Below are 71,452 nucleotides of genomic sequence, written 5' to 3'. Positions count from 1 at the left end.
CACCTTCGAAAGGGAACTTGCTGCCGGTCTTGTTGATGTTGTCGGAGCGGCACTAATCCCAGCCAGGTAAGCAAAGCCAACCATATGGAGACCCTAGATTCGCAGCATAGCTCAGGGACAAATGCACGGCGGGGTCAAGAATTGTACGACCACACATACGTCCGTGACGCCATGATTCTGTTCGACGGTTCGGCTGCGTCCCCGCCGCCGCGCCGCCAGGTGCTCCGTACCGCCGCGGCCCCTCTCCAAGGCGTGCTTTGCTCGTCGGGCAGCGCGTGCGCGCTCAGCGGCTCAGCAGGTAGAGGGGGCCAGGTGCGGACCACTGTCCAGAACTCCTGCGGGGACCAGCATAAAGCTGGGACTGCTTTTGTCGTCTTCAGTACTGCGCTTACACGTGTTCCTAAGGAGGCGTTTACACGTATCGAGCCTAGAGGAGCATGATAAGTTGTCCAGTTTAGCTCTTTGGTACCTTTAGGCTTCGTTTGGATGTTTATTTAGTAAGCAGTTATTTAGTTGTCTTTATATATTATTGGATCCGGTTTAAAACATAAAAGGGCTTCTGAGCTTGGTTGGGTGGTAACAAAGAAATTGGCCGTTTCTCTATAGTTAGGCTCGTAGGATGTAGGTATGCGTTCAATTAATAATAGTATTAATATATGATTAGTAAGTATTAACTTATTAGTATATTTTAAATTAGATTAAGTCTTAATATAATAAAGTAAGCATTATAGAGTGTATTTATATAAAATAAACATCATATTAATATTTGTTTTTTTATTTCAATCTAATGCAATACATATTCATATAAATAATTAAACATAATCTATTCCCAACTAAACTAAGCATATACAATCCATCAAACGAAGAGACACTGCATGCACAGAGCCTAACTTACTAATACGAGCTAGGATAAGACCTTACGGAAAACTAAACAGTCCTTAGTGTTTAGTCATGTTGTTATACTAAGATGAGACCCATTAGAGTGGAGGTAGTTTGGTAGAATATACTCCAACGTATAGCACGGTTAGCACCTAACGTGGGACCCACAATATTAAATAAAAAATTATGCTTCCTCTCTCTTCCACCCGTCCTCCATTTCCCCTCGAGTTAATTTCACAAACCCCCAATTTTTTTTAATAGTCATAACTACCACTTTTTACCGCTATTTCACAAAACTACCACTATCTTGGGGTTTCTTCTCACAAAACTAACATTTTTGCGATTACATCTATCTGCCGTTCAAAATTTACTGTTCACCAATAGTACTATTTATAGGTATGGTGGTCTTCTGTTTCTCCAAAAATCAGTGGTCTTCTGTCTTTCAAAAAATCCTATAAATTTTTGTGCGTGTTACGTAATCCATGTGTAACCCATTTTAATTAGATTCACATAAAAATCCTATGTAGAATTTAAAATTCTCCAAAAAATGCTAACTTTATAACTTCTAACAAAATTTATGGCCTTAAATAAAATCCCAAACATCTGGAAAAATTCACTAATATTCTTATTATATTATTTACTATTTTCTAAAATTATTTTCAGCCTTAGGTTATATGTTGAAAAAGTAAGTTCCTTTGTAATGCTCTATTTATATACAGCGTGATGAAATAGATGGAAATAGAGCATTACAATGAACTCATTTTTTCATCATGTAAACTAGGGCTGAAATTAATTTTATAAATTAGTACACAACATAATAAAAATATTAGTGAATTTTTTCAGAACTTTGAGATTTTATTTAAGGCCCTAACAATTGTTAGAGGTTATAAAGGTAGCATTTTTTGATAATTTTAATTTAAATTCTACACAGGATTTTTATATGAATCTAATTAAAATGGGTTGCACATGGATTATGGAATATGTACAAAAATTTATAGGATTTTTTGAAAGACAAAAGACCACTGATTTTTGGATAAACAGAAGATCACCGTGCTCATAAACAGTACTATTCGTGAACATTAAATTTTGAATGGCAGACTGACAGAAACGGTAGTTTTGTGGGAAGAAACTCCAATATAGTGATAGTTTTATGAAATAGTCGTAAAAAATGGTAGTTTTATGATTATTAGAAAAAAAATGATGGGTTTATGAAATTAACTCTGCATCTTTTCGTTTTTCTTTCAACGGCCAGCCACTCAAAAGCAAAAGTTCACACCCTCCACACACTTGAGTAAGCTGCGAATAGTCAAAGCAGAGAGTGTTTATAAAAGGGCAAGGTGCAGCCATGTGCTGCGCGCACATCTTATAGCTGATCCACCGCCACAATACCGATTAATTTGCCCAATACGATCTTACACAACTACATCCACTTATACAACACCGGTATGGCATCTATTTGGCATTTCAAGTGTATATATATATATATCCCCTTTGCAGTTTCATATGCACTGACCAAGCGACAATTAATATAAAAAGGAGATCGTCCTTCCCTCCACGGGCGGGCACCTGTATGTGTACCTCCTTGTCTCTCCCATATCATTCCAGCCAGCTTCCAAGTTCTGCAGGAATACTGCAGCAATAGTAGTGGTAGAGCTTATTATTCATCATTATTATTGTCATCGCCATTACCGGAATCTCTACGGATCACGGTAGCTCCAGAGGCTCTCCCCGGCCTCCGACGGGTCCGGCGAGTGGTCGGACGAGTTGGGGCTGAGCCTGGGGGGGCTCATCATCATCCCGGCAGCCATGTTGCGAAGGAACTGCGGCGTCTCGAAGAGCGCCTCCTCGTCCATGAAGTATGGGCTCGCCGCGCTGCTGCCTTCCTGCTGCGCCGCCGCGCTGCTCCCGCCGAGCTGCTGCCGCGCTGTTCCAGCGGCCGCGGGAGCAATGCCGCGTCCGGCAGCGCCACGAGGCAGCTGCTGCAGTGCCGCGGCGGCCTCCGCGGCGGCGGCGCGGATGTCGTCCGCGGAGGTGGACGCGGGCGCGGGGCGCGAGGCGGCTAGGTCGGGGAAGTTGAGCGCCGCGTCGGGCCCGCGCAGCGCGCGGGCGGCCACGTCGTACGCCACGGCGGCCATCTCGGCCGTCGGGAACGTGCCGAGCCAGATGCGGCGCGCCTTCCTCGGCTCCCGGATTTCCGAAACCCACTTGCTGCTCCGGCTCCGGATGCCCCGGTAGAAGGGGTGCTTCCCCGACGACCGCGGCGAGGGCGGCTCGCCGTGCTCAGACATTCAGTGCTAGGGCAGCAGCTCCGATATGATCTACTACACCCAATGAGTATGCACGTAGCAATCTCTATCTGCACGTGTGCAAGGATATAGCAGTAGCTGTGGCTGTGCTCGTGCATGCAGGTTCCCTGGAAACTCACGAGGAGGAACGAGGCTATTTAAGGAGGCGGAAGCGTGAGGGGCTCGCTTGAGATGAGCTGGTGCCCCGGAAGCGAACAACAAGTTCAGGAAAAATAACAACGTGGCCACAGCCCCTCCGCACGGCGGCCTGTTACTTTCAGGCGTGTGGGAAGAATCACGTCGTCGCTCTCGACCTTTCTAAAATGGGCTAGATAGTGTGCGGCTTTAGTAACTTTTTTCCTGGTTTTATTCAGAGCTGAGGGGATCCGTGTCCGCTTTCATTTTTTTTCTTTTTTTGTGGATTGCGCAATTTACTTCCACCCCATTAATTTTCTTTTTTGTGTCCGTGAAACCACTGCTATAAGATGCAACTTAAGTTACAAAACAAACAGATTAGCAACTTGCTTTAACAGAAAATAGCTTTATTATTGCTTGACCCCCATTTTTCGGAGAAATAAAATAGTAGAATACGGCTACTGAAATGCGTGAACAATTTTGCCACCCAACTTGCCGACTTGGAGGCAATGTGGCCAAACGTACCAATGATTGAGGTTTACACACACAATAACATTCACATTGCTAGCTAAAATATGGACTCAGCTAAAATGCCAAGCCGCAGACTAGCCGAGGGGATCTCACTGGGACGGGATAGCAGGTTGGCAGAAGTTTCGGTGTTTATCTAAAATGTCTCGTTTAAAAAATGTTTCATGTAAGTTTCAGAGAGGTTTAATCCCTATTTTGAGTGGTTTCATCTAAGCTTAAGTGACCTTTTTCTCAAGTTTAAGAGATCATGTAACATAAACTTTCTTTACTATCGCTTTACTGTAGATTTGCAGAATATGGATTAGACAAGATGAGAGGTCTTAATATGAATCGATAGTGATAATAGTTTTTTACTACTTATTCTTTCTGGATGGATCATCACTGTCAGTTCTTTAACACGAGCTGACAATTATACATTATCACTGCTAGGTTTTAAGGAACCAATAGTGATAAAGGGTTTTGGATTGGTGCTTCTGTACTAGTGTTTTATATTAAATATGTCAAGTTCCAAGATGTAATAAGCAAGCTTCAGAGAGATTTAATCATGGTTTTTGAGCGGTTTCACCAAAGTTTAAGAGATCTCATTCTGTAGCTTTTCTCAATTGAAAGTGAAGTAATGTAAATCCGGGCGCTGGTCCAAACAACCTTGATACATGGGTGAAGATGCATGCATCGTGCTTTTTCTCTGAAATCCAGACGCTATTTCCTGTAAGATTTTGGCTTGCGGTATCATTTTATTTTCTCCCACTCTTGTTGCAATTCGAAAGTCTTGTCACACGTGCGTACCCTTTATAGCTATCTTTTTATGATTTTGTTCGGACAAGTTGCATCCAATTAAAGTACCCCAAAAAATAGTTCTAGGACACACTGCAAAAATGTGCTATTTGCTGGAGCACATTTTAAAATTGCTAATTACTGATGGACACTATAATGTATGGTTATTTATCAGAACAATACTGCGCCCATTATAATATATTATTTTTTTCGAAATTTAGAAGAGCTATGTAAAGTCTTATTTTCCCTTGACTAATTAATTAACCAATCTGAAATTTTGCATGCCTTTGGGCTCGGAACCTTTCTGGATGACCATGAGTTAAGTTTGGGTGTCTGGAGTCTGGATCAGTTTCAAGCCTAAAAAGTCGCCCTGTCTCAACCTACTTTTCTGGATAATCAAAGAAACAACCCCGTTTATAATGTATGGACCTGTCTACGTACGTTCAGAATTATGCTGGACTCTTTCGCAAAAAAATAAAAAATAAAACAAAGAATTATGCTGGAATGTATGCCACAAATAGAGATGGTTTGTGCAAGCTCTTGTTTGCTTGATTTTTGGCTATTGCTAAGGAGAATAATCAGCAGACAATAAAGTTTTATGTTGTTCAGCAGCTCTCAACGTATAATATGTCTTTCATATGCACGTGGACATACGAGAGGGAAAGGGTGTGGTTGGGGCAATTACGCTCGTTTAGATTTATAGAGGATCTATTAGGCCCAATTATTGGATTAAATAAAAAATGTGCTAATTTTCCTGCTAATATTAAGGAAACACAAATGTCTAACCTTTTAGGTATCATGAAGCAGAATATGTTTTTTTGAAAAGACAGAATACATGACTTGACCTCTTGACCTTGTGCTAGACCATGAAAATTTGTAGCTTCTGTTTGTATCATTGTATGGCGGCTTGGAGCCCTCAAACTTGACGCGCGAGTGCTTCTACGTTGGTGTGACAGAGCGAATGGCGCCATTACGCCGATGAAGCAAAAAGAAGCTATCAGGGCAGCGCCAAAAAACAGGGCAAGAGAGGAGGGCCCGTCCATGCGTACGACCTCCTCGTCTAGGGTAGCGATGGTAATTTTTTTCCTGTGAAAACGTGGATCCGCCCCGAAAAGGGTAGGGATGGGACGAGCTTTCCCCTCATGGGGCTCACGGGGCAGGACCTTGAGTCCCGATCGGGGTGGGGTTAGGGATGGAGTATTACTCGTGGGGCTCCATGGGATCTCGAGTTCAGGTCGACACTCGGCAGATTGGCAATCGCAGGGGGTGTCGCTTGTCGCTCGCCGCACGCCACTCATCGCTACGCCGGGGAGTTGCTCGCCGCGCACCAGGGGAGCCACCGGAGTTTGGGGATTTGACGGGGTCAGGGACGGGGCATCTTTTGCTTCGATGTGTTTTTCAGGGGCAAGGTGGGACTCCAAGTTCAAGAGTCGGGATGGGGACGAGTGTCACCTCGGCTCTGTCCTGTCCCGTTGCCATCCCTACACTACTACATAACTGGTCATCAATATCGACTCAAAAACGTCATCAGTGTCGATTTTTGAATCAGTACTGATTACTCGGTACTGATAGTCATGGACTATCAATGTTGGTTTGTGAACTGGCACTAATAATGAGTATAATTGTCGGCTCATAACAAAGAACCAGCACTGATGCTCAAACTATCAGTGTCGGGCCATAAGAACGAACCAGCATTGGTAATTTGAGTATCAGTGCCGGCTAGTGTGACAAGCCGATATTGATACTTCTGTAGACACAAATAAATTATGAATTCAATAATACAATATTCAAAATTCGATTTCAAATTTGTATTCAAATATATGTAAGCATTCATCATGGGAAGATATCTACACATGGATCACAAATAGTTCATCCATATCCACACATAATTCTAACTTCATTAACATCCACACATAAATATTATCATAGTTCACATCATATGTTAAACACATTGTAAATACACACATCCATGATTCTACAATGCACGTCAAATCATATAGTCTTGATATCAACTCCATATATTTTATCCATATAGCATAGTGCATAAACAAGCGTACTATCTCGAGCAAGAAAGGACAGATCCATCACAATTCTATAAACAACGAAACCTCCTCCATCGAACTCCGTATAAACCTGATACCTACCTTCAAGAACTCTCTTGACTTTCGGACCAATCATTGTGAAACCCAGCCGCTCCATGACATAACGTAAGAGTGAACTCAAGCTAACAGCTAAATGCATCATGTTGTTTCAATAAAAATCTTACAGGCAAAGAGCATGAATATGAAGAGAAAATTTGATAATATATAAAATAATACTATAGACTAACATTTGTGGCACCAACCGTGTAAAGTGCATGTAACCGCAACAGACTGATAGTCATCAAAGCTACATCCTCTACATTCTGCTCAAGCGCTTTCAATTTAAAATAGTTGTAGTCATGCAAAATATACCAAACTTAATCCTCAATCTCTTGCAAAATCACTGTCATCGTGGATTATTCGTTACCGACATTTGAAAACTATTTGATATCTTTCTTGTATTATTATCATCTATAGTGGTAGTCACAACAGGTTGTGTACAACCCTCTATATGAGCAATCATTCTATTTAACTAAACTAGAGGAGTAATCACTATATCAACACATGCATAATCTTTAACAATTACATATTTTTCAATTATTAGTTGTTAAGCCAAAATAGATACGAGGTATACCATTTTGATCATCTCTGAGTACGTCGGGGAGGGTAGGGCATTGAGTTCATAGAAGAAATATGACGGGAAGACGCGAGGGGGGGGGGGCATGTGGCGGGATGTAGACGCTACTTCAGATGTATCCACGATACAAGCTAGATCCACGCGATATCTATAAAGAGTGAAACATATGTAAACCAACCAATTTTATTTCTCTAGAGGCACGGGCCATGGGAATCCTAACTCGGTGGCGGGCTACATAGCATAGCCATGGAGTGGCGGCGCGGCTACGGCTGCACGTGCGTCAACCAAGCGGAGAGCGGTGGTGCATAGGAAGGAGAAAGGAGCGACAACGCTCACCGACGTCGAGGATGGAGAGAAGCGGTGTCAGCGATAAGGACAAGGATGACAAGGCTCTAGGGATGGCGACGACAACAGGGACGGTAACGGGGATGAGGATGGCGGCGTTAGGGAGACAGCAGGGCTCTGAGGACGACGACATCAGAGAGACAGAGGAATCAGTAGGCGCGCAAGGGATTGAGAGGATGCAGCTAAGTCCTCATATATATAGGGGTCAAGTATCAGTGCCGGTTCATAGTTACCAACCGGCGCTGAAGAATCAGTGCTGGTTTATTCCAAGAACCTGATTATCAATGCCGGTTTAACCCTTCTCAATAAATGATCGAGCGCGGAAAGATATGAACTATTAGTGATACTTCATCAGTGCTGGTTCTATTCTAGTTGGCACTGATGATCCGGTTCATATGATTATTTCTGTTGTAGTGATAATCTAGGGCCGTGCAGACAAAACACACCCACATCGTCTCATTCTGACGCGGTTCAACTTGGACCTTTATCTGATCCAAACCCTAATCTCACAGGACGCGGGCGCACCATTGGGACATTCATGTAGGCCCCGGCCCCCGCATGCCCTGGGACCAGCCCGAGCTGGACGCGAGCGAGTTGGGGTCCATCTCATCTGCGTCGTCATCGTCGCGGTACGACGACACGCTCCACTTCTGGTATGGGCGCCGATGCGCTCCACTCGCGAGATAGCAAGCATATTTTGCTAGTGGCGTCGTGCTGCGATCTCGTTTTAAGTATGTATCCATTGGGTACATTTTCCTTGTAATTATATATGTTGAAAGGGCTTTTTATTTATGTGTCGATCTGAAGATCCGATGGATTTTGCTGGCTGACGAGCATGGCAAGTAGGGTCCATGAATGAGCCGACTGCCGTGAAACTGGCTGCTCGATCATCTGGATCACGGCGTCAGCGAGTGCTCCAGATTGCTCTTTGGTCCCTGCGTTGATTCATGAAGGACCCAAAGGATATGATATTCGTTCTGAACTCCCAGAGTGTGGGATTGTAAGCAGGGCGGAGCATTATTGTGACTAGAGAGTTCACTGTGACTAGAGAGTTCACGGTGCTCTTGGTCTAACAAGTTTTCTATAGTATATTTTTTGATTTTATAGTATATTTTGAGTTTAATCGCTCATATTTTATTGATTCGGACTTTTGCGGCTTAGTTGAAACTCATTTAGCTTCATTGACCCTCTTTAAATTTCAATTCAAGCTCCGCTATGGATTATAAGGAACATGATATATAAATATAAATAGTGGAGAAATTTCAAATTTGCTAGAATATTGGTATACTGTTTGGCAGGTTTAATATATCACGGTTTCATTGAGACAAATTCGTGTGGTGGCGTCAGAGATCGTGGACGGTGAATAAAATGTCCTGTCCTCCAAAGTAAGGTGAATCCAATAATAAAAGTGGTCCAATCCTTTAAATTGTGTCATTATATGGACATGCATATCGGGTTCGATCGTATTCAGAGTGTGATTGGTTATTTGTATGAGATCTTATCTGTATGGATGGTATATAAAGGTTGATAGGAAACATGCTGAGCAGAAATATATTTATTAAAAAGAAGAGTATTTGATTGATTGTATTTGTATGGATAAATTGAGTTGAGTTTCTGTTTAGTTAGCCGAATATGAGTTTGTATAAATAGATATAAGAATTGATATTACGATGAATTGTTCGTATGAAGATGATTTTATAATATTAATAAGTGAGTCCGTTTATATAAGTGGATGTAAGAATTTTTATTTATCAGACTGGCTATAAAGTGAAGCCTGCACCAAACTAAAGATATATATTTACATTTGCTAAACTAGACTTAAACAGTAGATATAAATAATCAAATATACATCTTCTTAATATTATATGCATTCGCAGGCAGATCACCCTATGCGAGCAACCAATTAGCCCGTTAAAGCTCATCATTTTTAGGTGCTGCAGCTACCATGGCCGAAGATGGCCTGGGAACTTTATTTCGTTCTGTTCTTGTCATCTTGTGCTTGACTTAGACAGAATATATAAAGTCCCCAAAGACAGGTCTAAAAACAACAGACTCCTACTGATGGTCAAAAGTATGTGTCTATATCCACAATCCTCTTTGACTTTCCTAAAAAAAAAACCCTATTTGACTCGTAGCAAAAAGAGGCAAAAAACTAAAAGAAAACGAATAAACTCGTAGCAACCATTGGATTAATATTCCTATATGTCAGTAAGGTGCTCGAATGGTGGCTTTGAAGTGGTCATTACCAAGTTGGCTGGCGGGACTAGTGAGTCGCGCAAGCCGCGGGTCAAATCCAATGGATGCGTCGAGCGCGACGTCCGCGTGCACAGCAGGTGGCCTGCGGAATCTAAGCAGGGTATAATCCAATCGGATACGAACTTATATCACTAATGTTATATTTTATTTTATATTTTTTATTAAATTTGAAATTAGATATAAATAATATCGGATATACATACAAATACGAATAGTCTTGTTATAAATACAAATCAAATATATGACGAGTTCGATATAAACAATATCGGTCACGAATATTTATTCAGATATTGAGTAAGAGCAACAACCTTATATATCACATATGTTATGATTATTTGACTATTCTACGTATTTAAAACTTAACTATATTGGAGATTCAACAAGCAAATTAACAATATACTTTTATGAAATGAGTTATGTTAGAGTGAAATCGGAAAAATTATAAGTATCCAATATACTAGCAAAAGCCAACTATAAACTTGTAGATCTCATCGAGAACTATAGTTTTAATATAAAATCATCTTCATTCAACTCCGTACCAAAAAATTACATGCTCAAACAATAAGCTCAGATAGTTATATGATTATTTTTAAATATATCCGATTTTATTCTCGGATATCAGATATCTGATAGATATTTAATTTCTACATCTGAATTCGATATCCGATATAAATATCCGAGATCTAATTTGATATCTAAGATTTTATTCGGATATCGAATATTCGAAATCCGATTAACATTATTCAGATATCAAATATTCGAAGTCCGATTAACATACGAAACGGTTCGAGCATCGAACGGACGAAAAAAATCCGGTCAGTTTTTACCCTGCTCGGCAGGTGGCGCGCCCGCAGATGCTCCGCGACGGAAACCGGCGAGAGGGACGGCTCAATCCGCCGCGTTCTTCGCCTTCTGGTACCTCGCTAGGCCGATAGGGGACGGTGATAGCGCCATCTCGTGCTGTCCTGCTCATGCGTCCACACCACACGGTTACACCTGGATCCGAATCGTTGCCTAGTGAGCTGAGACGGTAACCGCTGTGAAAGACGAAGCAAAAAATGGAGTGGTTTGTGATTGACAGACAGATAGGCGTAGCGTGTAATTGCACGGTGAGGAAAGCGGGGGAAAACAGTCAGGATTACTGATGATGGATGATTGGATGGCATGTCGTGGTAGCTGGTACGGCCTCGCAGAAATCGTTGCCTTAATCTGCGTGTCCTGGCAATCAAGGAGATATTTCGTTGATAAGCAAGTCCTACAAAGACAGAAATAAGCACGTGCTTAGGATAGTCAATCGGGTAAGATGGTTACCATATTGCTTACTTATATCCGTACGTATTGGTTATCCGTATCTATTGGTTACTTATTCATTCATAGATTACGCTTGTGAGCAAAGGGTCAATATAAAATCCGTCACTCGTAGGTATGTCTATTTACCCATAGGGTGGTGGGCGGGCAGGTAACGACGCGCGATGGTGGCACGGGGTGGTGGGCAGAGCTACTGAGGGTGAGGTCGAGAAGAGGGAGAGCTGGGCTACTGTATAGTGAGTATTTATATGATGTGAATGTTGAATGCTAGGGTTCAGAGAAATGGGTCCACTTATTATAGACCTATATGAGTAAATGAGTGTCATTGGTATGAATTTATCTATACCCATATCCGTATACCTATTGTTAGTATTTTTCGCTCATAAACGTATCCGCGGGTACCAAATGCTACTCATATCCAACCCTATTATGGTATTAACCCGCAGGTAAACGGATAAAATTATGATCCCTACAAGTGCCTCAGGCTTTTTTTTTAATACTAGTACAATACGGAGAAGCACGTATATACTCACACCACTACACGTATACACTCACACAGTACCTACTGAACACCAGAGATGTGGATTGTTGTGATCATGAGAATCGGGATCACAACACAATAAATAAGTTTATGGTGGAGCTGTAATCCATTCTCCCACTACACCAAAATGGTGGGATATTCATAGTCATACCCAATCATCCAGGTTTATATTACATTGGTATCCCTATCTATTAGAATATTTTTGAGATATTTCAGTCATTGTACATATATAAGACATACCAATATAGGACTTTACATTTACGTTCTTATGACTATCTTCGATCTAAGATGACCTTCGGTATGCCAATCATCTGGCCTGTGGAAATTGAACCTTCGGATCCCTCTGGCCTCCGAAAGTCGAACCTTCAGATCCTCGGATGTTCTTCGGATTTCACTCCTTTGGGCTCTCTCTCCGCCTCAGCTAACTCCTCGGGTCTCACTAACTCCTTCAATGGTCTTTGACCTCTCGAAGATTTAGCCTTCGGGCTCCACTCCTTGGCTATCCTTCGGTTCCATACCCGCGACCAAATTAGCCCATTAGGAGAGTGCTAGCGTCATGGATCGCTTCCTATCCTTAGGGTCGGCTGAGATCAGCCGAAGTTAAAAGAGGTTAACATGGTAGCATTCTTTCAACACAGAGTTTGAAAATTAACAAAATCATCATAAACATCTCCTTATTGGTTGGTATGACGCCTATCATTAAAAGAATATTCAATCTTTATGAGATATATAAAGAATAAACCTAAAATTTAATCCATAATACACAGATGATACAACTAACTCCACTAACCATTCAAGCCTTGGCTTGGTTCACGCTTCAGGCTTTGTTTGAATTCTTCAGGATTCTTTTTTGTGTTTGATGAACAAGATTACTGTCAAATGCCACAATCCACTAAATAACCGAAGGAATAGCTCACACGAGAACCTTTTAAAAACAGATGCGATTGTGCATCACTAGCTTTAGGGAACCAAAAGGCAAATATTTTTGCTGCAATTTATCCGAGGCTAAATTAACTACTGTTACCGTATTTACAAATTCACCGTCACATAAGAAAGAACTCAAGGCCACTAATGTCTCATGATACAACATGCTAACCTACCACGTGAAATGTACATAAAATGTTTCATTTGCAAAGAAACTCTGAGATCAAACATTATAATGCTGCAACAATGCAGTGAAGGACACGATATCCACGGCCCCGCAGAGCATACTGATGCTAGGTATAGTTTCACATTTGCCTCCGCCGCTTCTATAGTCACGTCATTGTTGTATTCATTGTCGAATTTCAATAACCATTTCTACTGACTCTTGTGTCTCTGGGCTATTATTTTGACCTCTGTGATCTTGATGAACAGGGAGGAACCATTGATGCTTTGGGTTCACGGAATTCTCTGGGACGGTGGGGAGTTGCTGGATGCTACGTGCAGATGACATGGCAGCCTGCAGCCTTTTCAGTGAGATCCGGCATATCGGGTAAGTCGTCTGCTTCTGCAACCATAGATCTAAGCAGGCAAGGTGAAAGTTATGATGGCATGTATGATTCTTAGAATCTATTTGTCCTTGTATTCACCTAAACATATAGGAGGACCTGTTAAAACAATCAATCATGAAAAAGTTTAGTTCTCCTAAAAACAATAATTTATACAACGCTACAGGCATCACAGCAACTAAGGCTGGACAGTGCACAAGGTTTACTTATTACTTGATAGTAGATCAAAACGACTCCACATTAATCCAAGAAGATGCAAGTGTGCAAATTTGGTCCAAAATTATATGTGAATTTTAAGTTGAATCGACTACAAGAATGCACCAATTCTAGTTGAATACGCAAGTCTTTTAAGCTTCTGGTGTTTAGGCTGAATTTGAGGATTTTGTGTGCTCATACAAAGTTTAAAAGGCTTAATGACTTGCAGGGGCTAGCCAAGAACTGAAGCAGCAGGAGCAGCCTCCTGGTTGCCACCGATGGGCAAAACACAGATTCCGGGACCTTCATTGCTAGCAGCCACGAGTATGGGAATACTGCAGGTGTAGAGAAGGCCAAGGGCAAGAACAACAGCCTACACATTTTTCTTATTTTGCTAAACAAATACAGCATTGTTGTATTGCTATTTTTACTCCAAGAGTCCAAATAAACTATTACAGAACCTAGATAATGGAGACTGGAGAGGTTTTAAATGTATAGTGGGTTGACCATATGATGTCTCTAAGTGCTGTTCAAATATATGTATATTAAATGTCTGCTCATCCCCCTATGATCCGTTGCTAGACTCGCCACAGAAGACTTGTATGTGTAATTATTGTACTCCAGACTTGAGTTGGGTTAAGAGTTGAAACCCTTCAAAATGAAATTTTACAACATTGATTGTCCCCTTTCCACTTAAGCCACAAGGTATTTCAAACTAAAGCTCAATCAGCAAACAGTGCTAGATTAGAATCCGAAACAAGCTCATTAGAGGAGGTTTAGTTGTCTTATCCAAACCAAACCTTCATGTACTCACTCTAGCTTGGACCGTGACGATGGCTATAGGATAACTATCATATCGGGGCATCTCAGGTTTCCCGTAATTCTCAGGGCATATAGCTATCTCCGGGAAAATGATCCCTAGATGAAAAGTAAACTAACTGTAGGTACCCAGGATATTCTATAAACAGGAAAGTTTATGTTCAAGAACAGAAATGAAAACTCCAGAAAGCGTACGACATCCCCTATATATAGAGAGAGCATGGGGTCCCTGCGGAGGACAAGTCGAATAAGTCGCACAAGCCTTTCTACAAGCCAGAAGACACCCGAAGCAAAGCAAAGAAATCGTCGATTAGGTTTAGATCTATCTAAGCTAGCCACATACTCCCTTATAACAGACTCAAATCAATACAAGACAAACATGACGTAGAGTTGAGTTATTATACTAAGGAGGTCCGAACTTGTATAAAAACCCTATTTGCTCTCCTGTGATTTGTCTACTCAAAGCATCATCTACCTCTTCAACAAGTTTGTTAGATCGACGGTTCATAAATCGTCAACATACCGTTTCCAAGTCAACAGCAAGTCATAACTTGAGTTCATGTGATGCACTAAAATATGCTTCTATATAAACATATCTTGGCACGAATACTCCAACAAGTGCATGCACACATACATGTGAGTTTATTATGTTTCATCTAAAGTAACTTCCAACCAAGCCCAAATGTTTAGGGGAAATAAGAACAGACATGTTAATTAAAACATGAAGGAATAGCTCTTGCGCGGCTGCGCCTATGTAAGAGTTACAAACCATATGACCAGTAATTCTGCTATTGATAGCTCATGGATCATTGGTCTGGAGCTACATCCACCAATTGCCAGGTGAAAAACTACTTAGCTCACCGTCTTCACATTTTCATGAATCAAGACATTTCAGTGACGATAATTTGAATAGTCTCACCGATATTGGAAGCATTTTTAATACATTGAAGCACCAAAAAAAAAAGCTAATCTTTAGTTCGTATGGATAAATTTGCACTTACTGGGCATCATCTTTAGAATGGAAAGCCTCACAATTATACTTCACAGTAGGAATTGCAGCAATAACCAAAGGTTCCAACCCATTATGAGCATGCTCTATCTGAACAATGTAAAAGGACAGGATTATTTTTTCAAGTACAATTACCAATATTCTTATAGGCATATAGGGTATTGTGTTGGGACTGGTTCCCAGACAAGGAGAGCCTTCGGATACGGAGATATCGGAGGGCACTCAGAGCGACGCGTGTTGGAGACGGAACAGTTCTTTGATACTCCTTCTGGTTACACTGTGGCTCTATTTATAGCCCGTACCCGGCAACCATAGGTGCCGTTTACAAATTTTACTCCCTTACCTGCTACATTCCCGAAATATCTGGGGGCATTATGGTACAAATAAGCATAATCGCATAATTACAGCAGTACCTTAGGCGATCGAAATCGGGCCCACTGTGTCGAGGTGATTCATCTCTCCGAAAGGCGTCGAAGCCTCCTTCGCCCGGATGCCCGTCAGATAGCCTTCGTCCCCCCGACGAGGGTCAGCTTGCGTCTTTGCCAGCTGCGAACGATGCAGACTGCGGACCCGGGCTTCGCTCTTCAGTCAAAGGTCTCCTTCGTCTTCGCTGGTACAGGAAGTCGAAGATGAGAGCGCGACTACACCCTTCGACCAACGTTGCTCTACGATCTTCGCCGCTAACAGATGAACTCCCTGTAACAAAACCACAAAGGCTATCACGCAGCATCTCTAGTAGACTTCGCGGTTCCCTTCGAAGTGGAGGGGGGGGGGGAGATCATCCCCAACAGTAGTCCCCTACTGGCAAGGTTTATCTTCGATAGGCCGAGCCTGTAGCCTGCGAGATATCTCAACGCCGACCCCTTCGGCCTGTTGAAGTGTACTGGGGTCAATGCATGCCGTTGAGTTTTGTTGTTGTATATAAGGGTTTTTTTTATTGATTGACAAACGGCTCCTCGGTAACTGCCGAACGTTCTCAGTAACTGCCTGCATTTAATGTCCTTGATGTATACCTAAGCATGGTTTCCAGTGCCGGTTCAAATTTCGATGCGGGCAATTGTAACCGCCACTGCCTCGCACTATAAATATCGAGCCGCTGTCAATATTTTTTACCACGCCTTTGCTGAAGCTGTCGCTCTCGTACGAAGTCGACTAAAGTTTCTCGAGCGTTTTGGAGGAAGCCCCCGGTTTAAAACTCTTCGCGCAATTTGCTGCTGGAGTCACCCCTTGGACCAGATGGCATCAAAGCTTCGATCTTCTCGCCCGAAGACTTACTGGATCGGGCAGTCCAAGGTGGACGGCGAAGTGTTGGCCGGCCTTGTGAGGGAGGGTTTAATCAGCGATGTTTCAAAGATCCGGCTTCCCGGCCAACAGGAGATACCGGAGTCAGCTGATGACGAGGCTGTTGTATTTGTGCACTATTTTCGAGCCAGTCTTCGCCTCCCTTGCGATGAGATGGTCATTAAAGTATTGAAATTGTTCAAAGTCTATCTCCATCAGCTGACCCCCAACGCCATAGTGAGGATGGGTCTCTTCGCCTGGGCAGCTCGTTCGGAGGGTGTGAAAGCGTCTGTCAGGGCCTTCGCTGCCGCACACCGACTTCATCACCAACCCAACCCAATCTTTGCTCGCGGAGTGCAGAGCGAGGCTCACTATGGCTGCTTGAATTTCGCATATCGCGCTGGGCTATCTACGCCCGTCGTGGTGTATAAGAACAAGTGGCCTAGTGACTGGACCCAATGGTGGTTCTACCACAAGGTGGACACCGAGGAATATCTCGTATCAAAATGCGAAGAGGTGAAGGGAAACCGTGCACCCGATGTGCGATTGAAGTCGTCGCAACAGACGGCTCTCGAGGCCTTCGCCAGGTGCGCGAAATATCTTTCAACTCGCGACCTGGTGGTGGAGTTCATAGCTGCCGGAGTTTAGCCCCTGAGCCAGGGTTGGGCTATTCCGGAGTTCGGGGAAAAAGGGCCCGAGGGGCTCTGCCGGCCCCACCCTGCTGTACATGGCTTTGCAGGTACTCTCTTATCCGTAGTTGCTCATACAATTTGCATGTCCTTGCCTAACGGTTTTGATATTTTTCAGATTTATCAGTGGCTGAAGTAGAGGCCAAGGCTATAATGTTGGTCGGCAAGTTCACACCAGGCGAAGCATAGCTCTGTGCCGACCAAGGCCTCATTCGAAGACTGAATAGAGTTTTTGAATATCGAGGCCTATCCTATCCTGAACGGCCGAAGATCGCCGCCGTGCTGCAGAGTGGCATGGAAGGTTCTCCAGCAGCAGACGAAGGCGAAGAGGCCGCCGTTGGTCCTTCAACGAAGAGAAAACACCCTGAGCGATCGCCGAAGGGAGGCCGGACTAAGAAAGCTCTTGCCCTCCAGAAGAGGCTACGCGAAGTTTTTAATACAGAAACATCTCCAGAGGGCTCCGCTGCGTCGCGCGATATGCCCCAGCGGGAAAGTTCCGAAGGCGCGCAGGAGGGCTAGGCCTCGAAGTCATTGTTCTGCTCCCGCGTCGATCTTCCAACGCTGATCCTGAGCGATGACGAGGAGTTGACAGAGGCGGGGATGATACCCGAGGCCACCACTCAGGAGCCTGAAGCCGAGGGTACCGACAACGTTGACGTGGTGGCGTACTCCTCGCCCTCTTCGCCTTCGAGCTCGTCCTCTGAGACCGAAGCATCTACACCGAGTGCGCCCCGCCGCAGCGGGGAGGGATTGATGGGCCTCGGCGGGCTGCTTGACGCGAAGGCCGTTGCGCCTGAGGCGTTGAGGCCTGCCGCTTTTGAGCCAAGCGCCGGGGAGGTTGGTGACGCGAAGAAGATTTTTGGTACCTTCGTCCACCCTGAACTCGAAATCCCTCTCGGCTAGAAGTCCACCAACGAGCTGCTCGATGCCTCTGACGTGGCTATTGCGAAGGTATATTGTTTATTTTCTTACATTATTATACTTAGTATTTTGCTGACTTGTGTCGATGTTGCAGTCCTTGCTTCTATCGCGGGCTCAGCGCAAGCAGGCTGAGAAATCTGAACCCTGAGCACGGAGCACACACACATAGATTGACATGCTGCAAAAACAGGCAGAGAAAGCCGAAGGCGAAAAGCGCGAGTTGTCGCGTCGAGCGAAGGATGCTGAATCACGCCTGGAATAGCTTGAAAAGGAGCTCAGCACCCTTCGCTAGGAGAAGCAAATTGCCGAAAGCGAAGTAAGCTGCCTTCGCCAAAACCTACAGTCCTCTGAGGTGCAAGTGTGCGACCTGCAGGAACTTTGTGCATCAGAGAAGGCAAAAACGCAGCGGCTACAATCCGAATTGAGCGAGGCGAAGGCTTTTTCCGATGATGCCCTTAATGTTATTGGGGAGCTTGAGCCGAAGGCAGTTGCCGCCTGCGAAGCCATCAGCCATACCTTAGAAGGTATTGGTGCCTCGGCGACTCCCCCAACAATGGAACTTGTCGGGCTGGGGGGACATATAAATTGGATCAACGAAACCAGCGGAAGCCTCCTGCCTGTCGCGCAACTTTATGGCGACTTTTGTGCGATGGTTGCCGCCCGAAGTCTCGTGCAGTCTATCAAGATGACGGGTTGTGACCATCATACTGCTCTCCAGAGGCCCTCCTTCCAGTATCCAGTGGACCTGTCGACCTCGGCCGTTACGAAAGCGTCGAATAGCACCGGCCGATCATTTACCACCAACTATTGGTGCAAGCACAGCCGCGAGCTCGCTCTTCGAGAAGCGGAGATGAACCGACAACGAGTACGCTGAGTTACCTATTACGTTATCTGGTCTAAGGTCATAAATAAATTATTTGTAATCAAACATCTTTTTTCCAGGCCAAGGCGAGGGATGATCCCTCGTCGAAAGCGACAACCGCGACGGCCGAAGATACTGGAAAGGTGGGCTGAATCAGCGCGAAGGGTCGTTTTGTTTTTGGTCTCGCTTTTGTGATTAACGATGTAATACATTGGTTGTGTAATATATCTTATATTTATATCGAAGTGTTTTTAACTTGCTGCGCTCCCTGCGCAGGTCCTTCCTTCGGACACTGCGCAGGTAGACAAAGAAGTTGTCCCCTTGACCATGATGAGGGACAATTTTTATGTGTCTTGGTCTTGCTGGGAATCTTTTCACCGTCGTCATGCCGATATCGAGCTGGAGCGGTATTGGCACGCGAAGTGTAGGTCATATGATGATATGAATGCTAGGACAAAAGCATTTTGGAAATCCCTTAGTCCTTCGACGCTAGCTAGTCGCCGAGCTGAACGCGATCTGCGCCGTATAGCGAGGGGAGACGTCGAAGGCTCGTCTGTGCTCCTTGAGCCAAAGGTTGAGCCTCAAGACGATGAGCCACTTTTGCGCTGGCCGCAACTTTGCTATCGTCGTGGCCCTTCTTCGCAAGTAGTAAAGCACAACAGTGGCGAAGGTAATGTTCGGATATCCCCATCATATTCGACTCATGTTGGGGCCCCACCAGCCCCAACGACGCATTTTCACGCCAGCAAAGGCGTTGCTTTTCAATTTGCTTTCAGCCATTGGTATAAGGATTTTGTTGATCCAGATGTTGATCACTATGCGGAATAAATTGGGTTTGCATTACGACTTGTTCTCTCTTGTTACACTTCAGCGACTATAGTGTCTGAAGCGTTGTTTGCGATTTGAGACATTCCAAACCTTATGGTAGGGAGGGGCTTTGGACTCGACATACCGAGCGGCGTCGTTCCCCCGATTTTTGCTGTAGTTTCTTGCGATTGCACAGTTCTTGTGTTATTATTATTATTATTGTAAAACACCGTCCCCCCCCCCCCCCCGATTTTTAGTTGCAGGTAACTTCAGCCTGTAGAGATTTATGCGGTTGGTCAAATGATTTTGTGTTAATCGCTTAGTTCGCCTTTTGTTAGGTTGGACGACTCTTCGACTTGTTCTTTGAAGGTTTGATTTTTCTTCGATGCGATGGCGAGCGTTTTTAGCCCCCAATTTCCGCCCGAAGTGCGTCGTCGCTTCGCAGATCAAGCGACACTTCGGTTTTTCTTCCGAAGGTTTGTTTTTCCTTCGGTGTGGGGGCAGGCACTTTTAGCCCCCGACTTTTGCTCGAAGTGCGCCGCCATTTCGTAGGTCAAGCGACACTTCGTTTTTTCTCCCGAATGTTTGTTTTTCCTTCGGTGCGGGGGCAGGCACTCTTAGCCCCCTACTTTTGCTCAAAGTGCGCCGCCATTTCGTAGGTCAAGCGACACTTCGTTTTTTTTTCTCCCGAAGGTTTGTTTTTCCTTCGGTGCGGGGGCAGGCACTCTTAGCTCCCGACTTTTGCTCGAAGTGCGCCGCCATTTCATAGGTCAAGCAACACTTCGTTTTTTCTCCCGAAAGTTTGTTCTTCCTTCGGTGCGGGGGCAAGCACTCTTAGCCCTCGACTTTTGCTCGAAGTGCGCCGCCATTTCGTAGGTCAAGCGACACTTTGTTTTTTCTCCCAAAGGTTTGTTTTTCTTTCGGTGCGGTGGCGAGCGTTTTTAGCCCCCGATTTCCGCCTGAAGTGCGCCGCCATTTCGTAGGTCAAGCGACACTTCGTTTTTTCTCCTGAAGGTTTGTTTTTCCTCCGGTGCGGGGGTAGGCACTCTTAGCCCCTGACTTTTGCTCGAAGTGCGCCGCCATTTCGTAGGTCAAGCGACACTTTGTTTTTTCTCCCGAAGGTTTGTCTTTCCTTCGGTGCGGGGGCAGGCACTTTTAGCCCCCGGATGGTTTCTCTCTTTTTTTGTTTATATATATATTTTTCTTTTAAAAGGTCGAAAGTGTACGTCTTTTTGCTTACACTTCGCACCGCCCTCGCGTCGTCGATTGGCACGCCAATCCACCCCTGGGTTGGCGTGCTTCGACGATAAATTACTAGTACTCGAGACAAGCAGTATTTTCTGGGGTACCACTATATCAATGTTTACATGGGTTCTTGCCTCGTTAAAAACCTCACCCCCTAACGAAGGGGTCCCCTGTGAGGAAAAGAGTGCAGTACCCTTACAATTTGATTACAAGAAATATTGCGAAATAAAAATTACATAGGAGTCTTGGACTTGGTCGCCGGATTTCAGGCGTAGAACTTGCGAAGGTTGTCTGCTTTCCAGGTGTGCGGAAGCTCCTCACCTTCCATATTAGCTAGATGATATGAGCCAGGTCTTAACGATCTTTTTACTAAGAAAGGGCCATCCCATTTACTCTGAAGTTTTCCCACTAATGTTGTTGTACCGAATCTTCGCAGCACCAAATCTCCAGGTGCGAAGGTTTTTTCGGATATATTCCTATCTCTCCGTATTCTTGTCTCCTGCTGATAATTGGCCAGATTTTCTGCGGCTTGCAATCTTACTTCTTCAAGGGCATCCTTCGATGATAATTCTTCGCATTGCTCTGGTTCGTTCCCGACCCTGAATGATTTGGTTTTGCATTCCTCTAGGGTCATGGCCTCTTCGCCGAAGAGGAGGCGAAATGGCGTGTACCCAGTTGGTCTTGCAACCGTTGTTCTTAATGACCATAGTACCTTGGGCAATTCGTCGACCCACTTCCCTTTTGGCAACCCTTGAAGACGCTTCGCGACACCAGCGAAGATGATGCCATTCGCTCTCTCAACTGCCCCATTAGATTGTGGGTGGTACACGGATGCAAAAATTACTTTTATCCCCAGACTGTTGCAGAAATCCCTGAAACCTGCAGTATCGAATTGAGTGCCATTATCCACGGTTACTTCGCTTGGGACTCCGAAGCGGCATACGATATTCTGCCATAGAAATTTATGTATGTTTCTTGATGTTATGCTCACGAGTGGCATTGCCTCCACCCATTTTGAGAAGTACTCTACTGCAACCACAGCATATCGCAAATTTCCTGGAGCTGGCGGCAGCTGCCCAATAATGTCGATTCCCCACTGCCTTAGTGGCCAAATCGGCGGAATGAGTTGTGTCTTCGTCGTGGGTCTGTTTAACCCCTTCGCCCATAATTGACACTACTGACAACTTCGGACCATTTGATCCGCATCGTTTACAGCCGTCGGCCAATAGAAGCCTTGCATGTATGCTTTTCCAACTAGAGCTCTTGTGCCGATGTGAGAACCGCACAACCCGCTGTGAATTTGTTTTAACAGGTTCTGTCCTTCTTTCCGGGATATGCATCGCAAGAGCGGTGCACAGACCCCGGCTTTGTACAAATTATTTTTCATAACTTTGTAATTTCTGGCCCTTTGGGCCATGCGCTTTGCTCCGACCTCATCTTCAATGTCTCTCTGACCGTGAAGATAAGCCAGTATTGGAGAACGCCAGTCTTCGCTTTCGACTGTTGCAACAAGACGCGTTTGGTTCAAAGTGTCTTCAAGGGCTGGTTCACTCAGCTTCTGATAGAAAACATCTGAATGCATAGGCAGGTTCTACGAAGCCGCTTTCGCTTGTTCATCTGCTTCGGAGTTATCATTTCTTAATATATTCTTGACTATGAATCCGAGGAAGTATTTTTCCATTCTTCGCACCGCTAATCTATACTTAATCAGCTCTGGTTCCTTTGCCTGGAATGTCTTGTCAATTTGACTTGCTACGACCTTCGAGTCTGTCTTAACAAGCACTCTCCGGGCGCCCAAAGCCTTCGCCTTGCAAAGTACCAGGAAGACTGCTTCGTACTCCGCCGTATTGTTTATAGAGCGGAACTCTAATCTGGCGGCGTATCTTAGCTTCGTCCCCGAAGGTGAAAATAATATTGCCGAGACTCCTGCTCCCGTAGCTCCCCAAACTCTGTCGCAATATGCGGTCCAAACAGGTTCTGGCGGTTCATCATCCGAGGCTTCGATTAAGGGTGTCCATTCCGCCACGAAGTCTGCCAGTGCTTGCAATTTTAATGATGTTCTTGCCACAAAAACGATCATGAATGGAGCGATCTCCGTTGCCCACTTCGCTATTCTTCCAATGGCTTCTTTCTTTTCAAACATGTCGCCAAGGGGTAAGAAAGTTGGTACTGTAATCTTGTGAGACGTGAAGTAGTGGCGAAGCTTGCGGGATGCCATTATCAGTGCATACGCTACTTTTTCCAACTTTGTGTATGACTTTTTGGAGCCTGCTAGAGCTTCTGATACATAATATACTGGTGCTTGGCGCAGTCTGTTGTCTTCGGGTTTTTCCTACACGAGTACAGCGCTGACTGCCAAAGGGGATGCTGCTATGTATAACAGCAAATCCGCGCCTGGATCCGGGCTAGTTAGTGCTGTAAGCTTCGTCAAGTAGCTTTTTAACTCATCGAAGGCTGCTTGCTGCTCTGCATCCCATTTGAAAGGGTCAGAGCTTTTTAACACTTTGAAGAATGGTAAACTTTGCTCTGCAGATTTTGCAATGAACCTGTTCAGTGCCGCTAACCTTCCTGCCAAGCGTTGAGCTTGCTTTCTGTTCTGTGGGGGTTTCATATCTAAAACTGCTTGTATCTTCTGAGGATCCACTTCGATGCCTCTCTTCGACACCAAAAACCCTAGTAGTCTTCCGGATTGTACTCCGAAGACGCATTTTTCTGGGTTTAACTGCCTGCTCTTCGCAGATTGTCGAAGGTTTCCCGAAGGTCTTCGAGGTGTTGGCTCCTTCTGGTACTTTTGACCACTATGTCATCAACATAGGCCAAGACATTTCGTCCCAGCTGTGGTTTTAATACTGCCTGCACCAACCTGGTGAAGGTTGCGCCAGCGTTTCGGAGTCCGAAAGGCATCCTTATGAAGCAGTATGTGCCGAAGGAGGTCCTGAAACTTGTTTTGTCCTCGTCTTCCTTCGCCATCCATATCTGATAGTACCCTGCATAAGCATCTAGGAAGCTTAGCATCTTGCGACCAGCCACAGAGTCTACCAGCTGGTCAATTCTAAGCAGTGGGAAGTCATCCTTGGGACAAGCTTTATTTAAGTCTGTGAAGTCGATGCACATTCTCCATTTTCCATTGCTTTTCTTTACTAAGACTGGGTTGGCCAGCCACTCTGAGTGCATTACTTCGCGTATGACTCCGGCATCGAGCAGTTTTTCCACTTCAGCCTTCACTGCTTCTTCTCTTTCGCCTGAAGCTTTTATAAGCTTTTGCTTCCTTGGCTTCGCTTTGGGGTCCACATTTAGGTTGTGCTGAATGATTTTCCGACTTACTTCTTGCATGTCTCTAGGAGACCAAGCGAAGACATCGTCGTTGTCGCAGAGGAACATTACAAGTTGTTGCTGATCTTCTGCCAGAGCCTCCGCTCCTATAGTGACTTTTTTATCTTCTTTTTCCTGATGCAGGTGTACTATTCTGGCCGCTCCTTCTGGTGCAGCCTTCGCTGCCTTTCCTATTTTCGACTGGTTGCAACTTTCTTCCCGACCCATCGAAGGGTCTGTTATCATGTGAACATTTCTTCTTCCTGGAGCTATTCCCACTTCGATTCGTCTAGCCACTCGCTGATCTTCCAACACCTTTATGACTCATTTCGGGCTAGGCATCTTCATGCACAAGTATGCATGGTGCGGTATTGCTCCGAATGTATTGAGGACTCCCCTTCCAAATATCGCATTGTACGGGTAATCAATGTCCACTACATCGAAGGTAATGTCTTATGTGCGGAAATTCATTTCTTCACCAAACGACACTGGGATTGCTATTTTTTCAGAGCGTTGATTGTGTTTCCGCCGAAGCCTAGCAATGGCGATCCGGCTTGCTTTAAGTCACTTCGTCGCAGCCCCATTTTGTCGAAGGCGTCAGCAAAGATAATGTCCGCCGAGCTTCCTCCATCGATCAAGATCCTGTGTACTTCATTTCCCGAGATGTTTGCAGTAATGACGAATGCATCTGTGTGTGGATAGTCTAGGACCCTCATATCCTCTTGCGAGAATGTAATGGGAATGTTTGACCATCTTGAATTGATGTACGTTGGTCCCACTCCGACGTGGTTGACTCTTCGCACATATTCTTTTCATTGTCTCTTAGATTATGTCTGCTGGTTAGATCCCCCTGAGATGGCCAACACCACGTTGTACCCACGATTTATCGTGTTGACTGACTTGCTACTTTCTGGTGGTGCTTCGATTGCGGGTCTCGGTGGTGGCAGAGGTAGCTCCCCCTGAAGGTTCATTTGACTAGTTTGATCAAACTGAGCTGAAGTTGCAGGTGCATACTGTGGTGCTGGAATTTGTCTTGCTATTGGTTCGGAAACGCCATGTTCTGACTGTGGTTCTGCCACCCTTCGCTTCTTCCGAAGCTTGTTGCATGGTCCACTGTCCTTGCGTGATCAACAAACTGCTTCGCCAAGCTTTCTTTCATAGCCACGACCTGCGGACACTGTTTGGTCCGGTGACCGGCTCCTTCGCCATGCAGCTCGCAGTAAAATGTTGCTGAGTCCTGCAGAACCTGTCCTCCTCGGCCTCCGCGGCCTCTTCCCCTGCCCGCTCGGCCTCCCCTATTGGCTACATTGTAAGCTTTGCATGATCCTTGAACGGCTTCGAGCGGGCTGGGATTGATCTGGTTGACTTCTTTTTGCCTTGGATAGTCAGAGCCTTCGGGCTTTCTTGGACGGTGCAGTCTGTCTCTAGGATTGCTGCTGCCTGCCTCTCTAGCTGGTGCATGTTGTTTTACTTTGGTAGCTGTCATTTCGTTTTTCCTTCGGAGATGATCGAGCTCAGATCTTGAGTACTCTTCCATCTTGTTGAGCAGCTCTTGGACGCTTCCGGGTCTTTTTCTCGTGAGCTTTCCTGCTAATAGCCCGCCTCTGATGCCCTGTATTACGGCATCGATGATTGTATCTTCGCTCAACCCCTTCACCTGACAACATATGTTTACAGAAGCGGCGCATGTAGCTCTGCAAGGTTTCTGTTGGTTGCTATTTCAGGGCGAAGAGGTCGGTTGCGGTGATTTTGTCTGCCTGATTCCCCTGGAAGTTGTATAGTGCACTGCGCAACTGCTCCCATGAATATATGGATCATGGGGGCAACGCAGAGTACCAGGACGTTGCTATCCCCTTTATGGCCAATACGAAGGCCTTCGCCAAGGTTGTACCATCCCCTCCGGCAGACTCCACAGCTGCTTCAAAACTTATGACAAATTCTCTTGGGTCTGACTCTCCATCAAACATAACCACTCTGGACATCTTGAATCCTGGCGGCCATGGCTGATTTTGCATATCCATGGCCAAAGGGGACTCCGGGTCTCCCGTGGACGACCTTCGCTGAATTTCCTGCAAAGCTCGTATCAAGTCTCCCGACGGCGTTGGCCGGCGAGATATACCCTCCGCTTGGTGGAGCATATCGATTTCTTCCTGGATTTTTTCCAATTTTTTCTTGCTTCATCCGCCCGCCTGCGGTACTCTGCGGCTTTCCGACTCACTGCTAGGCCATCCAACATGCGCTTCTTCTGCGCTAGCTGCCTTTCCAACTCTTCGGCTTCTAGCCTTGCTGTTCTTTCTTCATTTGTTTCTTCCGTGCTCAAACTCTGTGAAGTCGTCGAGTTCCTCCCATTCTTCATTTCGCACCCTTTTGCCTTCCTTTTCTGGAGGATCGAAGTGCATGTGATCTATTGGTTCCATGACCCGCATTTGCTCCGCGCTAACTCGGACTGCTTCGCCCTGGCGGCCATCACTGGGTTCTTGTGGTCCTATTTCAACTTCGCAGTGTCGTTCTCGTCCGGTCGAAGCATTACTTGATCCTGGTATGGCCGAAGGGGGTCTATCAGCCGAAGGCCCAGCCACGACTGGAGGTTTCGGCAATGCCTCCACTGTTCCGGCTGGCTTTGATTTCTTCTTGAGTGGCATGTCTTCGTGGGTTCGATCCCGCGGACGACGCCAACTGTTGGGACTGGGTTCCCAGACAAGGAGAGCCTTCGGATACGGAGATATCGGAGGGCACTCAGAGCGACACGTGTTGGAGGCGGAACAGTTCTTTGATACCCCTTCCGGTTACACTGTGGCTCTATTTATAGTCCGTACCCGGCAACCACAGGTGCCGTTTACAAATCCTACCCCCTTAACTGCTACATTCCCGGAATATCCGGGGGCATTATGGTAAAAATAAACATAATCGCATAATTACAGCAGTACCCTGAGCGACCGAAATCGGACCCACTGTGTCGAGGTGATTCATCTCTCCAAAAGGCGTCGAAGCCTCCTTCGCCCGGATGCCCGTTGGATAGCCTTCGTCCCCCGGCGAGGGTCAGCTTGCGTCTTCGCCCGCTGTGAACGATGCAGACTGCGGACCCGGGCTTCGCTCTTCAGTCGAAGGTCTCCTTCGTCTTCGCCTGTATGGGAAGTCGAAGATGCGAGCGCGCCTACACCCTTCGACCAACGTTGCTCTACGATCTTCGCCGCTAACAGATGAACTCCCTGTAACAAAACCACAAAGGCTATCACGCAGCATCTCCAGTAGAGTTCGCGATTCCCTTCGAAGTGGGGGGGGGGGGGGAACCATCCCCAACATATTGTAAATTGATTATGTCGACCCAATCATTAACAATCATTAGTTACCCTCAACAAGAACAAAAAGCAGGATCAGAAATTAAGAAATTACTGCTTTGTATGTAGTACTGATGAAGAAAGACTGCTAGTTTAATTATCACAGATATAAGAAAGCACTTAGCGCAGCACTAACTCTTAAAGAAACATGGTTTTGTGAAGTTGATACAACACTAACTCTGCAAGAATAATGCTTCAGCTCAATTGGCATTTCCAGTTTTTTAGAAAGATAAGTAGGAAACAACAACAACAAAAAGGAATACTCAATGTGCAGCCAATTATGAAGTTTGCTTGAAGAGAGGGATTTCCAAATTTTTTAATCAACACAGACCAAAGACAAGGTGATGATATACTGACAACTTCTTATATAGGCCCTTAAAGGTTAGAACCTCTATTTCACTATGATCATATACTAACAGAAAATTAGCATGACCGCAAAGATAGTAGTATGCTGTTTCAAGGGGCACCACATTGGTAAAGAATCTCTTAAGAATCCCCTCCAACTCCAAGCAATCCAAAGCCACTGTGCATGCATCACATCCCCTTGTAAAGCAGGTTGGTGCACTTGTGCCCCTATTTTATTCCCCACTTGATTCGCTACGCACTAAGGCTCACAATACATAGCGATTTCATGTACAAAACTAGAAATATATGGCACATGAGAAGCGTCTTGGCTTGACAGGACAGTGCCCATCAACACAGAAATACTCATCCAATCCTCCATTTTTAGATTTTTATAGCAAACAGAACATATAGTCGTATAGACATTTCAGTCTTAATGCCTTTACTGCCACACGAGAAAAATCCCCTTTTGCGGACGACGGCGGACTAAAGTCACAACAGCAAAAAGTAGTATCAACAGCGAGGGGGATCGAGGTGTTGCACGCACCAGGCGGTCGAGATCCACGGGGAAGTCCGACGGTGACGACGACAGAAGCGGCTCGCGGCGGGTGCAGCAGCAGATGAACTGCGCGCAGACAAACGCGACGAAAGCAGCGGTCGTGCCGAAGCCGAGCGCCGCGCTGACCATGTTCAGCCCCGACCCCTATGTCTGCTGCACCCCGAGTCCCTCAATCCCCCCCTCCGCCTCTGTCCTCGCACCACCACCCACCGCGCGGTGCACGAGGCGACCTACCGCTCGAACAGGCGGCTGCCACTGCGGCGGATAGCGAGAAGAGCGGTGAGGGGACCAGGCGCGCCAAATGGATTTGGGGCGCGGGCCGCTCGCGATCCGTAGCCAGCGCAGCCGCCTGGGTGCGATGGGGCAGCGGAGGAAGGTGCGACCGGTGCGGCGGTGGCCGACGAGGCGCGGAGGAGGGGGAGCGGTGTCCGTTGGAGGCTTGAAGGGCTGTGTCACACACCAGCACTCGACGGGGCATCGGAAGAGGACCGGGAAGAACGGAAGAACAGCAGAGGTTGGGGAAGGCAGATTAGATAGGTTGGAGTTGTGTACATGTTTGTTTCATACGGTAAAAACTGGATTATGATTAAAATTTAAAAGTTGAAATAAATAGTTGAATTATGATCATAATTTAAAAGCTAAAACAAATAGCTGGTTGGAAAAATTGGATTGTTACAATACAACACGTAGATTATAATAATCCAGCAATCCGTCTCACCAGATTATAACAATCCACAATCCAACTTTTACAATACAAATTTTACAATCCAGCTTCTTACAATTCACAATCTATAAGCTGCTTTTTACAATCTCCAATTTAAATAAATAGGCCCTAAGTGTTATGGCCCCCTCTCGACTCACTCGCACACGGCATGCCTAAGTTTAGAAATTCGTTTGAGATCTAAAACTTAGGAACTAGCGATTTTTCAAAATGCATAAACATTAGAAAATTCAGCTGATATTCGGCTAAATTCACTCGATCAAATTTATAAATCGAAGACAAAATTCAGGCTGACCGAATGCAACCTAAAACCAACCAAATTCTCCTAAAACGATCATATTTCTCATATTTTGTTTATGATAAAAAAAATCGCTCGAATTCCATAAAAAACCGTTCGATTTTATCAAATATCAGTAAAGTTAAAAAAATAAAAAAAAATAGCTCAATCTTGTAAAAACGATAACTAATTTATCTGAGCTTTAAATCAAGTGAAATAAATTTTATTAGTTTCCTTTGATATGGTCTACATGATAAAAATATTTATACTCATAAAAATATTGTACATAGAAAATATACTTGCTAAACCTAGTTAAATATATAGTTAATTCTTTGCTAATCCAAAAATTATGAAACTAATTTTGTTAGTCTACTTACATGATCCTATGTCTTTTAAAAATACATAAACTCATTAAATAGTTATTGTAATATGCAGGATTGAGTAAATCTGTTGCAACCACTTTTATTAGTTTACTTATACTATGCTTTATGTAGGAAAAATAATAGCATACATGAAAAGATTAATTACAATATTGTTTCTTGACATGTTCAATTATGCTTGTGAACATTGTAAAAATCATGAAGAAATTAATAATAGTAGACATGCAAGCTTGTACGTCACAGTTCCAATGTGTTGTTCCACCTAAAAAGGTCCATAGTACCTAAAGGACAATTTATGATTAGATCTATCAGTGATTGAAGCTTGAACATAAGGTTGTAATTTTATATACACCTAATAACCGATCTCGAATGAGCATTCTGATCTTCATTTGTTCGATTGACGCTTCAGCCATTGGCGAGCGCGTTCTAGATGCTAGTGCAACAAGCTAGTTTTGAGCTTCCTTTCCTCCAACCATGCTGCTACAGATGGTACTGAACATGCTGAAATATCTGTTAGACCAAAGTGCCTAGGGTCATGTCCATACATGGCTTCAAATGGGGAGCAACTCAGAGTTTAATGTGTTGTCGTATTGTACCAGAACTCAGCTAAAGAAAGCCAATTGATCCATTTTGTCGGACAAGAGTGCACAAAACAGCATAAGTAAGCCTCAAGGAATTGATTTACTCGCTCTATTTAGCCATCCGATTGGGGGTGATAAGCGGAACTCATGCATAGTTGGGTTCCTGATAGCCTGAACATTTCGCACCAGAGTGTGCTGGTGAAAACCCGATCACGATCAAATATAAAGGACTAAGGCATACTGTGTAGTTTGTAAATGTGATGAAGATATAACTGAGCCACTTGTAGTGCCGTGAAAGGATGAGCCAAGGTGAGGAAGTGCGCATAACGTGTGAGCTTGTCCACAACAACGAGAATGCAATTGAACCTTCCTGAACGCTGCAACCCTTCAATAAAGTCAAGAGAAACAACCTGCCAAGCTTCATCAGGCATGGGTAAAGGCTACAAAAGCTTGGGATAATGGACATGTTCTGATTTGGATTGCAAACATATTGAACAGGCCACCACGAATTCACGGATTTGTTTCTTCATGCCCGTCCAAGCAAACAAACAATGTATGCGAGTGTATGTTACCTAGAAGCTTGAGTGGCTACCCACCGCACTTCTACGTAAGGTGTGCATGATCGCCAGCTGCATTTATGCATTTGCTCCCACCCAAACTCGGCCATTGTAGCGCAAGACACCATCCTAGAGCTTAAAATGCAGCACATAAGCAGTGAAGGCGCTCAGCTTGGCCAAAATCTTCTATGTAGCTAGATTGGCAGCGTATCCCCGTTGAATTGCTTCCAACCACACAGGAACACATGAACAAATTGCATATGAATTGCCCTCTGATGCTCCCGTGCAACGCGATAATGCGTTTGTGGCTTTGTTTTCCAGTCCCTTTTTACAGATCACGCGAAATTGCAACCCCAATAGTTTCGACATCACCTTCTATTGCCACGGAGTCACAAGCCGCTAATCATCCATATGGACCAAGCTCCACTGGTTAGTTCGGATTAGGAATTTGCCACCTTGTAAGTATTGCCGCCAGTGGTCAATGGCCATCAAAATCACCAATCCTTCTTTTTCGTAAGTGGAGAGCCCCTGATTTCACAGACCCATAGTCTTGCTGAGGAATATGATGGGATGCTCTCCTTGCATCAAGACAGCTCATATCCCCTTCTTTGAGGCATCCATTTCAATGACAAATTATTTTGAGAAATCGGGTAGTGCAAGAACAGGGGCTGTGATCGGAGCCTACTTCAGAGCGGCGAAGGATTCTTCTTGCGCTTGAGTCCAAACAAACAGAGTGTTCTTCCATAGCAATTCAGTTAATGGGCAATTGATGATGCCAAAGTGATGGATCAATTTGCAGTACTATTCCGGTGAGCCCCTCATTAATTAAGGGCAGTGGGTAACGATTATTCACCATTATAGCGTTGAGCCGATGGTAATTGACGTAAAAGTGCCAAGTTCCATCTTTCTTGCGCACCAACAGCACAAGCGACGAAAATGGACTGGTGCTATGTTGAGTCACTCCTTGCTCTAACATTGCTGCCACTTGTTTCTCAATTTCGATCTTCTGGAAAGGAGTGTATCGATATGGCTTTAGATTGACAGGTATCGCGCTTGGTATCAAGGGAATAATGTGATCATATTGCCGTTGTGGTGGTAGCCCTTTTGGTTCAGCGAACAAGTGCTCAAACTCCTGCACCAGAGGCGAAAATGTTAGCATCCACTTTAGATTGTGGCTCACTAGGTTTGGTAGAGCCCAACTACACCACACTGTCAATTGCATTGGCACTTAATAAGGTTTGCAACTCGCCCATTGAAATCATCAGGCATTGCGCGGTGTTAGCCTGCACACCGTGCAATGAAATCCATTTGTTCAGATGCTAGAAAAGACAACATTCTATGAGCCCAGTGAACATTCATCAGACTATGCTTCTCGCGTCAATCCATTCCCAGAATCATGTCGAAACATCCTAAGGGAAGCACCTTCAAATCAATGGAAAATGAGTGACCTTGGATCCACCACTCACAGTTCTTGATTTCATGGACACGTTGCATTGTTCCCCCATCTGCAATTCTAGTACTGCCGCATGAGCTGTCTCCACTCCTTTCAATTTTGCAGCAAAATGTTTGCTCACGAAACTGTGCAAGCTTCCAGAGTCAATCAAGATCAACACACTTTGCTTCTACACCATGCTCTGCAAACGAATTGTTTGGGACCTTCAACTCCACTAACTATTTCCAAAGAAAGGAACATAAGATCAGCTTCATGGGCAATTGATTTGGTATCCTCGCGCAACTCCTCTTCACTGTCTGAACCTTGTAATAAATCCAAATTTTCTTCTACGACGTGCAGCTGAATTGTTGATCCGCACACGTATTTACATGACCACTTCTCGCCACACTTGAGATAGAGCCCGGGAGGATGTCAATATGCCCACAGGACGGCCAAGTTGTCATCAGGACCGGAGCGCGCTCCTTCTAGGCGTTGATGATCAATCAGATTTCCTTGAGGTGATAAAGAGGAAGGACCTGGATGAGGTGGTAGTGGAAGAGCACCATGACCTGACCCTGGTGACGGGTCATAATGCCGGTGCTCTCTTCTCCGATGGCATCCAATGACTTCCTCCTGCAAGCATGTGAGGGAAATAGTAGAATCCAATTCTATTGGCCGATGCAAAATGATAATAGCTCGAATTTCATCCTTCAAACCATCAAGAAATTGAGTGATGAAGAATTCATGTTCCCAAGATGAATGGTATGCCATGAGATTATGCATCAACTCATTAAACTACCTGGCATGCTGTGCTACACTACCAATTTGCTTAATATGGGTAAATTGATGCAACACATGCTGGAATTCCCCCTTGCCAAATTTCGCCCCAAGGGCTACCATGAATTCCTCCAATTTCATATATTGAATCATGGGATTCAACTGTAGCCATAGTGTTGTGCTAAAACCAATGCATGGTGGCTATTCCTACCTAATGTTTAGACTGAACAGCAAAAACACGAAAATATGTTTCACATTTCAATCTTCACACCTTTGGTCCTCCCCCACTTTGTCCTGGACTTGGGATGCTCCTGAGGATGTCGGGGTCTTGCCATCTTTAACGGACACACTGTGGGTCACCGCATTCTCTTTAGCCTCCTCGTCCGAGGAGATGTCTATAGCCTCCACCATCCAACTAGATTCGATGGGAGATGACGGTGGTGTGAGAGGAGAGTACTCAGAGGTAGAAGGAGAATATTTCAGAGAAGATGGTGAGTATTCTGGCGAATGAGGAGGTTCCATGATCAGACTCATGGTTTGGTGTAGCCAAGCGTTGGCACCCGAGGGCTTTTTATAGGATAACGGGTCAAGAGACGGTATCACTTCGCCTCCCAAGAATTAATTTTGGGCACGACCACATGATGGATCACGGACGCCCAAGTGACGATGTGAGTAATCGTCCAAATAGTATTCTAATTAACCATTAAGTCAATCGTTTCCATAATCACGACTGCAATGATTAACCCAAATATCATTCTGGTAGTCTCGACTTGTGTTTTGTGCCTAAGATCTAAACACACGCCTTTCTAACATATATCATCACAACAAAGCTTAATAAAGAGCGAGTAATTGAAAATATATTACAAGTCTTTGAGCATTAACAATTTATGACAATCTACAACAAAAGAGATCTAGGAGAATAATAAATAGATTATCATCTAGCCAACAAGAGAAACTATGCAGCGGAAGAAAATATTTATCAACAACAAAAGACAGGTGGAGCCATATACCCTTAGGCTCCACCCCAAAATAACGCCATCTAAGTAGTTTGCACTACTCATCCCCGCTACCTACATCGACGGGCACGAAGTAATCGGACACTACCTCCTCCACGTCGATAGCACCTGAAAAGGCAACGTGAGTACAAAGGTACTCGGAAGCCCTATTCCATATTGGGCACATATAAATAATCCGACTTCAAGGATTATGCATTTGGATAAATTAGCAAGGAACAACCATAAGGTTAAGTAGATTCATATGTGAAAGTAATTTTTGATATAAATGTGTAAGCATCTACATGACCACATATACCATTCTATCCTGTAATCAGAGACATAAACATAAATGTAACAGGAATCCTCATAAATATATCTAACAATAGAACCATCTCAACTACATCCCAACATATCATACCACATCATTCGACATTCGTGACTCTACAACGATGCAGATGAACAGAAGCATGCTCGTAACTGAGAGCACGACAATTCGAATTATTTTTATACCCTGCAGGGGGTCTCGAGTGCCGGTGTCATCTAGAACTACTCTCAGAGAAAACTAGATACCCCTATAAGTCTATTATACCCACGACACCCGAGACATGCAAACCAAAGGGTCACAGCTGCATAAGGTATTCGACTCATCCTTCTCATAAATGGATATGTGGTTAGTACGGAAAGTGCTAAAGCCAACGACACTGATGGACGATGTTTAATCGATGCAAGCAGTTTATAGCATTCGGGCTCCTCTCCCGATCTACCCCTAGCACCATCCACATCTCGCCTCATTCTCACCACTCATCCATCCCAATGTCATTATCATTGTGTACCATAAGTAAGCCCTAAACTCGCCAGAAATGGTTGAACCACCACTCGACTTCTACCGAAGACCTAGGCATTGCTAAGCATTTTGGTTAACCTCAAGAGGTGCAATATGCTTAGATCCTTACCTTGCTGCTCCGATGCTTACCTGATGCTACCTACGCAGCACTCACAGAATTGTGGAGGCTTGATGTCGCCTTCAACCACTTGGACCGTTGGCGCGACACTCTCTAAATGAATTAAGAATGCATCGCATAAACAAGTGAATAATAGAAAAGTGTGCATACGATGCATGCTCGAACAATAATAAAGCGTCGTGTTTTGAAAACATTTACAAAAAAATGCTAGACAATCCGGGTTAGAAAAGGTTTGAACCTCGGATAAGACGTCCTAAGGTTATACAGCCTTGCACGGCTAGCGGTCTGACCGACGTTGTGGAGGCAGTCAAACCATCGATGTGCAGAGAGTTTTGGCGTCTAGCGGTCAGACCAGCGGTATGGTGGTGGTCAGACTGGCCCTAGCGATGGTCTGATTCCTGACTATGGGTTTGACTGAGGTTTTGATCTCTAAACTTGCGATCAGACAAGCATGAGCAGCGGTCAAACCATGAGTCCATAGCGGCAGCACCTCTGTGAGGTCTCCGGTGAGGTTTTCTACCATGAAGAGTACCAAAATACTCTAGGAGACTAATGGAGTGCTTCTAGGGTGGTTTGGACAACCTTCACCAAGCCAAACTTAGATAACTCCATGAATAGGGTCTAAGCTAGGGTTTTGTTTGGGCCTAAATGACATGAGGACCGATTAGAGCTCATGAATGATGGGGAATCGGTAGGGGATGTCTCACCGTAGTGTAGGGAAACTTCCTAGTAGGCTAGAAAGCTCCGGGGAAGCTCCGATTTGTGGATCAGGCTTTGGAGTGGTTGATGAGATTGAGGTGAAGGAATGTGTATCTGGTGAGGGAGAAGAGGGGAGGCGCTTGAGGAAGCCCTCCGAAAGTTTGGGGAATCTCTCACCATCGATATTTGGTCACCACGAACGTCGGGGTGGGCTTCTCCTTCTCTCTCTAGGGCTTGATGGAGGGAGAGAGTGAGAGAGGAAATGAAAGAGAGAGAGAGAGAGAAAGAGAGAGAGAGAGAGAGAGAGAGAGAGAGAGAGAGAGAGAGCGAGAGCAGTCGATGCCTGATGTGGAACGCCACTGAACTCTGGCGATCAGACCACGGGAGGTCCCGATCGGACCGCGGGAAGACCACATGGCTGCCTCTGATGGTCAGAATGTGGCTATTCTCAGTCAGAGCACTGGAAGCAAATTCCAGTGTTTCCTTTCCTTTCTTTTCCTCCTCCTTCCTAAATGGCTTTAATTATATCCAAGGTATTTTTTTTGAATTACATTTAAACTTAAATTAACAAATAAACGTGCACAAACATAATGTCATGATCATTGTGCATGCTTAACTATGTAATTAGCATTTTGGGACGTGACAGACGCTCGATCGTCGAGGTAGCATCTTTTTGGCTAGTTTGAGCGGACAAAGAGGCAGTCAACCAGTGCATCCATTTACTCGCCGTGTTTTTCAGAGTGTGTGGAATAGTCGAAAAGATAGAACGATCACTTTGCCGTGCTCGTGGTAGAGAATCTGTTCACCACTACGCAAAACTTCCACTGCAACTGTTCAACTTCCGAGCTTAGCTAGCGATAAGTCTTATCTCCCATGTACTTTTACAATGATGGGATGATATTTTTAGGCTAAATAGAAAACCTACTTGGATGGACCACCTCCATGAGGACTCGTTTGAGAACTCGGAGGTGTTCAGAACTCCGAGTAGATGATTTGTGAACCCGATTTGACATATCATCGTAATCGAGAACTCGGTCAAAATGCTTATTTTTGCTGACCAAGTACTTGACTCGTCGAACCCTCATTTCATGTACTGGTGAGGAACTTGACGATGACTACTCGATAATTATCATATCCAGGTGCTCTAGGGTTTCTCGCAATTCTTTGGACATATCTTTATCTCCGTAAAAGGAATCTCTGAATGAAAGGAAACTATTTATAGGAACTCAATGTATCCCTTAAACAGAGAAGTTTATCTTCAAGAATTGGAAGAAAAATTCCAAAGGACATACACCCCCTACATATACGGAGCTCGAGGTCCCTGTTGAGGAGGAGGACACGCGATTGAGAGCCAACAAGTTAGACAAGTTGACACAAGCCAGAAGATATTACAAGTCGAGCAAAGAAATCACCGACTAGGATAGATTTATCTAGACTAGCCACGCACCACATTGTAATAGGCACTGATCAATAGAAGACAATCATAATGTATGGTTATTATTCACCGGGAGGCTTGAACCTGTCTAAACATATCTCTGTGTGTTACTTTGATTTGTTTGCTCAAGGTATCCTATTTATTATACAAATTTATAAGATCAATGGTTTACCAATCATTGACAAGTTTAGTCTTAATTAGTTGTATAACACCCCGTGAATTTCTATAGCAAAGTTGACTTCTAACGAATTAAAAAAGGCCATAAGTAAATATATTGTTTCACTGGTTCTTCAGTATATTGTCTTCAAAGGTCTCTTGACTGAGCAGACAAGTTCTTGTTTTGCATACTAGAGACTTTTTCACATCATTTTGAGCCCTGTTTTAGCTGTGAGTTTGGATGAAGGCACGGTATTTTATTGTAAACAAGTAGCCTTTCGAGCTCCTTTTTCCTTATTCCGCTCGTCTTTTATAATAAGTTTAGCCTGCAATCAAGATTCAAGACTAAGTACTACGAAGATATTTGCAAGCTTGAAACCAATTGCACTGTTTATATGCTAAATTCCCTACATGTGAATTCTTCTTTAATTTTCTGTGCATTATCTTTCTCTTCACGATTCTGTTCATACAGGTTAAAAAAAATATAAAGAAAAAGGAATGGGCACGACTTGAGATTTTTCTAGTGCTCCCCTGTTCGAAAAAGAAGACCCTTCTCGAAACTACTGCACTAGATCAGTTGGTCTGAGCAGAAACGCTGAAAAAGGTACGTACTACTTTACCAAACTATCGCCAGTATGTTTCAGTGTTCTGCAAGTGCGCTATTTGCCCGTAAGTTCTGAACACTCTGCAGCACTTTTGCCCGTCTTTGTCCATTCTGATAGGAAGTCCTTTCCTAAAAACAGATTCTTCGATGCTTGACAGTAGGAAGTACTAAATCGTATACAATATAGCATGTACATTATAAAGACCGCTGACGCGGATCAGCATGAATGGCCGCTATAGTCTCGCCACCATCAACATGAACTGACACCGAAGAATGACAATCATTTGAAACCTGCACTACTAGACTATACAAAAGCACAATCAATAGTCAACCCACTTCCTCCTATCAGCTGCATAAGCAGGCCTTTTGTTGCTTTATTCTCTTCTTTCGAGGTCCTGATTCCATGCCTGAACAAATGCAGTCCTCAAATCAGTCCTAGGATGAAGCACTAATCGAAGCGATCACCTAATTTATCACCTTATCCAAACTAATAGGCTAAAATAACTCATCCAAACTAATAACTGCATAAAGAAAAGCTTATCCATGATAATATTCAGGCAGCTATGTCTATATAAAACCTTATCTCTGCAGGTCTAAGTGTCTAACTTTGTTGTACTTCAAATTTTCTGCTCTAGGGCTTGATATTCTCCAGCGCCCACCAGCAAACTTGCGCCATCGAAAAGATGAGGAATCAGGAGAAAGAAATGCTATCCGCCCACATGTTCTCCCGTGCTGCACCCGTCGACAGTTGACGAATGACGAGCGTGGCTGGCTTTCAGGTAAGCAAAGCCTGTATTCAAACCTTAAATTGTAATTATGTGAGAAATTCGGGTATGCGACGCAGAAACAGAAGCTTGATTTGAGATGGTACAAAGCCAGCGTACGTACGTACAATCTGCAGGAATTTAGGCGCTGGAAAATTTACCCCAGGATGTTTGCTTCAAAAAAATTTACCCCAGGATGCCGAACGACCAATCAGGATGTTCACGTTGCTGGTGGGTGTGAGCCTCCATATTGGGAAAAAAAAAAGTAGAGGGCGCGACTGTACGTAGATGGCTGGGACTGCACTAGAGAAATGGTGATATTTCAGAGAAACTGTTTAGCTCAAGATTGAGGAACGGGGCATACACGCAGACGGCGCTGAATGTTTCCTCAGAAGGAACCAATTCACCGGTCCAGCTTCGCCGCGCCAAGCACGACCGCCGCACCCGGCCACGGTTGCGCGTGCTGGCCGCGGCCCGGCCGTTTAATGACCGCGCCCGCCGTGCCGCCTATTGCGTTTACCCCGGATGGACGTACCAACCACCCCCGACGCGACACGGCGACAGGGACTTCGCTGTCACGACTTCCCGTTTCCACCGGTGCAACGCAACCCGCGGCCCAGAGCCATCCACCCCCGCTGCTAGCGATGGCGAGCTGCGACACAGACCCCACCCTGCCATTGCCTCCCCGCGTACCCCACTCCCGGGCGCGGGCCCTGGATTGATCGGATTCGGCCGTGCTCCCTAGCCTCTAGACACGCTCCCCGGTCAGCCTTGCGCCGAAAATCCACGAACCCCTCCGCGGCGGCTGGGCTGGGCAGGGTGCGGTGAGAAGCCCGTCCCGAGCGCCGCCAGGCAGGCGACGTGCGTGATTTCCCTTTCGCCTCTGCCCTGTTCAACGCGGCGGTGCGTGACTGCCGCTGCGACAAAGTTGGCAGTAACTGGAATCGGGGCGAGGAGTTTTCGCGCGCCAGCCCGGCGGATCGCCGTGCCTGAATTGACCACGATATTGAAATTACCATTCGTCCTGAGGAGGTTCTACCACGTGACAACGCTCTTTAATGGAACTTTCGTTTTAGCTGGAAGCTTTAACAATTTATGGCCTGGTTTTTTTGGCACCATTCTGACTTAGCTTAGATGGGTCGCAGGCCTTTAGCCATGTGTGCGTGCCTCTACTACGTGGCAGCGAGGTCCGTATAGTTGAGTTTTAGCTTTAATTTTTTTTAAAAATTAGATACTTTAGTTTTAGGAATTCCTAGATTTGAAATTATAGGTACCATTTGTGTGAGACGTTTTATTTCTATTTTAATTTAAAAATAGAGATTTAAATTATTTTATTTTAAAGTATAAAAACAAAATCTGAGCTGGACCCTGCCAAACTGCCAAACACGCCTTGGTCTGCGGATACGTCTCGGAAGCTCAAACCGCTCGCCGGAAGCGAATCACGTGACTAGCCAGGAACCTCGCGAGGTCTTAGTCTTACCACTCCACTTGGAAGCCGTTCTCCGGTTGAAAATCAGTGACCTGCACGCAGTGCACGCAATTAGTATTCGACTGCCGCCAGACGGCCTTGCTCTCGATGCATATAAGATGGCCAACCGCGCTCGGCGTCGCATTACAAGTTGGTGCATTGATTGGCTCCCTGATTTGGAATATTATCACTACTACATTTTAAATTGTACATGCTTAAATATGGCTAAGTGTTAAAACTACCCACAAACTTCAGATTACATGACGAATTAGAAATTTTAAAATGTATATTTAAATTAGCAAATAATTTTCAATTTTATTGAAACTTGACAATTGATAATATTAATGTGCTTAAGCTCAAACAATGAGATATATTCATACTTATGTTTTAACTTAGCCTTTAGATACCAAATAACCACGTGACATAACTTTAAGCATAAAATGATAACACATTTATTCTAACTCTATCTTTAGACACGAAATAACCAAATGACAGAACTTCAAACATAAAATAACAATACGTCTCTCTCACATTTTAAACACGAGACAACAGAGGTGACGTGACATGACACAAAGCAATTCCACTATTTTCAGCACATGAGGACTGAATACGGCATTGTGGACCATATTTGACACCTCATATGTCGAATACCCTAGATTTTCAACACATAAGTTGCTAAATACCGTCCACATGATTTTTGATATATAAGGTGTCAAATATGTTCTATAATATCGTATTTGACACCTTATATGACGAAAATAATGAGGCTAACCTGTTTTTGGTTACGCCCAAAATTCATTTTCGGTAAATAATGTACTGAATACGTATATTAAAATTGTAAATACAGTAATATATTATCTATTTTAATAAATATGATGCACTTTTAGATTTTCGCCCATCCCTGACGGCATGAAATTGGAATCGTATACGTGCGTGACTAGTGCCATCACGCTGACCTGGTGACCTGCAGTATATTTGATGAACGGAACGATCGAATCAGCCATTCCGTCGTGCAATTAGCAACGTTGAGTTTGTTTCGACGATGCCTGCTAGGCCGGCTACTGCACAATGGTAGCGGGTAAGACCGCAGGCTTTCTCATTTGTTTTCTGTCGATATGATTCGGAAGTGATGCGGACACCTGATTGGCTCCAGCTGTGAGGATACGCATGGACGCCGCAACTCGATCGAAGGTCGCCGTGAACTAGAAGCAAAACACTAATTTCCTAAGAGATAGACTTCAAGTATAGAAAGCAATGATTTGTGCTTCCATGCCTGTACAATATACTTAGAACTTTGGCGAATTTTACTACATGACACTGTTCGTTTGTGGCTTTAACTGTAGGATACTTAATGTCCTATAGTAAAGATATTTTTTAATCTACAATTCATATATAGTGTCTTGCAGCAAGATTTTTCTTAATACCCCACATCCTGTTGAGTATAGTGCGAATATATGAGCATATATATCAATATTCCATAAAGGAAAGAGCTATAGATAAACAACAGGACTCCGATACACATGATAGCACAAAGTAGTACTGTAATATAACAGATAAACAAGTACTAATCATGTGAACTTTAGCTGCTGAAACTGAACAGGGAGGACAGAATAAAATGTATAACATTGTTCTCAGATTTAATTTTGCAACACTTGGCTCCAGGTCTCAAAGAACCTGCTCCCTAAACATTGCAAAATTGCATATCATCAAATTGAGTTTAATCTAAGCCTCAACTAGCTTCAGAACATGTATATCAGTAAATTCAAAGTATGGACAGATACAAACAGTGCTGCTGAAAGGGTCAAAATCAGACCTCCAGAAGATATTTAATCAGATCATACCATCTACATAACAGTACCAGCTCCACCAATATACTGAACTAGCATTTCAGAAGGACCAGGGACCAAATATAGCCATAAGAATGATCTGAATCAACATATCATAGGCCATATACCAGATATAGCAATAATAATGGTCTGAGTAAGCAGCAGCACTGATCTAAAACATCACATACACGTCTGAAGCTACTTTACTTAGACTACTCTACAATTTTCAATGCAAATAATCATCATTGAACTAAAACCCAAGCCTCTGATCAGATCAAAGAAGAAGAAAATGTATACTCACAGAGAGATGCAATCAAAAGCATGAATAACAGAGGCTAGGCACGGCTCTTCAGCCGCTGTCCCAGAAAACCTATCACCCGCCGTTGCCGGAGGGAGAGGAGATCGGGATACAAAGCCCTACCACACTGCGACGGCACGTGTGGGCAAACCTCGGCACTGCAGCTCTGAATACCACCAAATTCTCACTTCCCAGCACCAGCCGCACAGGCCAAAGCCCAACAGCAGCTCGAGCTCAACACCAGTGCACAGCCGAGAAGCAAAAATAAGGAAGGGAAAGCAAAATATGTGAATCAATCTCTTCTCTGCAACCCCATAGAAGAAAAGGGGAGATAGATATAAGGGTTGAAGGAGCACGTACATCACAGGGATCAGAACCCCTCCGATCCAGCCGCGCCCCCATGGACCAAGTGATTCCAATCGGATCTGGCCTCCAACGGCAGCAGGCGCAACTCAAGCCGAACAAATCCCGCAGGATTCGGAGAGAGCACCAGCCGCCGCCAGCCCCATCACCCGAGCTCCCTTATCCCTTCCCCTTTTCTTTTTTCCTCTGAATTTCCCGAAACCCTAGCAGCCGGTATAAATACAGAGAGCATACGGGCCTGGGCCGAAAACGAGAAAGGGCTGGGCCAAGCAGCAGAACTCAAAGCCCAAAAGGAGATTTCTCACATTAAAATTTCCATAAAATACAACACATCCAATATCATATAAGTGTAGTTTCTTGTACTAAAATAGTCTTATAACTTTTAGTGTAGATAATAATAATTATAGTGAAAGAACATTGAAAAGAAAAATAGTCATATAAAATTAATAAATTATGCAGATCCAAACTATCTCTACCGTATATCTTACACAATCAAACGATCAACAATCGAAGTTTGAAAACTTACACAATCCGTCTCCTCCCCTCTCAATTGGTCGGAAACTTCTCATCAATTTGAAAATCTATAATTAATAGATATTATTAGCATTAAAAAGTATTAATACACTATTATTTCTTTCCATCTATAGGAATGCATCATCAACTTTTTATTTTTTAATTATTTTTTGTGAATTTTTTTGGCTCTAGTTATAATATTATTAATTTTATGTGCGTGGAATATGTATGTGGTTGCTAGTAATCGAAGGAGACGTTCTACCTATCGGAGTGAAAGTGCAGGTAGGACTAGAGTACAATATATGTTCCCGAGCTGGAGTACTCATATATGTTATTTTTTTATTCACATAGTTAGATAAGCATTTTTATTAGAAGTTGTAAGCAAACTAGAATGGATTTAGAAGCAAGTTGGAACATATGTGCAGGCAAATTGATATGAATTGAGAGATCATAAAAGCAAATCAGAGAGCCAATTGTTGCATATTTGATAGCAAATCCATACAAACCTAGGAGCAATATGTTCAATTTCAAAATCAGAGAGCAAACTGGTAGAAAAATACATGCAAAGCAGAATTAGGGAAATTTGCACAAAGAAAATAGGATGATCGGTAGAAGCAAATTACAGGGGGATGAGGCGATTTTGCATTTCCGAGAAGCAACTTGAGACAAATTCATACACAACTATATCAAAGCAAAAATAGAGAAATTTGCAGTAGTAAATAGGATGATCAGGAGAAACAAATTAGCATGAAAATAAAAGCAATTTTGAGACACCTTGCAGGCAAATCAGGAGAACCCTCCGTATCCGAGAAGGAACTTGAGATATAGACACAACTCTTAGTAACTAATTATATAATTATATCTAAAAGTGTTTATTCATAACACTAGTCAAACTCACGAGGATGATCAGGATAAGCAAATTAGACGGGAAACAAAGTAATTTTGAGACACTTTGTAGGCAAATCAGGAGAACCCTCCATGCCCCTTCCACCGCCAATGAGCCCTGTCTCAGTCGATTTAGGGATTAAAATCAAGAGAGTTGTTGGCCACTTTGCAATCATGCTTCATCCAATTCTCTTATGGTGCACTATATGCTAATTTAGGTGGATCAAGCGCAAGAGAGAGATATTTGGATTTAGGGTTTGAAAGAGAGATTTGTATTTAGAGGCGGAGAGATATTTGGATTTAGGGGTTGCTTTCCGGATCGGATCATATCGAATCGAAGCAAGCAAAAGCCAGCAAGTGCTTTGGGGAATGATAAGGACAAGGGAGTTATTGATGAGCCAAGGAGATAATATTGATCAGCTCACGTGGACGCCGGCGAACGGCTGGTCTGGATAGCGTGTGGGCGGAAGTGCACCCACACCACATGCATGCTCGCTCCGAATTTAGATTTTATCTAGCTCGAAACATTGCCTACGAATGCACGTAGTACTAATATTTTGTCCGAACGTACGTAACATCATCTTGTTGTAAAATTAGCATATAGTTTATATATTTAATTTAGGTCCTGCGCAGCGGTTCCTTTAATTTAGTACGTCTAGTCTGCATCTCGAAGACATGAAAACTAACTCAATCGCAATACATAAAAATAAATTGGAATTGCCGAAGCACGATTAACAATTGACTCTAGGCTGACAAACAGTGCAAGGTGCAAAGAGTAATCAATCCTATGCATTTGACTTGTATATATCAGCCCAATGGGATGCGTGCAGCATGCATTTCTCCAGTCATGGTAAGAGGTAAGAGCTAGCTGTGATTCGCCCTAGCTCATTGGGGACACCTCTCTCTCTATCTATATATATAGAGAGAGAGTAGGTACGCGTAATGTGCCTGTAGAATGCGTATAGATCGAGCGCATGTGCTCGATCAAGCAGCTAATTCAGCTTCACAGATCGAATGTGTACTGCCACTCGTGCCCCGAGCGCACTCTCAGTCACCGACCCATGGGCCCACAGAAGATCAAGCAACGATTGCAAGTAGTTGTAACTTCATGAATAAAAGAGTTACAACTATAACCATAGAGTGATTGTAACGATAGGCATAGAGTATGGTCCCACCCACCAATCCCAAGGGTCCATTGGATTACCGAGCGCATTATTCTCTTGTGAGCAGCGATTGTAACACGCTGCAACTACGTGCGTAGAGGAGTTACAACATGTAATATAGAGTGATTGCAGTTGCAACTACAGACATAGTGTGGTTACAAGTATATGCATATTGTATCGTTCAAAGCATATACTATATTATTTAATATGTTGTAATCGACAATATTGTAACTGTATTGTTCGGTATGTTATAACTAAATTGTCTATTATGTTGTAATTGTAGTGTTCAACATGTTGTAACTTGTCCATACTTAAAAATACATATCGTAACTAGAGTGTCTATCATATTGTAACTGTAGTGTTCACTATGTTGTAACTAGAGTTTTCGTCATATTGTAACTAGAGTATTCGCTATATTGTAATCAAAGTATCTACCATATTGTAATTAATACTCACTCGACAATGTATATTATAACTAGAGTGTCTACAATGTTGTAATTTGGCTGTTTCTGAATGACAACTACAAACAAAGTTGTAACTGCAGTATAACACAAGGGAAACTCGGTCGGGCATGCGTTTTAGCGATCATCGAGGTGCGAAAGGAAGGTCGGTTCGGTCGGGGGTGCGCGGGAGAGAGGAAGGCTCGATCGCAGGCGAGTGGGAGGGAGGAAGGCTCGGTCGCGGGCACACAGGAGGGAGACATGGTCGACTGGGATGTGCAAGGGGAAGGAAGCATGGTTCGATTGGCTGGTCAGTGCGCAGTCGAGATCTTTTCCATGCATATGAGCATAATACTCGCTATATTTATACACCTAGGCGCACACCCAGCAGCATCGCGCGTCTGCGCACATGGGCCAACCGCGCGCTAGTGCCCGCCCAGCCGCACTGCGCCATGTGGCCACCCACATCGCTCACACCAGCCGAGCCCACACGCGCCACATGGCTGCCCAACTCGCAAGCCCCGCACACGCGTGCCCGCCATGTGTCTCTCGTCATGTGCCACCCGCTCAATAGTTGTCCAGTAGCTGTTATCCAGTAATTATTCAGTAGTTATCCAATAACAGTTATCCAATAATTCTTTAGTAATTTGGCTATATGTTGGATGCTTTCAAGTTGATTATGACTCGGATGCTTTAGTAGTTGACTATAACTCGAATGCTTAAGTAGTTATCAGTAGTGTAATAATTTACTATAACTTAGATTTTTCAGTAGTTGTGACTTGGATTCTTCGATAATTTTGCTATGGGTTGGATGCTTGAAGTGTGAAAAATTACTAATAGGTTGGAAATTAAATTTACTGTTGGTTGGAAATTTAATGTGGTTTGGATGTTTCAAGTTGATCGGATTCTTCAGTAATTTTGCTATGGGTTGAATCCTTTAAGTAAAGTGTGAAAAGTTACTTTGACTTGGATTCTGTTAATAAAAATTTACTATGATTCGAATGCTTCAGTAGTATGTTAGTAACTATTTAGCAGTTTCTAGTCATAAAAAATTATTCAGTAGCGTCAATAATTTAATATTCAATAGTTTCAAGTCAAAGTTAAATTATTCAGTAGTTTGTCAGTAGTATCAGTAGTTACCAATTGTTTGTGTTAGTATTATTAGTAATTATCAGTAGTTGCCAGTAATATCAATTGTTTGTTATATAAAATCTTTTGATCTTATAGTTTGTTTATTTGAGATGAGTTTCTATACTAGTTATCTTATAGGAGAAATATCTTCTATAGTTCTTATGTAATCCTTATATTTGACATAGTTATAATAGGAAAAGAAGAATACTATATTTTTATAGGAGTGTTCTTTTTTAATGGAACTGTCTAAGGTAGTGAGAAAAACTTATCATATATATTCATACCTATAGATATTAAAAAAAATTTTGTTACTTCTAAATCTAAAATATATTAGAGAGAGAGTGTGTGTATATATATAAATATATATATTATCAACTCTGATCGACCAGACGAGAGCCGATCCATCGGCTGATGATCAGCTCGCTGCCGTTTCGTCTCGGATTCTTCGATCCGAGATGAACGGTTGACTTGAAAGAACTAGCAGATCAAGATATAATTCCTTCGACACAGGTTTGATTGAGCGGAAGTGAAACATTCACCAACCATGTTTTCAGCTGTTCGTACGACGGGCTAGTCAGATGAAGCGCATTATGCGTCTCCCCTCGATCAGAACTCGTACATGTCATGAACAGAAAAGAAGAAGCACTGTTATAATTTGGGTTGTTCTATTTTGAAACGATAATTCTAGTACTCATTCGCACTATATAAAGTATTATTATATCACTAGGGCTGGCTTTTGGGGGCCTCGAAACAGTGCCAGGGGCTCCAAGGAGGCGAACTGAGCGGCATGTCATTTTTTTTTACTGTGGTGTGCCGATTTCGCCGGTGCGGATTCCATCCGTCGCACACCCGAGGCTTAGGTTTTGTTTGACAGATATTTTTTAAGTCGGTTATCTTTAGTTTTAAAAAATTTTAAAGCTAGAGTTATAGATGATTGAATTTTATCCTAACTTCAAAAGATTTTGAAGCTATAGCTATAGGTAAATTTTTAAAACTGAGCTGAAGCTGGTTATAATTAGCTTAGGTTTTGTTAGACATCTTATTTTATTAAAAAAATAAATATTTAAACTACTTTATTTTATTATATAAATTTAAATACTGTATAAATTTGGAAACTGGAGTACTGACAGACATATTTTAATCATGGGTCAATGGGTGCTACAGGTGATTCCACATGGACCTAGCTATTCGCCCGTGCCAGCGCCTGCGCGGCTGCGCCTGCCTGCCCTGCCGCTGCCGGCCTGGAGCCAAATGCCGGGAGCAGAGGAGGAACCTTTCTTCTTGCGGTGGTTAACTGGCTTCACGTTTACGGAATTACGGTTGTCTCAATGGGCATTCGAGGTCGCCGGTTGCGATTGATCAGGAATGTTTGTAAAATTCATGTGGACTGACATAAATATATTCAGCTTTTTATAAGAGGGCGAAATTCTAAAGTCCCTGTCAGAGCTATCGTATCGTACGTAGAATAGAATCTCTCTCTTCTACGTTTGGATAGCACCTGTGCCTTACTAGTCTGGCTGCGGTCTTGTTACGCGAATCACGTGCTACAATTCAGTTGCTTTTTCACGATTGCACGAGAGGAAGGACGACCATTTCGACGGCCGACGGCTGCGCGGCGCAAGATGTATGGCGGTGGCGGGTCCCTGGATGCATGGTTTGGCGAAGCCACGCGACTTGGACACGGTGTTATGTTAACCGGCGCCGGTGACCGGGTCATCACGAGGCCGGCCTCCCTGGGCCAGACACTGACCCGGACGCCGGAGCAAGCCGCTGCGAAAGCCGTCAACGGTATGTTCCACTGTCTGAAAAAAATCTTTTTTTTTTGGTTGAGAAATGTCTGAAAATTTCTTTCATATTAGTACTAGATATTTTTCATCTCTGTGATAGCAATCAACAAAATCTTTACATGCTAATTAGCAAATGGTGAACAAAATTGTCACTCTGTCAGCCTCTGATTCCTCCCCCGCCAAAATATGGGGGAAAAAAGGGAGAAAAGAAAGAGTAGATTACAGGTATACATGCGGCTCGCGCTGTAGCCATCAACACCGGGTGATCATTTCATTGCTCGATGTCAGTGTCGAGCAAGCGCGACTTCTCGTCCCCGCCGTCCGCGGCAGCGCTGCTATCCTTGGTGACAACGCCAGATCCGGTGAGCTGCCTCGAGCGCTTGGCCTCGCCGGCCCAGTCCGTCCGCCCGACGACCAGCAGCATGCGCACCATGCAGGTCGCCTGCGCCGCGAGGAGGCCGAACCACAGGCCCTCAAAGTCGTAGTGGAACCAGAACGCCAGGACGAGCGCCACCGGCGTCCCCACGAGGTAGAACGACCGGAGGTTGATGCTGGCGGCGTCCTTGGGCCTGGCGCTGCCGCGCAGCACGCCGCAACCCGTCGTCTGCGGGCAGTTGCCCAGCTCGCACAGGCCCAGGATTGGCAGCACCGACGCGGTGAGTGCGATGATCGCCGGGTCGGCCGTGAACATGCTCGCCCACACGTTCCGCACGAGGAACGCGAAGGCAGAGGCGAAGGCGCCGAACGCGAACCCGAGCATGAGCCCCACCGTGGCGGCGCGACTCGCCTCACCGGGCTGGCCCGCGCCAAGCTCGTTGCTGACGCGGGTGGACACGCCGAAGCTGAGCGACGAGGGGAAGATGTATATGAGCGACGTGGTCTGGATCAAGATTCCCATGGACGCGACCGTGGCCTGCGGGTTCAGGAGCAGGCCGCACAGCAGGATCATGATCTCGTACCACCACCACTCGAGGCAGACGCTCACGCAGCTCGGCAGGGCAAGGCTAATAAGCTCGCCCCAGCCCCGCAAGCTCTCGCCGGAGAGCACGAAGCCGCCGGTGCGCTTGTGGACGCCTTTGAAGAAGATGTAAGCGAGGAGAAAGAGGAGGAGGTTCAAGTTCGCCACCACGGAGGCGAATGCCACCCCCTTGATGCCGAGGCCGAGTACGGTTACGAGGACATAGTTGATGGGAAGGTGGATGGCAATGGCTAGCGTAGCGCAGACCGTGAGCGGCATGTTGATGGACTGCGTACGGAGGTATATCCGCACAGGGTGGAGAAATGCCTGGAGGACGAGGTCAGGGAGAGAGGCCAGAATGTAGGTATCGGCGACAGCGGCGATGCCGGCGTCCTGGCCGCAGAGAAGGAGGAGAGGCCGCATGTGCACCCACAGGCCACCGATGGGGACGGCGGCCGCGATGAGGAGGAACACCGTCCTCTGCATGGTGATGCCGAGGAGCGAGTAGTTGCCTGCGCCGAATGCCTGCCCGCATATCGGCTCCATGCCCATGGCAAGGCCAGAGAGGACAGAATAACCGGTGATGTTGGCAAAGCCGACGGCAAGAGACCCTCCAGCGAGGGCCAGCCCGCCGAGCCGACCGAGAAAGAGCATCGAAATCATCGACCGGAGGTAGAGCAGCAGCCCGGTCAGGATCATCGGGAATGCGAGGCTAAGAATGGAACGCGCCTCGTCCCGTGCCGCGCCGGCCGACACCGACGGCGTCTTCGGGAACGCGACGCCCAAGGAGACGGACCAGGCTTCCTTCACCGCCTTGGCGAGCCGCCCGGGCGGCTTGCTCGTGAGCACTGGCACCGCCGCCGCGTCGGCGGCGGCCACCGAGATGACGACCTCTCCCGCCTTGGCGAGCAAGGGGGCGACGATGACGCGACCCCCATCCCCATGGAGCCGCGCGTCATCCCCGCAAGCCACGGTGGCGTTTCCTGCGCACGATGTCATGGCTGCTGAAACAGAAACAGAGGAACGATCTGCTCTGCTCGTTGCCCGCGCGCGCGTGCGGTTTCGTGAGGGAGTAAAACCTTTGCGGCGCTGGTAACTCCCAGGCAAGTTACGAGATCGTACGCAGTTTGGTTGGGGGCGGAGGAAGAGGCGTTTCTTCGCGCTTGTCTCCCCTTTGGAGGCTGGGGTGCTTGGTTGGTGGAGTCGTGAACCGTGCAGGGTAATCGGAAGCCCGGAGACGCCTTTTTATAGGCGTCGGAGGAGGGAGAGCAGAGGCTCGGCAGTAGTAGCACGGCGAAGGCCCTTTTCTCATCAGCCTGGTTCTTGACAGCTCCTGGGTTGGTTGCTGGTTTAGTCGATAAATATATTCATTAATATATGTAATAAGTCATCCATAATATTTGAGTTGAGTTAAATTTGATTAGTATTTATTGTTGATGCTTGTTTTTATTTATGACTAATTTGAGTTGAATGAGAATGGAATTGAAACGATTTTTTCTTGTCCAAGTGATTTGTTCTCATCAGATTATCTAGTGGCTGGGAAATTAGCTTCATCGGATAATTCGGTGTGGTGCTTCTGTTGATGCCAGAGGTTTTTAGTTTGGTGACAAAATTTGAAATGACCATTGGATGATCCGGTGTTGGCTACTTGTGTATGCCAGACTATTTCCAGCAGACAATGATACAAACTAGATTCCGGCGAGTGGTACTCACCGGACAATCTGATGATGAGTTATGTGAGCACCGGAGAGTACACCGGCGTTTTTCTTGCAAAGATGGTGAAATTATGAAGTCTAATGCAGTGGTACTCATCGGAAGGTCCGGTGTGTGTAGGGTTAAACACCGGACTAATCATCGGACCATTTTTTGCAGAGAGATTGGAACCTTGTGTTCTAGTAGAGATGAAGACACCGGATGTTTCGGTGACTAGACAGTGAACACAGGAGCAATGCGCCGGACATTTTGTTGTAGAAGCAAGATTCTTCAGTACACAAAAGAGTTAGACTCACCGGATGGTCCGGTATTCAGACGCAGAACACAAAAGAACATTCGGTGTTCACGATTTCTACATGATGTGTTTTTATTTAAGGATTTTTGTTTTGAGCTAACCTGGAAATGGTTTGGAGTAGGAGAAACATGTTTGCTTGTTGGTGTGTTGGTAATGGATGCGACTTGGCGGTCAACGGCAAGGCGATCGGGGCCAAGCGGGAGGCTTGGTGCCGTACGATCAAGGAGGTCAAGAGGAGTCAAGGGTGATCCTAGTGGTATATGTAGAGGTCAAGAAAAGCATGGATGGAGAAGGATGAACATGGCGTGTTGACAAAGTCAAGCGAAGGGGATACCGATGCAACTGACAAGGCGACCCGAGGGATCGAGAGCGAGAGAGACTTGCCGGCGGTCAAGATCATAAGATGGAGTACACATGTCAACATCAGAGCGTTTGCTTAAGGCAAAGCAAGTGGCGGCTAGTCACACTTTGAAAAGCGTGCTGGGGTTTCACGATTTGGCCAAAAAACCGCGGGAGGACTTTAGGATCATGTAGCATCATCACGAAGCTTATGTCGAGATGAAACTAAGTTATAAAGAAGCCATGGACATTAGATGGATGGAGCAAAATCTGAACTAAAATGCATCGATGATAGGTCAGAGTGCATTACCGATGAAGAGTATTTTAGGAACAAGAAAACTTAATAGCCGAGAAAGCTTACAAGGGCTATAAATAGAGGGGTAGAACTGTGAGAGAGTCTTGAGCTAGCCATTTGAGAGCTTTGTGATAGGTTTTGGAGGAGATGCTAGGCTTAGTCTTTGTAATAGGCTAGAGTTTTTGTGAGAAAAATAACTTTGTAATCTACCAAAAAATAGGACTGACCTCTGTGTGCTTAATGAAGATTATTTTCTTGCATGAGTTTGTATTTATCTCCTTCTAATCTCTTTCTTTTGGTTTCTTGTCTTCGATGTAAGTTTTTTTTTATTTTTTCTGGTTGATTTTCATTTTTTCCCTTTAAGCTGTGATTTTTTAACCTTAGAAGTTGTTCTTCTTATTACTTGAGGCATAAATATTCATATACTGATGTATTTGAGAGGGTCTTAAATCCCATTGCCTCTAAACTATCAACTTGGAAAGTTGTTCTTTCGATGACTGTCTTTTTGCTTTGTTCTTCGTTCAAGTTTTAACATTTTATGCTCAAAGACACACGAAATGGTCTTGAATAGAGCCTATAGTTTATATTCCATTCATGGAGTCATATTGCCTTGGAACTTTTTCTCTCACTTTGTCTCTCTAAAGTTTATGCTTCTATTTGTGCGTTTTTTAGGGACGTTGGGTGAACAAGGAGTATACCATCTATTTCGCAAGAAATTTGTAAGACGTCTATTCACCCCCCCCCCTCTAGTCATCTATCTCGGTTCTACAATTGATATCAAAGTTGGTTTGATCACTAGTTGATCTGAACCAGCTTTGTGATCTATAGGCGACACGGAGAGAAGTGGGAAGATGGATCCGTTATTCGATGGATGAGACTTTTCATACTGGAAGGTACGCATTGAGAATTATCTTCTAAGCCAAGGAAATGCAATATGGGAAGTAGTTAATTCCAACTATGAGATCACTGCTACTCGCATTACTCAGGTTCAAATCGAACAGTATGAGGCCAACAACAGCCAGAATATTTTGTTCATTAGCCTGAGTCAGAATGAGTTTGACAGGGTCTAGCACCTCCGTACTGCCCAGGAGATCTAGACTACTCTGAGTGTCTTCCAAGAAGGTACTTGTCGGAGGATTAACTCCTGTCGCAGGGATCCCGAGAGACCCCTTTTTAGAGATTCGACCGGGGGGATGATCCTGAATAAGTTCGTCGGAGAAATAAATAAAAGTGAACGTAAATGCGACGGCCGGTGGTGGGGGATGATTAACCTAGTGCAAAGAGAAATAAATGCACCGGGGTTTAGACAGGTTCGGGTCGCACGGGGGCGTAATACCCTACTCCTGTATGGACGCAATAACTGTCCTGAGGGATGTCCCCTGAGGATGTATCTGGTTACAAGAATATAGTGTCTAACTAAGAGCTTGAGGCTCCTTGTTATTCGGCAGGAGCTCTGCTCAGGCTTGCTTGCAATGTCTTCGTCTGTTGGCTTGGTTCGTTGTCGGGTTCGTCTTCTTCGTCCGTCTCTCCCTGTTCTTCTGGTGTGCCGACTCTTTTATGCACTCGCTGGCCACGACATACCCCGAACGGGAAGGAAGGGGTACAAGTTCCAAGACGCCATGACTGAAAAATGCGTCATCATTTCCTCTGGGTGAAATGACTGGGGCGGTGGAAAAACGCAGCGCGCGTTCGGTCACTCGTCATGGTGGACGCCCTGGCGACGGGCGCCGTTGAGAGGGACCACCGGGCAGCCACAGAGGCACCCGGCGTGCCCACCCTGTCTTGTTTCTCTGCCACGGCAGGGCGGCAGGTGGGACGCCTTGATCCTGACGATGTTATTCCGAGACACACCGGATGATACGGGACGGGACCCGTGCAATTAATGGCCCCACGCCTCTCTGCCAAAGCATGGCAGGGACTGACACTGCGGCGGGAGCAGTTGGGGATGTCAGGTCGCGCACGCCCATTAAATGCGGCCTCGGACCTCTGACTGGTTGACACCTCATCGGCGGGCCCCTCGGGGGCCCTTCTGGGTCGTCGGGGCACCGAGTGCTCGGGGGTACTGTTCACCTCCCCGAGCACCCTCTCCCGAGAACGCCTACCCTTGCCCTCGGGGTACCGGGCGCTCGGGGGCACTGTTTACCTCCCCGAGCACTCTCGCACGAACCTTCGGGGAACCGAGTGCTCGGGGGCTACCACGTGCAACCCCGAGCACTCTCTCCCGAGCACTTTTGCATTGACCCTCGGGGAACTGGGCTCTCGGGGGCTGCCGCACGCAGCCCCCCGAGCACTCTCTCCCGGAACTTAGCTCTTCTGATCGTCGGGGGACTAGGGTGCTCGGGGGTGACCGGGCACCTCCCCGAGCACTTTCTTCCCGGTACTTGGACTCTGCGGGTCATCGGGGAACTGGGGTGCTCGGGGACCAGAGGCTGTGGCCCCGAGCACCTTCTCCCGAAACTTATATTTTCCTCATCCCGCGGGAGGGACCTCGCGGGATGGTGACACGTGGCAGACGGCTGGCCTGGCCTCAGACCTAAGGGACCCCCGGTTCCTGATACACCGACAGTACTAATCAGATTAAGGCCAGACGCTAAAACACATACAACTAAGAATACTAAATGTTTATGCAAAGGCCTGGTAAACCTCTAGATGCTATATTTGTTCGTTTTGATGGAATTGTGAGCAACCTTAGATCCACTGGTGTTTTGCCCTACTCTGACCATGAGAGGGTGATCAAGCTTTTCTATGCTGTCGATCGTAGCATATGGGAAGTGAAGATTTTGAGTATTGAAGAGTCACTAAGTTACGACACGTTAACTTGTGATGAACTCTTCAACAAGCTCAAGTCCACAGAGATAGCAAAGGTGGCTCAGATTGGTTTAAAAAACCCCATGTCTCAAAACATAATGTTGGTTTCTGGACTTAGTGGTGGCTACTAGTCTCGAGGTGGTGTTTCTTGTGCTAACACTTTATCTGGTGGATTTTCTTTGTCATCCCTTATTTCTATCATAGAGGAGCGGGTGGAGGTACTTGATGATAAAGACCTTGCCCTCATTGTGAAGAAGTTCACATGCTTCTACAACAACCGTCGAGATCAGAGGAGGGTGACTCTCGAGTCTGCTTTGAGTGTGGTGACACCACTCACTTCAAAGTGGACTGCCCGAAGCTCAAGAAGAGGGAGGATAGCGACCATGACTATAACAAGCACAAGAATAATAAGAAGTCATTCTTCAAGAAGAACCGTGATAAGATGGCCAATAAGGCAACCAAGGCGGCTTCTAAGGTGTTTGTGGTGGCTCTCAGCAACATCGACACCTTATCAAGTGAAGATGATAGCTCGGAGGAGGAGGAACCACAAGTGAAGAACAAGAAGAAGGCCAACGACTTCCCTAGTCTCTCCTTCGTAGCGGATGACAACAAAAATGATAGCGATCCTAAGCTTGATCCTTCCGAGGTATTGCCTTCTTACGATCATCTTTTCATCCAAGTCGATACCTTAAATGATGCTCTTGTTAGCCAGGATAGGTTGCTTAAGAAAGTTGTGCGTGAGTTGAAGTATGTTAGGCCTAAGTATGAGTCTATGTCTTCTGAACTTGCATTGCTTAGGTCTAGGTTGGATGTTGAGGAGTGTGAGTTGTTTGATTATTATGGTTGAACTTACTGAGCTTTGGAATGTGCATGCTCAAGTCGCTAGTCGGCTTGAGAATACAGAGAAGAAGCTCCTCAAGGAAGAGTCTAGGTCTACCCTGTTAGGCATTTGCAAGAATTTCCCTTTGCTTGCAAAGGTTGTTGAACTAAAAGACAAGCGCCTTAAGGAGTTAGAAACCAGATTGGAGAGTGTTGGATGTTCGAAGGATGTATAGTTGAATTGTTTCACCTGCATTATTTTTCAGGACAAGCTCAGCTGGGTTAAAGGCAAGTTCAAAAGCTTTTGACTGAAAATGAGTACCTCCTCTCTCTAGATGTCAAAGGAAAAATGAATTTGATCTTGATGAAGACCAAGATGTTTGCTGAAAGGCAGGTTTGGCTCTTGCGTTGGGTTTTGAGAGTGACAAACCAAGTTGAAATATGCTTTGGTTCATATGTGATGAGTGATTGACAATTTGTCAAGTTTTGGATTGCTTGAGCTTGATTTGAGCATTTTGATTATGGACTAATTGGAGTTGGAGTTAGAAAAATGTGTTTGCTTGTTTCATGGTGTGCAGGTGACGGATGCAGCTTGACGCTCGACGACGGGTGATCGAGGCTAAGCGAGTGCTTGGTGCCGGACGATCAAGTAGGTTGGGTGGAGTTAATGGTGATCTTAGCTATACACGTGGAGGTCAAACAAAGCATGAAACAGAGGATGAAGACGGTGTGTTGACAAAGTCAAGTAAAAAGGGATGCCGATGCAAATGACAAGACGGTCCGAGGGATTGGGAACAGGAGAGACTTGACGAAGGTCAGGATCAGATGACAGAGTACACGTGTCGATATCAAAGCACTTACTTAAGGTATAAGCAAGTGGCGAGTCACGCTTTAAGAAGCGTGTCGAGAGTTTCACAGTTAGGTCTCAAAACCGTGGGAGGATTGGAGGAGTATGTGGCATCATCGCGAAGCTTACGTCAAGACGAAGCTAAGTCATGAAAGACATCGTGGCCATTCGATGGAAGGAGCAAGAAATGAACCATAATACTCTCGGTGGTAGATATGAGTGTACTACAAGAGAGGGGTATTTTGATAACAAGCTAGGAAACTTAGGGGGTTAAATTTTTAGACCTATAAATAGAGGGGTATGGCTATGGAAGAGTTGGAACCAGCCACTTGAGCCCCTTGTGCCACCCATTTGAGGTCCTAGTGCTAGGGTTTTAGAGGAGAGGTGAGTGCTTAGCCTATGTAATAGGTGAGAGTTTTTGAGAGAAAAATCCTTGTAATCCACATAAAATAGGGTTGGCCTCTTAAATGAAGTTTATATTTTTGCATATGCTTGAATTCCCCTCTTTCTAGTCTCTTTCTATTGTTCTCTTGCCAGTTTGTAAGTTTTTCTTTTTTGATTGTGATTTTCTTTTTCTTTCTGAGCTATACTTTTTCCACCATTGTGAAGTAATTATTCTTGTTGCTAAAAGCATAAATGTTCATATACTCATGTATTTGAGAGGGTCTTGAATCCCCTTGCCTCTAGACCATCCACTTAGAGAGTTGCTTCTTTCGATGACTATCCTTTTGTTCTATTCTTCATTCAAGTTTCAAGCTTTTGTACATAAAGATACATGGAATGGTCTTGAATAGAGCATATGGTTCATATTCCATCCGTGGAGTCATGTTACATTGGAATTTTCTTTCTATCTTTGTCTCTCTAAAGTTTATGCTTCTATTTGTGTGTGTTTCAGGAGCGTTGGGTGAATAAGGAGTATTCCATCTTTAATAAGAAATTTATAAGATGCCTATTCACCCCCCCTCTAGTCATATCTTGATCCTACAATTGGTATCAAAGTTGGTTTGATCGCTTGTTGACCTTAACCGGCTTTGTGATCCATAGGCGATATGGAGAGAAGTGGGAAGATTCCATTGTTCGATGGATGAGACTTTTCATACTGGAAGGTGTGCACGAAGGTTTATCTTCTAAGCCAAAGAAATGCAATATGGGAAGTAGTTGATTCCAACTACGAGATCCCTGCTACTCGCATGACTCAAGTTCAAATCAAATAGTATGAGACCAACAACAAGGCTAGAAATATTTTATTCACTAGTCTGAGTCGGAATGAGTTTGACAGGGTTCAGCACCTCTGTACTGCCCGGGAGATCTGGACTACTCTGAGTATCTTCGATGAAGGCACTAATTAGATTAAGGCCAGACGCCAAAGCACCTACAAGCAAGAATACCAAATATTTGTGCAAGGGTCTGGTGAATCTTTGGATACTATGTTTGTTCGTTTTTATGGAATTGTGAGCAACCTTAGATCCACTAGTGTTTTGCCCTACTCTGACCATGAGATGGAAATTAAGCTTCTCTATGCTCTTGACCATATCATATGGGAAGTAAAAGATCTGAAGCATTGAAAATTCACCAAGTTACAACATGTTAATTTATGATGAACTCTTCAGCAAGCTTAAGTCCATCGATTTAACCAAGGTGGCTCGGATTAGCCTCAGAAACCCTCTGTCTCAGAACATGGCATTGATTTCCAGACCAAATAGTGGCAATCAGGCTGGAGCTGGCTTTTCTTGTGCTAACACCTAATCAAGTAGTTTTGATTTGTCTTCCTTGGTTTCCATCACAGAGGAGCAGGAGGATGCGTTGGATGATGAGGGCCTTGCTCTCATTGTAAAGAAGTTCACCCGTTTGTACAACAACAAAAGAGACTAGAGGAGAGGGGGCTCATGTGCTTGTTTGAGTGTGGTGATACTACTCACTGCAAGGAGGATTACCCCAGGCTCAAGAAGAGGGAGGACCATGACTACGACTCCGATAAGCACAAGAAGAAGAACAATAAGCCCTTCTTTAAGAAGAACCGTGACAAGATGGCCAAGAAGGCGGCCAAGGCGGCTTCTAAGGTGTTCATGATGGCTCTTAGTGACATCGACACATCTTCAAGGAAGGAGGAGAGCTCAGAGGAGGAGGAACTGCAAGTGAAGAACAAGAAAGTGGGCAAGGACTTCGCCGGCCTCTCCTTCATAGAGGACGACAACAACGATAGCGACCCGAGCTTGATCCCTCCGAGGTGGCAGGTGGAGACCTTGTGAACAAGTGGATAATTGACTCCGGTTGTTCGCGCCACTTGACCAGAGATTCATCATGGTTCTCTAGCCTCACCTCGACAAAGCATCATAAGTACATTACTTTCAGGGTTGATAGGAAAGGTAGAGTGAAGACCAAAGGAACGGTAAAGGTAAATAAGAGTTTTATTCTCAAAGATATGGCTTTGGTTGAACATCTGGGATATAACCTATTTTCTGTATCTCAATTGCTAGATGAGGACTTGGAAGTACGCTTCAAGCGCGATACTTCTCGAGTTCTTAATTCTTCTGGCGCTTTGATTTGCAAGATTTCTCGAGTTGGGAGAGTTTTTGGAGCCAAATTTTCTGAGGTTTCTGGTTCCTCTCGGTGTTTACTTGCTCAACATTATTCTAAGCTTTGGATGTGGCATAGGAGATTAGGGCACATGAGCATTGATTTGTTTACTCGTTTGAGTGCCCTAGGCTTGATTCGGGGATTGTCCAAGCTCAAATTTGAGAAAAACCTTGTTTGTGCTCCTTGTCGGCATGGCAAGATGGTTGCCGCTCCTCACCCACTACTCAATCTGGTGATGACTGAACGACCGAGAGAACTTCTCCATATGAACACTATTGGTCATTCCTAGGTTCGTTCGACGGCGGGAAGTGGTATGTACTTGTTATTTTTGACGATTACTCTCGCTACTCTTGTGTCTTCTTTCTTATAAGCAAAGATGAAGTGTTCTCACACTTTCAAAACTTAGCTTTGAGATTGTTCAAAGAACTCCCAGTGCATTGAAAGCAATTCGCAGTGATAATGGCACAGATTTCAAAAACAACCTCTTTGATGCTTTCTGCGTTGAACATGGCATTAAGCATCAATTTTCTACCCCACATACTCCCCAGCAGAATGACATGGTTGAAAGAAAGAACAGGATTTTGGTGGAGATGGCTAGGATGATGCTTGATGAGCATAGAACTCCTAGAAAGTTTTGGGCTGAAACCATTAGCACAGCATGCTACATCTCAAATCGGATTTTTTTACGCTCGATCTTGAATTTGACTTCTTATGAGTTGCACTTTGGGAGGAAGCCAAAGGTTTTACATTTGAAAGTTTTTGGTTGTCAGTGCTTCATTCTAAAGCGTGGCAATCTTGATAAGTTCGAGTCACGCTCTTCTGATGGCATTTTTTTTTGGAATATTGTCTTTATATGGTTTACAATCTTGACACTAACACCATCATTGAATCCTGTGCTGTGACTTTTGATGAGTCAACTCCCTGTGCTAGTTCTATCTTTGAATGTGTCAGTGATCAGGAGATGAGCAAGAGCATCTTTTTAGATGGCGACCTTCTAGCTCTTGGTGAGGACGAGGATGATCTACTACTTCCCTCGTCTATACCTGCTTTAAAGTTGGCTCCTGCTTCTTCTACTCCAATAGAGGGTCTTGCAGCCTCTACATCCACTTCAACTGGTCTTAAGCCTGCACCAGCTGTGTTTGAGGGGGAGATTCTCTCACGGCATGACACCTCTCAACACATTCACTGGTGACACCCTCCACACACAATGATTGGAGATCTCAATGAGAAAGTAACGAGATCAAAGTCTGTATCTCATACTGATTTTGCATTTGTTGCTTCTTTGGAGCCCCATGATGTTGGACATACTTTATCTAATTCAAATTAGGTCAATACCATGCATGAAGAGTTATAAAATTTTGAGAGAAACCAAGTTTCAGTCCTTGTAGAACCACCTCCCAATGTATATACCATAGGCACAAAATGAGTTTTAAACAACAAATAGGGGGAGATGGGTTAGTAGAGAGAAACAAAGCTAGACTTGTAGCCTAAGGTTTCACTCAAATTGAGGGGATAGACTTTGGGAAGACCTTTGCACCCGTAGCTAGGCTAGAAGCCATTAAAATTCTTCTTGCATTTGAAGCATCCAAGGGTTTCAAGTTGTATCAAATAGATGTTAAGAGTGCGTTCCAAAATGGTTTTATTCAGGAAGAGGTCTATGTCAAGCAACCCTCAGACTTTGAGCACCCTAAATACCCACATAGAGTATACAAGTTTCAGAAAGCTTTGTATGGACTCAAGCAGACACCTAGGGATTTGTATGATAGGCTTAGATCTTTCTTGCTAGGGCATGCATATGTGATGAGATCGGTCAATAAAACTTTGTTCACTCTTAGGCATGGCAAAGAGTTTCTCGTTGTTCAAATTTAGGTGGATGATATCATTTTTGGTGGCTCTTCTGATGCACTTGTGGTCAAGTTTGCGGAAACTATAAGCAGGGAGTTCGAGATGTCGATGATGGACGAGCTCAACTTCTTTCTTGGACCTCAAATCAAGCAATGCATGCAAGGTACATTCATCCACCAGACAAATTACACCAGGAGCTGCTGAAGAAGTTTGACACGTGTGACGCAAAGCCCTTGGTTACACCGATGGGTACCTCGACCATGCTTGATCCTGATGAAGATGGTGAGGCGGTGGACCAGCGGGAGTTCATGAGTACGATTGGCTCCCTCTGTACCTAACAGCTACAATACCAGACATCCACTTTGTCATATGCTAGTGCGCTCACTTCCAGGCTTCCCCACTGACGCCTCATCGGCAAGCGATGAAACACATATTCTGCTGCTAGCTGTTACTCACATATTTTGTAGATGGTTGCTACCTTGAAGGCCTTTGGGTTAGATTTCAATACGATGCTACTTTTGTGTGACAACACCAGTGCCATAAGCCTAGCCAATAACCCAATCCAGCATTCTAGAACCAAATACATAGATGTGGGATTCAACTTCTTGAGAGATCACAATGAGAAGTGGGACATTGAATTGAAATATATTGATACTCAACACCAGCTAGCTGACATATTCACCAAGCCTCTAGATGCTACTAGATTTGCCTATTCACCAAGCCTCTAGATGCTACTAGATTTGCCTATTCACCAAGCCTCTAGATGCTACTAGATTTGCCTATTTGAGGGGAGAGTTTGGTGTATGCCATCCCTATAGTATTGTATGAGAAGGAGTTGTTTTTGTACATACTTGTTGTATTTGCATTTACATCGCATTTTGTAAGATATTCATAGTAGTTAAGCTTTACTTATATGTTCATTGCACTTTCTTATACTAGTTATGAATTTGTTTCTAAGAATGAACTTGAAATATGAATGTAATTGCTTGTCACCCTTGAGTATTTGCTTTAGTTTGATCAGTACTTATATTAGGCCTGGTTCTATGAAAAGGTTATGCTAGGCCACTTTGTTTAGTTCAGCGGATTGAGGGTCTTTGACCTTTTTTTATGTAAATGTTTAGCTCATGATTAACTTTTGGGAGAGCATGTTCTCTTTTGTGTCGTAAATGCACAACTTGGTTTGGCTTTGTGAAATATTGCATATCTTGACTCCTATGTTGATTTAATCAAATAAACGATCGAGTTTTGAGCTAAAAATTGAATCCAATATGGTGGCTTAAGGCTTCATGTAGTTTGCCAAAAAAAAGTGAACCCATGGTTGCTTAAGTTCACTTGAGATTAGTTAAATAATCAAATGTCTAAGTTAACTTGTGTTTTGAAATGTGCTAAGAATGTCCTTTTTCATCTTATCAAACTAAGGCTTGGATTGATATGTGGGTGTTTGTATAGCCCATCAGGTTGAACTTAGTTGCCTAGTTTGAGCTTGACATAGCACTAGTTTCACTAATCTTTGCACTGATCATGAAACTATGTATGCTTTTAAGGAGACATCTTTTTTTATAATTGAACAATAGGATCAAAACTTGCTATACTCCCGGTGCTTGCGACATGAAATCAATTTGGGACTTAGTGCACCTTTGAGTTATATTGTTTTCTACTTATAGTGCTTTGACATCTCTAGTCCTTGCAAGTTTTTTGTGATCTATATATGAAACTTGATAGGTTTGCAACGCATTTGCACGTCTTTTGCTTTACCCAAGGGGGAGCAAAATAGGCAAAATTGCATAAGAAATGAGGAGCTTTTGCATTCTTGTGTACCCTTTTTGCATTCATGATGAATCCATTGTCAAGAAGGTGGAGAGAAAAATGATTCAAGAGGAAAAAAAAAAACCTATGTCGTGAGCTTTGATTGCTTCTTTTTGCCTTCGGGCTTTTCCTATTTCATCTTATGCTAAGTGATCTTGTTCTTAATTTTCTTTGACCTTTGGATCACTTAGATGTGCTTATTGGTTCTTGTGCTTCAACTCTTTCTTTGATCTTCTTGTGTGTTATCAAAGGACTCCTTATGGGGGAGATTGAGAAACTAAGTGGATAAGTGTCTTGGTTGGTTTTTGTGATGTGTCATTGACAATGCTTGAGTTGAGTTGAACTTGGTTAGCGTGTATTTGTTGATACTTGTTCTTATTCATGACTAACTTGAGTTGAAGGAGAATAGAATTGGAACGATTTTCTCTGAGTCCAGGTGATTTGTTCTTACTGGATTATCCGGTGCTTGGGAAATTGGCTTCACCAGATGATCTGATGTGGTACTGATACTGACGCCAGCGGTTTTTAGTTTGGCGGCAAAATTTGAAATGGGAACCAAATGGTCCGGTGTTAGCTACTTATGTACACTAGACTATTTCCAGCAAAGAAGGATGCAAACTGGGTTATGGTGAGTAGTACTCACCGGACAGTCCGAAGATGAGTTGTGTGAGCATCGGAGAGTACACCGGAGCTTTTCTTGCAGAGAGGGTGAAATTGTGAAGTCTAGTGCAGTGGTACTCATCGAAAGATCTGGTGTGTGCAGGGTTGAATAATGGACTAATCACCGAACCATTTCTTGTAGAAGGATTGGAACAATGTGTTCTTATAGAGATGAAGACACTGGATGTTCTGGTGACTAGATAGTGAACACCGGAGCAATGCACCAGACCTTTTCTTGCAGAGGCGAGATTCTTTAGTGCACAAAGGAGTTGGACTCACCGGATGGTCCGGTTTTTAGAGACAGAACACATCAGAACATCTGGTGTTCACGATTTCTACATGATGTGCTTTCATTTGAGGATTTTTGTTTTCAGCTAACCTGGAGATGGTTTCAAGTGGGAGAAACATATTTGCTTGTTTCGTGGTGTGCAGGTGATTGGTGTGACTTGGAGATCGACGGCAAGATAATCGGGGCCAAGCGACAGGCTTGGCGCTGGACGATCAAGGAGGTCAGACGGCGTCAAGGATGATCCTAGTGTTACACGTGAAGGACAAGCAAAACATGGATGGAGAAGGATGAAGATGGCGTGTTGACAAAATCAAGTGAATGAGACGCCGGTGTAAGTGACAAGATGGCCTGAGGGATCGGAAGCGAGAGAGACTTGCTGACGGTCAAGATCACAAGACAGAGTACACGTGTCGACATTGGAACGCTTGGTTAAGACAAAGCAAATGGCGGCTAGTCATGCTTTGAGACGTGTGCTAGGGTTTCACGGTTTGACCATAAATCCATGGAGAACTCAAGGGTCACGTGGCATCATCGCGAAGCTTGCATCGAGGTGAAGCTAAGTCATGAAGAAGTCGTGATTGTTCGATGGTAGAAGCGAAATCTGGACTAAAATGCCCTGGTGGTAGGTAGGAGTGCGCTACCAATGAAGGGTATTTTAGAATAAGAAAACTTAGGGGCCAATGAAGCTCCTAAGGGCTATAAATAGAGTGGTAGAGCTATAGAAGAATCTTGAGCCAGCCATTTGATAGCCTTGTTATAGGTTTTAGAGGAGAAGAGATGATAGGTTTAGTCTTTGTAATAGGCTAGAGCTTTTGTGAGAAAAATAACTTTGTAATTTGCCAAAAAAATAGGACTAATCTTGTGCTTAATGAAGATTATTTTCTTACATGAGCTTATGTTTATCTCTTTCTAGTCTCTTTCTTTTGGTTTCCTTGCCTTCGGTGTAAGTTTTTTTGGTTTTCTTATTGATTTTCTTTTTTCCCTTTAAGCTATGATTTTTCAACCTTGGAAAGTTATTCTTCTTGTTACTTGAGGTATAAATATCTATATACTCATGTATTTGAGGGGATCTTGAATCCCCTTACATGTAGACTATCAACTTGGAGAATTGCTTTTCTTTGTTCAAGTTTCAAGCTTTTGTGCTTAAAGACAAATGAAATAATCTTGAATATAGCATATAGTTTATATTCCATTTGTGGAGTCATATTGTATTAGAATTTCTTTCTCGCTTTGTCTATCTAAAATTTATACTTCTGTTTGTGCGTTTTTGCGGAGCGTTGGGTAAAAAGAGAATGCCTTCTATTTCGTAAGAAACTTATAATACACCTATTCACTTCTCTAGTCACCTATCTTAATCCTATAATACCTTCCAGCTATGAGCCGCCCACATAAAATTCTTCCGTTTCTTCCCTGAATTCTTTTAGGTAGATTGTACAGTATGTACCTATGCGGAGTAGTAAATTTTGCAAAACATATGTTTTTGTTATCCAGTACATGTTTTTATAACTTCAGTAATTAGCATTGATTAACACATTGGTGTCACTGCTCTTGTACAATAAAATCTTGCAGTTTTGATATTTGTAAGCTGTTTGGTATTTCCCTTGAAGGGTAAGTTACTTTGATTTTTATAAAATGATGTCTCGTTTGACTATATTTTTACTCCATGAATGCAAAATGCGACTTATGTTTCGAAAAAAAGTCAAATTATAAATAGACACCCTAAAGATATCACTAGGGGTATTAGTTTCTTTCAACCTGCTCAGATAAACAATGTTTATCAAGATAATTTTTTAATAAAATTTGCCCAGATTCTTAGTTCATTGTTTTGGCAAGTCCAACACAGAACTCCTAATGGACGATATGTTTGGAACCAGTACGTTTGTGCAAATGTGGCTTCTCATTTTCAATCTGCCTATAGATGACAAATGCAGGCCTGCACAAAGATCTGCTTTTTTATGTTTCACCCACTTTCATAATTCTTTAAATTGTAAAGCTACCAAGGAAATTGTGGTGTCAAGACTTGACTTGTGTAGTTTTGTGTAAGTGCGACCATCGTGAATCTTATCTTACTAGCAAGCAAGGTTTTAAAAAGCTAGGCGGACGGTCAGAGTCCACGTAGTTCCTAAACTGTCTAGACGGCACCTAGGTGTGGGTGTTTTTACTTTTTCCAGGTGGTAAGGGATATATGCATATATATTAAAGAAAAAAGAGAGAAAAATAGGCTACTAACTCATTTAGCACATTGTCCAAGCCAAGCTCAGTAACCCATATAAACACCACACCCTGCCAATCCATACCATAATCCCATCGATAGAGGCAGCCACTCGTGACTCGTCATTCCCCCTCGATCTGGCGCTTCTCCCTCAATCTTCTGCCTCTCCATCAAGATGTGGTCTTCCAATGCCTCCTCTTCCTCACCCTCTCACAAATCCATGGCTGAATCGAGCGGCAACGTCGGCAAAATCGACCAACAGCAAGTGAAACGAGTAGCGCTAGAGGTAAAATCGTGTTGGAGCAGGTGAAGGAGCGCTAGTGTAGCATCTAGGCCCCTAGGTAAGAGGTAAGAGTTTCGGTGATTAATGACAACCGTATCATTGTGACTAACGTATGCGTTTTGAACAGTATCAAAGAAAAAGAAAAACTTAGTTCACGATGATGCTTTGATACTCTTGGCCCTTTAAGCGCTTGTATGGACGATCAAAGGACCGGTGAATGAAGATTAAGGATCTTCCAGTTCTAAGTGTCACAAGGAGATGAAGGACACTTAGAGTAGTATAGGTTCTATTTCTTTTTAGTCTTTTGACCGTACTATAAAGGGGGGTAAAGAGTTGTAGCTTGACCTAGGTGAGTCTAGACATAGTTGATGCACACTTGTGAATTTCTAGAGCTAGGTTGGTCATACAAGCTTTTGGTTCAGTGTCCAAGAAGTTAGAACTCAAGATTGTTTGAATTAGATAAATTCAGCGAAAATTCAACTCACCGGATGATCCTCTGTATGAAGAGTGTACTCACCGGAGTTTATTTTGGTCGAGGTCGGCAGAATTCTTTAGCTTGGTCAGGATGGTCCGGCGCCGAAATTGTTGTTAGCACCGGAGCAATTTCCTAAGAGTTCTGAGTTGAAAAATTGTTGAAGTCCACGCTGGATGGTCCGGCGTTCGAGTGGTGAGATCACCGGAGCAATCTTTGCAGTGCAGTCTCGGCTTGATTCTACACGCCGGATGGTCCGGCATAGTGAAGAGTAAACGCTAGATGATTTTATACAGAGAGGTTGCAAACTATCATCTGGCCGGTTTCAATTCGCTGGATGATCCAGCGTTAGTCTGGATGAAACGCCGGAGTTTTAACGGCTAATGGAACAGTTAACGGCTATTCTGTCAGGGGTATTAGCACCGGATATTCCGATGTGGAGAGAGTTATTCACACCGAACCTTCCGGCGTTAAGAAAAATTCAGGGTTGTTAGGCAATGGCTAATTCTTGATCCTTAGCCTATAAATACCCACTCATTTGAACTCATAAGTTGCTCTTGTGACCCTGTAGCAGCTCATACACTTGGTGTGTCATTTAGAAGCAAGAGAGGGCACTTGTGTTTAATTTCAAGTTCTTAGTTGAAGATTAAGGACATCTTTAGTGCTTGGAGAGTAACAAGTGTGCATCTAGCTGTTGTCTAGGCTTTGTCTTTGTTAAGTGAAGCTTGAAGCTTGTTACTCTTGGTGGTTGGCAACACCTAGACGGTCTTGATGATCGAAGGTGTTCTCGGTGAGCTCTTGGAGGACTTGTGGGAGCCCCGGGAAGAGATGATGTACTTGGTTTGATGCCCGCCAATCCGGAGATAGAGAAGGGGCAATCAAGAGGGAGCACTTGATCTTGGTGACTTAAGGGGGAGCTACATCCTTGGTGGATGCTCCAACAAGGACTAGGGGGAAGTGCCAACTTCTCGAAACCTCAAAAAAAAATTGATGTTCTCTTCTCAAACTATTTACATTCCCGCATTTTACTTTGAGTATCTTGGTTCTTGCAAGTCTTTCTTTTTACCGTTCTCTCTCTTAGTTATCTTGCTTGTTTAGTTGCCTTGTCCTAGTTTAAATCACGTAGTTGCATTCTCTTTTATCTAGTCTAAGGTTGTTAGTTGTTTTAGAAAGCGGTAGAAGTTTTAATTAGCGCCCAATTCACCCCTCCCTCTTGGGCCATTCGATCCTTTCAATTGGTATCAGAGCCTCGTGCTCTTGATAGGCTTAAAATCCTAGAGAAATGGCCCCGGGGAGCGGAAGTAGCTTGCCAAGATTCGAGGGAAAGAACTTTGCCTATTGAAAAGTTCGCATGGCGAGCTATCTTGAGGCTATTTCCCCCGAGTGTTGGCAAGCCACCTCTGTTGGGTTTGATCAACCTTTTACCGAACAAGAAGTTAGGTAGAATGCTAAGGCAAAGAATGCTATATTTGAGAAAATTAGTGAAGAAGTTTTCTCTAGAGTTAGAAGCAAAGAATTCACTCATGACATTTGGACCGCTCTTTGTGAAATTCATGAGGGTTCTAGGAGAATTCGTGAGGAAAGATATCATGTGCTTATGAATGCTCTTAATCAATTCAAGATGTTTCCAAATGAATTATGCAATGACATGTATTCTCGTATGAACATGCTTGTGGAAGAAATCAATTCCCTTGAACTCACCCAATTGTCTGATGGAGACATTATTCGTAGGATCTTGATGGTGCTTCCCAAGCCACAATACAACATTGTCATCTCTCTTCTTCATGAAAGGGACATCAATGATATGACCATCACCGATGCCGTGGGAAAGATATGTGCTCATGAGATGTTCTTGTTTGGAGATCATGAGTCATCATCCAAGAAAAACCTTGCTCTCAAAGCAAAGATGGTTGACAACAACAAGAAGAAGATGAAGCTTCCATCATCAAGTGAAAGCGATGAAGATGATGATAATGATGAAGATGATGATGATGACTCCGACACCGAGCTTGCTTTTCTCATGAGAAGAAACACAAGGATGATCTCTAAGTTTCAAAAGAAGGGCTACAACTATGATCCCAAGAAGAACAAATTCCGCTCAAAGAAATTTGACAAGTTCGGTGGCGGAGACAAGAAGAAGTGCTACAATTGTGGTAACCTTGATCACATATCATATGATTGCCCTCATCCCGACAAGAGAAACAAGAACAAGTCCAAGAAGTTTAATGCAAATGAGGATGAGGACAAGCACAAGAAGAAGGATCAAGACAAGAGAAAGAAGAAGCTCTTCAACAAGAAGTGTGGAGGACGTAAGGCCTACATTGTTAGTGAATGGGTCTCCGGTGAAAGCTCAAGTGATGATTCAAGTGATAATGATGACAACAACTTCGCGGGTCTCGCCATCGTCAATGATGATCCACCTCTACCTCCACCACCTATGTGCCTCATGGCAAAAGGTAACAACAAGGTGAGTAGTGAGGAAGATGATAGTAGTGATGATGATGGTCTTTCTCCTAATGATCTATCTAAGCTAATGAATGACTATGCTACTATTATCAAAAGGCAAAAGGCTAAAATCAAGTCTCTTGAAAATGCTAATTTCATGTTTAGTTCTAGTCATGATGAGTTGCTTGCTAAATACAATAATTTGCTTAAGAAACATGATGAAGTAGTTGCATCTAGCAAGTCTCTTGAGGCTAGTAACTACAAGCTAAAACTTGAGCATAATGGCTTGATATACAAACACTAAGAACTTGAGTATGCTTATGATGCCATTGATCGTAGCTTGAATGAATTGGTTGATATTGATGTAGTTAAGGTCAATGCATCTACCTCTTGTGATGATCTTCTTGATATACCATGTGATGTTACATCATCCTCTAAGACTAACCATGCAAGGGAGCAAGAGCTTGAAAGTGAGGTTGCAAGTCTCAAGTCTTGTGTGGCCCGGTTGACTAAGGGGGAGTACAAGCACAAGGAAATTCTCATGAAAAATGCTTTATACTACAACAAGAAAGGACTTGGATGCTTCCCTAACCCGGTAAAAAGGGTCATGAAGACACCGGAGATCAAGAATTGTTTTATCAAGGAAGTTGGTTTATATTGCCAACATTGTCAAGTCACCGGACACCACACGAGGGAGTGTCCAATTCCTACTAAACTTCTTCCTATTTTGCCTTCTAAATACAAGTCCATGTTTAATGATCATCATTTTCTATTGCATAAGCTTAAAAGTGGTAAAATCATGACAAAATTCATTGGAACTCAAGCTAAGGGCAAACTTCCTAGGCAACTTTGAGTGCCTAAATCTCTTGTGTCTCACATAAAAGGTACCAAACTTGGTTGGGTACCTAAACAAAAAGCTTGATCCCATATGTGTAGGTGAACTACAAAGCCGGTGGAAAATATTGGGTGCTTGATAGCGGATGTACACAACATATGACCGGTAATGTAACGATGTTCACCTCTCTAGAAGATGAAGTGGGTGATCATGATAAAGTCACAGGAAGAAATGGTCATTTCCATGAATGGTTCTTTACATGAACCACATATGAAAATGATATTTATACATGTCGTTTCTTATATCGTCCGCCTCTGAAAATCGCTCAGTCAGTTTGTTACATAACATGTCTATAGAAAAACACTTTAGGTGTTTTAAAAAATAGTTTTTATAGTAATGAAGATTGTAAAATTCAATAATTGTTGCAATGCCATGACCCCGCCTCTCATTGCCCTTCAGCTAATAGATGTGAGTAGAATATCACACATTGCTTGATAAACAATGCGATCATCCCTTTATTGTTGTTATGTCTTCCGTACTTTTTTGAACAAAAATACTCCTTTGACAATGCAAAAAAAATAAAGAAAACTGCAGTTTTCGCTATGACTCTCTTGGATCACACTACATCAGAACATATTATTACAAATGGATTTTAAATCCTATCACATACAAAGGTTCTATCTTTGTAAAAGTAGTGTATATGATATAGACACAAACGGATTTTCTGTAAATTTGTCTGTGAGTAATAAGGGTCACATACGATTTTTGTTGAAATCCATCTGTATAAAATGTCATAGATAATTTTTTTTGGAAAACCGTCTATGTGATATTTTCCCCTCTGTGAAGCTATTTTACTTCCTGGCTACACTCATGATATGGCATACACACTTTATGATTCACAAATTAAATAACACCACATGCATTATTTGCATATCGCACATTGACACATTATTCAAAACATCTGTCACATATTGTTTAGAACTTCAACACAAGTATTTATATATCACAATGATTAAGAAATCTAGCTAGCTGTACATAATCCCTAGCTATACACATTTTGCTTCTAGAAGGATGAGATGCTTGATATCATTGACAATGTCTT

General features: G+C 44.0%; 3 protein-coding genes across 4 annotated transcripts; all 3 read right to left on the bottom strand.

The window, feature by feature from the left end:
- Positions 1 to 2,177: 2,177 nt before the first annotated feature.
- Positions 2,178 to 3,668, bottom strand: LOC133923625 (ethylene-responsive transcription factor ERF025-like). Its single transcript, XM_062368908.1, has one exon. It carries the CDS (start codon positions 3,165 to 3,167, stop codon positions 2,577 to 2,579), a length of 591 nt encoding a protein of 196 aa, XP_062224892.1. The 5' UTR covers positions 3,168 to 3,668; the 3' UTR covers positions 2,178 to 2,576.
- Positions 3,669 to 11,763: 8,095 nt separating this feature from the next.
- LOC133924797 (uncharacterized) lies at positions 11,764 to 29,183 on the bottom strand. 2 transcript variants are annotated; one of them, XM_062370508.1, is made up of 3 exons: positions 28,627 to 28,781; positions 15,275 to 15,372; positions 11,764 to 13,272 (listed from the first exon to the last, which is right to left on the bottom strand). In XM_062370508.1, exons 1-3 carry the CDS (start codon positions 28,765 to 28,767, stop codon positions 13,188 to 13,190), a joined length of 324 nt encoding a protein of 107 aa, XP_062226492.1. In that variant the 5' UTR covers positions 28,768 to 28,781; the 3' UTR covers positions 11,764 to 13,187. The 2 variants fall into 2 exon arrangements, 1 of the variants encoding a protein (XP_062226492.1); XR_009910852.1 differs by lacking the exons at positions 11,764 to 13,272; positions 15,275 to 15,372 and adding an exon at positions 20,510 to 27,608 and having other exon boundaries at positions 28,627 to 29,183.
- A 19,716-nt stretch (positions 29,184 to 48,899) lies between these two features.
- LOC133924795 (protein DETOXIFICATION 49-like) lies at positions 48,900 to 51,042 on the bottom strand. The gene has a single exon (XM_062370507.1). The coding sequence runs from the start codon at positions 50,807 to 50,809 to the stop codon at positions 49,124 to 49,126; it is 1,686 nt and encodes a 561-aa protein (XP_062226491.1). The 5' UTR covers positions 50,810 to 51,042; the 3' UTR covers positions 48,900 to 49,123.
- Between the last annotated feature and the right edge of the window lie 20,410 nt (positions 51,043 to 71,452).

This window comes from Phragmites australis, chromosome 7 (assembly GCF_958298935.1).
Source record: "Phragmites australis chromosome 7, lpPhrAust1.1, whole genome shotgun sequence".
NCBI lineage: Eukaryota > Viridiplantae > Streptophyta > Magnoliopsida > Poales > Poaceae > Phragmites > Phragmites australis.
This window is presented reverse-complemented; position numbering and strand designations above follow the sequence as displayed.

Excerpts from the sequence above, each read along its gene's own strand:
- LOC133923625 (XM_062368908.1), bottom strand. The coding sequence starts at position 3,167 with ATGTCTGAGCACGGCGAGCCGCCCTCGCCGCGGTCGTCGGGGAAGCAC.
- LOC133924795 (XM_062370507.1), bottom strand. The coding sequence starts at position 50,809 with ATGACATCGTGCGCAGGAAACGCCACCGTGGCTTGCGGGGATGACGCG.
- LOC133924797 (XM_062370508.1), bottom strand. The coding sequence starts at position 28,767 with ATGGTCAGCGCGGCGCTCGGCTTCGGCACGACCGCTGCTTTCGTCGCG. Across the intron at positions 15,373-28,626 it reads CCGTGGATCTCGACCGCCTG|ATAGAGCATGCTCATAATGG; the intron begins GTGCGTGCAACA and ends TACATTGTTCAG. Across the intron at positions 13,273-15,274 it reads CATTCTAAAGATGATGCCCA|ATCTATGGTTGCAGAAGCAG; the intron begins GTAAGTGCAAAT and ends TTGCCTGCTTAG.